Source organism: Sabethes cyaneus, chromosome 1 (assembly GCF_943734655.1).
Source record: "Sabethes cyaneus chromosome 1, idSabCyanKW18_F2, whole genome shotgun sequence".
NCBI lineage: Eukaryota > Metazoa > Arthropoda > Insecta > Diptera > Culicidae > Sabethes > Sabethes cyaneus.
This window is the reverse complement of record NC_071353.1, coordinates 98,488,252-98,560,340: the sequence shown is the minus strand read 5'-3', so window position 1 is coordinate 98,560,340 and position 72,089 is coordinate 98,488,252. Positions and strand designations below refer to the sequence as shown.

Sequence of the window (72,089 nt, the reverse complement as noted above, 5' to 3'; positions counted from 1 at the left end):
GAGTATTATATCTGCTTAAATTCTACTTTGGTAAGCAACAACACTGAAGCTAAAGTTTGAAAATAAAAAGATTTACTGAAAAACATCGACATTTCTATTGATTTCGAATAATCTGTCAATACCGGTATTTTACCGGTATTACCGGTATTTTCTACGCCAATACCGAAATACCGGTTTTCACCAAAAGCGCCCAATACCGACAGCCCTAATTGAATCTAACGTAAACTTTGGTTGCTTACAAAGCATAGTTGCTGAGTTATGTGCAAATGTTATTTTAGGGCGGTTTTGATGTAATTTTTTGTTATACGGGTAATACGATATCAACAGGAGGATATTACTTGTTGAAAATTTGTAGCAGTGTTTTACATCACTCACATATCTGTTTTGAAAATACGGTGAAAAGAGTTTACAAAATATATTTCGCTTTTCCATAATTTAATCAAACCCCGTCAAGCGCCTAGCGGAGTAAAGGTGCGATTCACGGACGGGGCAAAAATGTATAGCTTATATACAGCTTTTGCACTATATTACAGATACTAGAAATGGAAGATCTGCAGAAAACTGTGCTCTACATATGTTGGTCGAAGGAAAACAATGTTTTTCCGCTGATGAAACATAAAACAAACCTTTGGGAAAGTTTCGCTCTGTCGGAGGCTGCAATACACCAGCGGAAAATAGGAAAGGTGTAAATTGAGAATATTCCTTACCGAAACATACCGCAGATTGACGATAATATGGTTTTGTTAGCTACTGCTGTGCTAATTTCATGGATTCGAGCTTCGCACTTTTGCCCCGCGGTAATCGAACTTTTACCCCGCTAGTGGGGTAAAAGTGCGAATCGGCACTTGTTCAGAAGAATGAAGAATTTATTTTCAATAACACTATTATTCCAAATGATTTATAGTTGAATGTAAAGACATTGAGTAGCTGCATCACTATAAAATATATTTTGTTGTTGTTCTTCTTTATATCTCGCGAAAATTGATGACAACTTCAAACATCGCACTTATGCCCCGCCCTACTCTATATGATGAAACGAAACAGTAAAATTGCCGTTGTTGCTCTTTCTATTTTTTACTATAGTGATTTCAGTATGTCGCAGTTTTGTGCAGTCACAGTTTCAATTTTCGGAGTTCAAAGTTTCAAAATTGTTCAACAAGTTTTGCAAAAAACTGGTCGTGATGGACAATTTTTGACGTAGGACTACGTCTTACGGCAAGTTTTGAGATAGGGTGTCATTCCAAAAAATCGAAAAATGCGAGCGTCACGAAAAATGAAAGGTTTTGAGCGCTAATAGCTCAGCGGTTTTCCTATCGATTTTCAATATTCTTACACCAATCGATCGGAAAATCTTCTAAGAATTGACCCAAATGAAGAAAAGTATGGATTCTTGATGTTGAATTATTGAAAAATTGAAAATAATGAACCTATGTTTTACCAGAATTCTCGCTTCGTGATTGGTTGGAAGATTCTTTACGATGATCTAAACCTATACCAATTTGATATCTGTGCTTGGGAAGTAAGCCAAAACAAGTGACCAAGTTCCCTCATTTCAACAAGATTTCTTAACACCGCGGTTAAACCTAGACCATTTTGATGTCCTAGCTTGGGAAGTACGCCAGAAAGAGTGACAAAACCCCTTGTGCCAACAGATTTCTTACGAACGCGATTAAACCTAGTCCAATTTGATGTCTATGTTAGGGAAGTGTGTCAGAAAAAATGACACAAGTCCGTGGTCCCAACATATCGCAAATTCTTTACTGCGAGACGATTAAACCTCGGCGAATTTGATATCTGTATTGGAAAAATGTGCTACAGCTGTAGTGCTCGGTTATATACAATACGACTCTGTATGAATACGCATGCTTACCGTTTCATTAGAAGCGTATTGAAAAGATGTGCTGTTGATAAAATAGGATTGAATTGGTAAAATCCCTTCAACGTGGGGAACCTTGGATAATAAAAACAATCTTTAATTTCAGTAAGGTAGCAGGAAAGCAATAGTTTGTGTTCTTGATTTTGTTAAATTGTTTTCAAATGCACAATCTTTTGAGAATTGAACGTATGCTATACTTCGATAAATGTTACTACTTTGATAAATGTTTACTACTTTGATAAATGTTACATACAACGCATGTAGCATGTATATATGTTGCATATAGCATGTATACATGAAGAATCTAATGATTACAAGCATGAATACATGCTACTATCACTACAAAGAGACTTACGTAGTCCTGCGTCACCTATATATGCGGTCGTGTTTTGTACACAACCCCTCTGATTTTATTATGTTTTCTGTATCAGTGGACAAAAATCTATAAGAATCATTTGTATTTTTCAGTTTGCAGTTTGCAGTTGCAGTTTATTTTATGCAGACCTGTATTTATCATGCAGACCTATATTTATTATGCATCTAAGCATAATTTTTGGTTGCCAGTAGGACAGCACACCGGTTGTTTGAAAATTTATGTTTTTTCTACGATCATGTAAATAAAAATATCCGTTATTCTGCAATAAGGCGTTTTTCGTTAGCAGGCAACTAACACAATATCTCGAAACCATTGTTTGTGTGCTAGAAATTGATCGTATTAATTTCACCTATTGTCAAGCAACATATTTACTTCGTTCAGTTCATTCACTACACACGAACGATAAGTATACACAACAAACCAGAAGACGCTACCGCCAGACACTACTGGAGAAATGAAACAAAAACCAGAAAGCAGCTTATTGTTCCGTCTCTTTAAGCTTTATTTCCAACTAAAACAAAACATAAACTAGGTTTTCTTTAGTGTTTTGAAATACCAATACGCTTGTTTTGAGCACTAAGGAATCTATCGATTTTATCTTCTTGTTCGGTTAACAGTTTTACGAATCGATTTGGTCGCTACGTGGTAACTACGGTTTTCTTCTCAGAACAAGTAAATTTAAATTTGACTAGAATTAAGTTACGTTGCTACGATTCATTATTGCTATCAGGAGAATGGCACAGTTGAAGATATTTAATGAATTGTCAATTATGGGCAATTGATTGGTTTGGCCAGCGATTTCCATCAAACTGTTTAATACTTGTCATCATCCAAATGGTCCAAACTGTTCAGATTAATATTGATGTTGATTGGTTTTTCTAAGTCCAACAACTCAGAGGGCGATTTGTTTGACTTATCAGACCCATGAGCGTTAAGGCTAAAATTATGCAGATCTAAGCTAAGATGTGATTTTTCGTCAGGATGGCAAACAGAACTCATCATTTGTAGTTGTGTTTGGTAAGAAGAATTGTTAAGTGTGCTTTGGTGATCGTTGGTTGTCAGCAAACTTTGATCCAGATTGAACAACGATTCGCTTTTAAAGCTATCCATATTAAACTGATCAACGTTGAGGAACTTCATTTCATCGTCATATACTGACGCGGATGGAGGAGGAGATGAGCATACCAAACTGCTGATGTTCATAAACTGTAATCCATTGTTTGCGTTCGATGAAGAAGGACCACTTGATGAGGCGATAGGAGAGCTTAAAGAATTGTTCATATCCGTTAGCGTACTGGAAAAGGAAATACCTTCCTTTCCCGTGGTGCTCGTTGGTGGAAGGCTATTCCATTCAAACGTTAAATTTCCTCCACGACCATCGGTCGGATTTATATGATCAAAGTTCAGATTTAGGAACAGATTGGGAGATAATCGTCCTGGAGACATTTGTCCAAGCGATATTTTTCCATCCTGATCGAAGTTCGATACTTGTGAAACATTGTCTTGCAAATTCATTTGCAAATTTCCTAGACTGATGTTTTGTGAAATGTTGTCATAGTTGGTGTTGTTTGTACCCACTTGTTCTTCAGAAGCTATCCGTGATGGACCTGCTTGATTACTTGTATTTGTGGGTACACTGGTTTCACTTTCACCTTCATCTCCAACCGATCCCTTTTCGTTTTTTCTCCATTTTGCGCGACGGTTTTGGAACCACACTTGGACACGTGCTTCCGTGAGTTCGATCCGAACTGCTAGCTCTTCTCTAAAAAATACATCTGGATAGTGAGTTCTTTGGAATGCTCGTTCTAGTTCCTGCAGCTGTAGTGAATTGAACGTGGTTCTATGAAAACCAATAAAAGTATAATCTTTAGTTACGTAAGGGTGGAAAATCCTGTCGCTCACCTATATCTGCGCTGTTTTCGTTTCATGATAGGCTGACAACGGTCTGGCAGGGACTGACCATATGGACTTACAGAACGAAATAAATTCAAAGGTGATGTCGTTTGTAAATATGTAGGTGCCATCATTACTAAGGATTCTTCATTATATTCCATGCAGCAGTATGCGACATTGTCTTCCATTGTGCTGTGCATGAGCAATAATATTAGTTTTGTCTTTGCATTCTGGAAAGGCTATAATTTCGTTCCAAAATTGCGCTAGAAGTTTGCAGAATAACGTCACATATGGGCATTTTTCAAAATTATTGTACAAGTTCGACTCAAGGGATTTCAGAATTCCATAAATATATTTATGCATGCATGGCTCATGGGCTTATCACGAAAGCAATATTTAAAATGTAATTTCAAAGAATTCTAAAGAAATTTCTCAGATACCGCTTCAAACAATAACGCTATCATGAAATTATTACCATTCGAAAATCGGCAAATATAACAAAATATTTTAAAATCTCTTTGCTTTCCGGTCTTCTCGAAAAAAATAACAAAAATAAAGCAAAATATTTTTTCTGGACAACCGATAATATTTTCTATTTTTTATCAAAGCATTTTTTTTCTGCTATAGTTGAATCAAGAGTTATAAATTTTTAAACGTCTGTGAAAATCGGAAATTGACCTCCCAAGTTTTCTAAGAAAATAGGCCTCGAGACCAGGGTTACCAGGTGAATTTTTGAAAAGTCTTCATGAATCAAGAAAAAATGTCTTCATTTTGTCTTCTTCAGGGTTTCCAGATTTCCCGCCCATTTAAATTGCATGGTGAAGACATGTCTTCAAGTGTTTACAAGTGAAGACATTTCAAAATAAATCCTCAAAAATGTCTTCAAAATGAAGACATGTCTTCACTTCTGGCATCTCTTCTCGAGACCTAGAAGTTTTGAAATACTGTTTTCGTTTATAGGTTTACTAGCTGACCCGACAAACTTCGTATTGCCACAAATTAACCTGTGTTGTACATAAATCATGAATCTCGAATGATCTTTGTCACTATCTCGAGTTTTGCAAGCCCCCCAGTGGGCGGCGCTTCCAACGGCGGGTCACCGGCAACACTCGCGACCGGCTCGTCCTGAATGATCTAGTGTTACTATAGATAGTTTTTGTGGTCTTGTTATTGATTAATGTTTTATGGAAGAGCCTCGAATTTCTCGAGTTGGATTAGTTTTTGAGTTTCGCAAAAATTTCTGTTTTATTTGTATGAGAGTCCATATCCCCCTACCACAGGGGTGAGAGGTCTCTAACTATCATAAAATAAATTCAAGACTCAAAAATCTCCTACATGCTAAATTTGGTTCCATTTGCTTGATTAGTACTCAAATTATAAGGAAATTTGTATTTCATTTGTATGGGAGCCCACCCTCTTAAAAGGGAAAGGGGTCGTAATACACCACAGAAAAAAAATTCTGCCATCTAAAACTCTCACATGCCAAATTTGGTTCCATTTGCTTGATTAGTTCTAAAGTTATGAGCAAATTTGTATTTCGTTTGAATGGGAGCCCCCCCCCCTCCTAAAAAGGTAAGAAGTCCTAATTCATAATGGGAAAAATGGTTGCCTCCAAAAACACCCACATGCCAAATATGGTTCCATTTGCTTGATTAGTTCTCGAATTATGAGGAAATTTGTATTTCATTTGTGTAGAAGCCCCCCTCTTGAAGTGTGGAAGGATCCTAACTCACCGTAGAAAATATTTTTGCCTCCAAAAGCCTCCACATGCCGAATTTGGTTCTATTTGCTTGATTAGTTCTCGAGTTATGGGGAAATTTGTATTTCATTTGTATTGGAGCCCCCCCTCCTAATGTGGGAAGAGGTCCTAGTTCATCACAGAAAAAATTCTTGCCTCCAAAAACACCTACACGCCAAATTTGGTTCCATTTGCTGGATTAGTTCTCGAGTTATGAGGAAATTTGTATTTCGTTTGTATAGGACCCCCCCCCCCTCCTAAAGTGGGGAGGGGTCCCAATTCATCATTGAAAAAAAAATTGTCTCCAAAAACACACATATGCCAAATTTGGTTCAATTCGCTTGATTAGTTCTCGAGTTATGAGGAAATTTGTATTTCATTTGTACAGGAGCCCCTCCTCTTAAAGTGGGGAGGGGTCCTAATTCACCATAGAAAATTTTCTTGCTCTCGAAAACCTTCACATGCCAAATTTGGTTGCATTTGCTTGATTAGTTCTCGAGTTATGAGGAAATTTTTATGGAAGCCCCCTCTTAAAGGGGAGAGGAGTTATAATTCCTCTTATAAAGAGGGGAAGGGTCTCAATTCACCATAGAATAAATTCTTGTCACCAAAAAAAACACCCACATGCCAAATGTTGTTCTATTTGCTTGATTAGTTCTCGAGTTAGGAGGAAATTTGTATTTCATTTGTACAGGAGCCCCCCCTCTTAGAGTGGGGAGGGGTCCTGATTCACCGTAGAAAATTTTCCTGCCCTCGAAAACCTTCACATGCCAAATTTGGTTCCATTTGCTAGATTAGTTCTCGAGTTATGAGGAAATTTGTATGGAAGCCCCCCCTCTTAAAGGGGAGAGGAGTTACAATTCCCCTTATAAAGAGGGAGGGGTCTCAATTTACCATAGAATAAATTCTTGTCACTGAAAACACCCACATGCCAAATTTGGTTCTATTTGCTTGATTAGTTCTCGAGTTATGAGGAAATTTGTATTTCATTTGTATAGGAGCCCCCCCTCCTAAAGTGGGGAGAGGTTCTTATTCATCATAGAAAAAATTCTTGCCTCCAAAAACACCTACATGCCAAATTTGGTTCCATTTGCTGGATTAGCTCTCGAGTTATAAGGAAATTTGTATTTCGTTTGTATAGGAGCCCCCCCCCCACTTAAAGTGGGGAGGGGTCCCAATTCATCATAGAAAAAAATTTTGTCTCCAAAAACACACTCGTGCCAAATTTGGTTCCATTTGCTTGATTAGTTCTCGAGTTATGAGGAAATTGGTATTTCATTTGTACAGGAGCCCCCCCTCTTAAAGTGAGGAGGGGTCCTAATTCAACATAGAAAATTTTCTTGCCCTGGAAAACTTTCACATGTCAAATTTGGTTCCATTTGCTTGATTAGTTCTCGAGTTATGAGGAAATTTGTATGGAAACCCCCCCTCTTAAAGGGGAGAGGAGTTATAATTCCCCTTATAAAGAGGGGAGGGGTCTCAAATTACCCTAGAATAAATTCTTGTCACCGAAAACACCTACATGCCAAATTTGGTTCTATTTGCTTGATTAGTTCTCGAGTTATGCAGAAATTTGTGTTTCATTTGTATGGGAGCCCCCCCTCTTAATGGGGGGAGGGGTCTCTAACCATCACTAAAACCTTTCCTGGCCCCAAAAACCTCTACATGCAAATTTTCACGCCGATTGGTTCAGTAGTTTTTGATTCTATAAGGAACACAGGACAGACAGACAGACAGACAGACAGACAGACAGACAGACAGACAGACAGACAGACAGACAGACAGACAGACAGACAGACAGACAGACAGACAGACAGACAGACAGACAGACAGACAGACAGACAGACAGACAGACAGACAGACAGACAGACAGACAGACAGACAGACAGACAGACAGACAGACAGACAGACAGACAGACAGACAGACAGACAGACAGACAGACAGACAGACAGACAGACAGACAGACAGACAGACAGACAGACAGACAGACAGACAGACAGACAGACAGACAGACAGACAGACAGACAGACAGACAGACAGACAGACAGACAGACAGACAGACAGACAGACAGACAGACAGACAGACAGACAGACAGACAGACAGACAGACAGACAGACAGACAGACAGACAGACAGACAGACAGACAGACAGACAGACAGACAGACAGACAGACAGACAGACAGACAGACAGACAGACAGACAGACAGACAGACAGACAGACAGACAGACAGACAGACAGACAGACAGACAGACAGACAGACAGACAGACAGACAGACAGACAGACAGACAGACAGACAGACAGACAGACAGACAGACAGACAGACAGACAGACAGACAGACAGACAGACAGACAGACAGACAGACAGACAGACAGACAGACAGACAGACAGACAGACAGACAGACAGACAGACAGACAGACAGACAGACAGACAGACAGACAGACAGACAGACAGACAGACAGACAGACAGACAGACAGACAGACAGACAGACAGACAGACAGACAGACAGACAGACAGACAGACAGACAGACAGACAGACAGACAGACAGACAGACAGACAGACAGACAGACAGACAGACAGACAGACAGACAGACAGACAGACAGACAGACAGACAGACAGACAGACAGACAGACAGACAGACAGACAGACAGACAGACAGACAGACAGACAGACAGACAGACAGACAGACAGACAGACAGACAGACAGACAGACAGACAGACAGACAGACAGACAGACAGACAGACAGACAGACAGACAGACAGACAGACAGACAGACAGACAGACAGACAGACAGACAGACAGACAGACAGACAGACAGACAGACAGACAGACAGACAGACAGACAGACAGACAGACAGACAGACAGACAGACAGACAGACAGACAGACAGACAGACAGACAGACAGACAGACAGACAGACAGACAGACAGACAGACAGACAGACAGACAGACAGACAGACAGACAGACAGACAGACAGACAGACAGACAGACAGACAGACAGACAGACAGACAGACAGACAGACAGACAGACAGACAGACAGACAGACAGACAGACAGACAGACAGACAGACAGACAGACAGACAGACAGACAGACAGACAGACAGACAGACAGACAGACAGACAGACAGACAGACAGACAGACAGACAGACAGACAGACAGACAGACAGACAGACAGACAGACAGACAGACAGACAGACAGACAGACAGACAGACAGACAGACAGACAGACAGACAGACAGACAGACAGACAGACAGACAGACAGACAGACAGACAGACAGACAGACAGACAGACAGACAGACAGACAGACAGACAGACAGACAGACAGACAGACAGACAGACAGACAGACAGACAGACAGACAGACAGACAGACAGACAGACAGACAGACAGACAGACAGACAGACAGACAGACAGACAGACAGACAGACAGACAGACAGACAGACAGACAGACAGACAGACAGACAGACAGACAGACAGACAGACAGACAGACAGACAGACAGACAGACAGACAGACAGACAGACAGACAGACAGACAGACAGACAGACAGACAGACAGACAGACAGACAGACAGACAGACAGACAGACAGACAGACAGACAGACAGACAGACAGACAGACAGACAGACAGACAGACAGACAGACAGACAGACAGACAGACAGACAGACAGACAGACAGACAGACAGACAGACAGACAGACAGACAGACAGACAGACAGACAGACAGACAGACAGACAGACAGACAGACAGACAGACAGACAGACAGACAGACAGACAGACAGACAGACAGACAGACAGACAGACAGACAGACAGACAGACAGACAGACAGACAGACAGACAGACAGACAGACAGACAGACAGACAGACAGACAGACAGACAGACAGACAGACAGACAGACAGACAGACAGACAGACAGACAGACAGACAGACAGACAGACAGACAGACAGACAGACAGACAGACAGACAGACAGACAGACAGACAGACAGACAGACAGACAGACAGACAGACAGACAGACAGACAGACAGACAGACAGACAGACAGACAGACAGACAGACAGACAGACAGACAGACAGACAGACAGACAGACAGACAGACAGACAGACAGACAGACAGACAGACAGACAGACAGACAGACAGACAGACAGACAGACAGACAGACAGACAGACAGACAGACAGACAGACAGACAGACAGACAGACAGACAGACAGACAGACAGACAGACAGACAGACAGACAGACAGACAGACAGACAGACAGACAGACAGACAGACAGACAGACAGACAGACAGACAGACAGACAGACAGACAGACAGACAGACAGACAGACAGACAGACAGACAGACAGACAGACAGACAGACAGACAGACAGACAGACAGACAGACAGACAGACAGACAGACAGACAGACAGACAGACAGACAGACAGACAGACAGACAGACAGACAGACAGACAGACAGACAGACAGACAGACAGACAGACAGACAGACAGACAGACAGACAGACAGACAGACAGACAGACAGACAGACAGACAGACAGACAGACAGACAGACAGACAGACAGACAGACAGACAGACAGACAGACAGACAGACAGACAGACAGACAGACAGACAGACAGACAGACAGACAGACAGACAGACAGACAGACAGACAGACAGACAGACAGACAGACAGACAGACAGACAGACAGACAGACAGACAGACAGACAGACAGACAGACAGACAGACAGACAGACAGACAGACAGACAGACAGACAGACAGACAGACAGACAGACAGACAGACAGACAGACAGACAGACAGACAGACAGACAGACAGACAGACAGACAGACAGACAGACAGACAGACAGACAGACAGACAGACAGACAGACAGACAGACAGACAGACAGACAGACAGACAGACAGACAGACAGACAGACAGACAGACAGACAGACAGACAGACAGACAGACAGACAGACAGACAGACAGACAGACAGACAGACAGACAGACAGACAGACAGACAGACAGACAGACAGACAGACAGACAGACAGACAGACAGACAGACAGACAGACAGACAGACAGACAGACAGACAGACAGACAGACAGACAGACAGACAGACAGACAGACAGACAGACAGACAGACAGACAGACAGACAGACAGACAGACAGACAGACAGACAGACAGACAGACAGACAGACAGACAGACAGACAGACAGACAGACAGACAGACAGACAGACAGACAGACAGACAGACAGACAGACAGACAGACAGACAGACAGACAGACAGACAGACAGACAGACAGACAGACAGACAGACAGACAGACAGACAGACAGACAGACAGACAGACAGACAGACAGACAGACAGACAGACAGACAGACAGACAGACAGACAGACAGACAGACAGACAGACAGACAGACAGACAGACAGACAGACAGACAGACAGACAGACAGACAGACAGACAGACAGACAGACAGACAGACAGACAGACAGACAGACAGACAGACAGACAGACAGACAGACAGACAGACAGACAGACAGACAGACAGACAGACAGACAGACAGACAGACAGACAGACAGACAGACAGACAGACAGACAGACAGACAGACAGACAGACAGACAGACAGACAGACAGACAGACAGACAGACAGACAGACAGACAGACAGACAGACAGACAGACAGACAGACAGACAGACAGACAGACAGACAGACAGACAGACAGACAGACAGACAGACAGACACAGACAGACAGACACAGACAGACAGACACAGACAGACAGACACAGACAGACAGACAGACAGACAGACAGACAGACAGACAGACAGACAGACAGACAGACAGACAGACAGACAGACAGACAGACAGACAGACAGACAGACAGACAGACAGACAGACAGACAGACAGACAGACAGACAGACAGACAGACAGACAGACAGACAGACAGACAGACAGACAGACAGACAGACAGACAGACAGACAGACAGACAGACAGACAGACAGACAGACAGACAGACAGACAGACAGACAGACAGACAGACAGACAGACAGACAGACAGACAGACAGACAGACAGACAGACAGACAGACAGACAGACAGACAGACAGACAGACAGACAGACAGACAGACAGACAGACAGACAGACAGACAGACAGACAGACAGACAGACAGACAGACAGACAGACAGACAGACAGACAGACAGACAGACAGACAGACAGACAGACAGACAGACAGACAGACAGACAGACAGACAGACAGACAGACAGACAGACAGACAGACAGACAGACAGACAGACAGACAGACAGACAGACAGACAGACAGACAGACAGACAGACAGACAGACAGACAGACAGACAGACAGACAGACAGACAGACAGACAGACAGACAGACAGACAGACAGACAGACAGACAGACAGACAGACAGACAGACAGACAGACAGACAGACAGACAGACAGACAGACAGACAGACAGACAGACAGACAGACAGACAGACAGACAGACAGACAGACAGACAGACAGACAGACAGACAGACAGACAGACAGACAGACAGACAGACAGACAGACAGACAGACAGACAGACAGACAGACAGACAGACAGACAGACAGACAGACAGACAGACAGACAGACAGACAGACAGACAGACAGACAGACAGACAGACAGACAGACAGACAGACAGACAGACAGACAGACAGACAGACAGACAGACAGACAGACAGACAGACAGACAGACAGACAGACAGACAGACAGACAGACAGACAGACAGACAGACAGACAGACAGACAGACAGACAGACAGACAGACAGACAGACAGACAGACAGACAGACAGACAGACAGACAGACAGACAGACAGACAGACAGACAGACAGACAGACAGACAGACAGAAATCCTTCTTTATAGGTATAGATTAAATATGCCTACTGTTCGATCTTGAGAAGTAGCAAGAAGTACATGCCGATCACGTTGGTTGTTGCGAGGCTACTTAGTAGTAAAACCGTTTTCTTCGATAAATAACTACACAGACTATAGATTACAGAGGCGACAAGGCACTCAAAAACCGCTAAATTTTGATTCAAAGAGTTACCTTTATTTATAATGGTACTCCCCGCTATGATTCAAAATTATGAGGTATGGTATTATGAGTGCCTTGTCGACTCTGTAATCTGTAGTCTCTGTATAAATCATCTCTGAATGATGGCGGCCCACAGTGCACAGTGACCTAGCCAGCCTTTTTTTCCTAAAAAAATTCTGCAGAATTGTAATGATTCCTCGAAATGAATTGTGTGAATAAATTATTCATATATAAATACATTTCTGAATCAACAGGGGAAGATAAAACGGGGACGTCCCGTACCAACCGTTGCGTTTCTGATGAATTGAACAAATTTTATTTTCGTTGGGAATATTTTGCTAGTAAACGTTAAATTACATATACTCTGTACCCTCGGGGATCAACTTATGGCGTTGAAGCCAACACTCCTAGATGCAACTTTTTCATGAACGATAATCGTCTTTAGTTAGGACAACCGATTGTTTTATAAGAAACCCTTCTTGATGCACCATATGGTATTGCACACCGTATTGAACTTCAGTGTTTCCGGCAACACCGTTTTTGAACTCCGAAAACATTAACCTGCTTTTAACGCACTATTCATCCGAAAATATCTCGTATAAACGTATTTCTTTGTTTGTAAGTTACGTGGACGGCAACAAAAATTTCTGCTTAAAAACTGTTTTTCGTAATTTCAGTTTCAAATTTGTTCATTCACATCTGTGGTTAGTTTAGTATTTGAGCACTAATTTTAAATCGTTTTCCAATCGCAGAATATGGCGGAATTTTGAAAATTTGGACATGAAAAACGTTTTTTTCCTGGTTACGAAATATAAATATTTGTCTTGGCTTACAGATGACGGCGGATAATCATACCAGCCGATTCGGGTATTACTAGCGGAACTCGTGCTTCCTCTGGGCTTTAAAAGCAATTGTGGTAGAACAGACTAAGCCCCCGTACATTATACCCTGTACAAGATGCCCTGTACAAGAACCACCGGCCTCTCTAAGGGCATGAAACGTGGACAATGCTGGAGAAGGACCAGTGCAAGGAGTGTTTGAGAAAAAAACGATCACCAGCGACCTATGGGAGAAAGGGGTATGGAGGCAGAGAATGAATCATGAACTCGCGCAGCTCTACGGCAAACCCCAGGTAGCTAAAGCCGGACGGAGACGAAGGGCAGCGCATGTTGCAAGAATCCCGGACCCAGCTAAGATGGAGTATACTTTAAATTACACACAAAATAATCCACACGTTCTTTCCACGTGAAACATCACGTAAATTTCTTTACAGGGAGTTACGTGACTTTCAGTTGAACGTTATTGGAAAATACAATAACATCTATCTGCAAACTACGTGAAATTTACGTAAATAGTACGGGAAAAGTTGGATGGAAAATATTCATATAACTTTTCCCGTAATTTCGACGTGAAGAGTGTAGAGCAAGCTGACCGGGAGCACAGTGAGCATGATGGTTAGACTAAGTGAAGCGAGATTGGCGGCGAGTATACGAGGAATAGAAGGGTGGCAGCCCACAAACGAGTTAATTGGAGGAATTTTATTCGTATAAACTATGTCTAAAGACGGAAAGTCAAATAAATAAATATATAAATAAACCTATGCTTTGCTTAGAATTGAAGTGTTAGAAGAAAGAGCACCCAGAATAAGTTAACGTCAAATTAAAAATTTGTAATTATTCGAAGTAACAACCATTTCTAAAAAATGGAAAGTTTAAGCACCATTACTTGGTACCTACTGTTCGAAGGTGATATATCTCACCCACGCTTGATTAAAACCACCGCAAACTTTGAGAATCATTGTACAAACAGTTTTATTTTATGACTATATCCTACCAATTTTATTTAAAGTGGGATTTGTATTTGGTATAAAAGTTGGAGAAACAAAACAAAAATATTCATCCACAAACAAAAACTTCTGATTGCTCTTTCAATCGCTGTGCACTATTTTCTCCGGCGTAGGAGGTACACTACCGTTTCTTTCGGGTGTCGGTGTTGATCCTTGTAATTTTTTGAATGCAACTGGTATCTCTAATTCATCCGAATCCATTTCGTTTTCGGATAGTGACAGTGAGCCAGCGGGACGCCTCATTCGCAGTGACGAGCTCTTAGGGATCGTAGACGGCTCAGATGCATAACCATCGTAATAATCATCTTCACTCGAAGAATAGCATCGCTCCGGATATGTTTCGGGTACCTTACATACTATTTGTGCCAGATCAATGAAAGTGTAACTATATGAGGAAAAATAAAATAAACGTATATTGCAAATCTCAGAAAAGCGACAAATGCCTTACTCATTAAATGAATGCATCACTCTTTGAGGGACATCTCTCAGGCTCCACTGATTGAAACGAGATAAGCGACCGCATTTAGCCATGTTTTCGAAATAAGACTTGCCGTGTTCATATCCAACGTTTTTGATTTCATCAAAACTCCCGAAAGCCAATGTCGGACGAACGTATTCACAGTAATCACTCTTTTTTACTTCCTACAAAAAATAGATGAATGTTTGAGTATAGAACAAATTCTTACCGCCTGATTAGTACCTCCAGTTGTCGCACGCATGAAACATATGCTAGGCGGGACTGAATATCTGGTAGGTTTGGTACTTTAACAGGTGAGGTGAACGGGATCCAGCGTTTGTAGAGTAACCACCATCCGGACAGATCATCGCCATAGTCTGTGAGATCGGTGTCGTCTTGTGATCCAACATCGATTGCTATTATATGAGCGGCACCTTGAGCTCGCATTACATCCGCTGTTTGTGAGAGAATTTTGAGGTTACATATCCCACCAATTTGTTTGACGTTAAGAATGTTTTAGTGAATGTTTTACAAATAATTGTGCTGTAGATGAACGGATAATATTTAAATCTATACAGTGACACTCTAATGCAGCGTAGCCTTTAATATCCGCATTTTTACAAATAATTGATAATTTTCTGTAATATATTACGTATACTACACGTTTGATAATATTTTCATAAAATAGTTTTTTTTTATTTTAAAATATTCGTCGATAATAAAGGGCTTTCGAAAAAAATGCAATATAACAGTTAGCCACACCTAGTTATTTGTTACGTAATAACTGAAGCCGAAAAGTTTTTTGGCATAGTAACATGAACATAATAATTAAGTAGTTTAATTTGAAGTAGTTCGTTAAAAACCTTGGACGAAAAAAATGCCAAACATGTAGAGGAGGAGTAAACCGGTATTTTGTATTAGGTGCGCAACTAAGTTTCCACTGTTTGACAATTGATGGGCCCAGCACAATTTGCTTCTACAATTCAAAGAAAACGGGGACTGGAGTGCATCGAGAGCTCCAAGAACATAGCGAAGCTGGTGCTCTGAGTGAAACAACGTGCCACGATTGGTGTCGCCGCTTCGAAGATGATTTTTTTTGGTGTGCATGAAGCAAGGTCAAAAACCTTCGAAGACACATTGTACTATTGCTCGATGATGATCCATGCCGAACGCACCAAGAGCTTGCTTCAGAATTAGGAGTTACCCGATGATTCAGAAGCAAGGAACTTAGATTTATTATGATTTGAAGTCAAGGGACGTGAAGGAACAAACAAGAAAGATGATAAAACATGGACTCATTATAGCTCGGACCAAATATTTACACTGCATAGAACCAAGTTGGTGCCGTTTATTATGCTTTGAAACTGAACGAAACTATCATTGGGGAATTCAATTGACGCAATTGAGCCAAGCACTGCGCAAAAATGGTCGAACAGAGTTTACAAAAGTGATTCTAAAACACAGGGTGACAACGCAATTTGTGATTTTAATTTCTTGTTTTTTTTCCCAGTTTTTGGTTGTTTTTTGAACAATTGCTGATTTGGACTTTTGTTGAGTCCAGGGGCTTACGAAGCCTTGATGAGATGGAAATCAATAAACGATAAAAATGATATTTGCCTAATTTCTAACACGGCGATAACCATTATCGAGCGGGCACCAACCAGAGCGGTTAACAAAGCAATCCGTCAACGATACACCAAGCTGGAGAGGGCTGTTAAGAAATCTTGCAAACGAGACAGGAGAGCCAAGATCAACTATACAACTGAGAAGGGAAAAAGGATCGCTGTTAACGGACACATCCACCTATTGTAGACATTTTTTGTCGCTTTAGTGGTGTTAGGATAATGCGCCAAAGCCGCTCAAGGCCATTTACTGACCGACCGTACAGACCAGCTCAACCGTTGAACTGAACATTTAAACAACTCTTCCGAGTCTCCAACATCGTAGGCCTGCACAACCAGCAGTGCGCGATGCAGGCTTGTAGCCCACCCCCTCCCCCCTTTGAAATATGATTGAAATTTTTTTATATGCACATTTTTATCGTTAAGAACTACAATACATTAAACTACGATTGTCATTTAGAAATATTTCTTGCTACATAAGAATAACAATTTTCCGGGACATTTCGTATCGGAATGAAGAGAATCGTCATACCATTGTCGAAATACCGTCACATTCTGAAAATGTCACTATTTGATGAATTTTTTTGAGCAGGGTGGTGCAGCAGGTGAGCAGGGTTTGAAATGGAGAGAATTACTTGGAAGGAGCGTCAAACTAAGTTCTAGCTCTCTCAAGCTCCAGCCTAGCGCCTCCATGCAGGTCTATGTCAAATGATGACGATCGATGGCCTTACCTGGAAATTCTTCAAGTACATACTGGAGCAGCAAAGCTAGGAGGTGCGTACTTCAGCAACTGTACCTTAGGTAAGGGGCGGTTCACATAGCTTCTGTCTCTGAGCGAACGGCTGATTATGACATTCAGTATCTAGCAAGCTATACCTAATATGGCAGACTCATCAGCGGTAAGGTAATGTGGTATACCGAAACTTTCACCTACCACGAACAACGAAGAAGGAAATACAGGACGGATCAATCGGTATAGAACACGGCAAGGAACAAGGAAACGAGTAAAGGATAACGATAGGAAACTTGGTACCTAGAATGTTCGAACTCTCCATGAACCGGCATGAGCTGGCTTGCTTCTTCGAGAGCTGCATCTACTCGGAGTGGAGATTGCTGCTACACAGGAAGTTCAATGGCCAAATTCCGGAAAAAGGGAGTTCCGTACAGAAGATCCAACTGCAGGTCCGTAGATGCCCGTATGTGTGTTGAGAATTAAGGGCAAATGTTTCAACTACAGTCTAATCAACGTCTACGCACCGACAAACGATAAATCCGATGATACTAAGGACGAGTTCCACGACAGTTTTGAGAGGACCTATGCTGCCCATAAATGCATAACAGTCCCATCTGACTTTTCACCACTTTTGGGATAAACCTGGGAATCATCTTTAAATTAACTGTTCTTTCAATATTTCAAACAAAAAAGTTATGTTTGTTCCCAAGATGTTGAAAAAAATATCAAACTATGTCAGTCCCATATTCAGAGGTGGGCACCGCTAATCAGCTAACCGCTAACATTTTAGCTAGCGAGTAGCACGTTCGCTAGGTTTTAAATATGTTAGCGCTTCTATTACCTTCCGATAAACATAAGTACTACTAAATAAACTACCAGCCACTAATTTTTGAAAAGAATTTTTGGAAATAGTTCAACTAGCCATGAATGAACTATATTTGCTCGCGTCGCGAACAGCAGCGAGCAATTTTATCAATTTGTAAGAAACCGCACACTTATTTTTGTTATTATTTTCAAAAATTAGCGGCTAGTAGTTTATTTAGTGGCACTTTAACTTATCGAAAGCTAATGAAAGCGCTAACAGATTTCAAACCTAGCGAACGCACTACTCGCTGGCTAAAAGGTTAGCGGTTAGCTGATTAGCGGTGCCCACCTCTGCCCATATTCCAAATAAACGCATAACAGTCACAGTAGTGAAAATATATCTATAAGCATCTGTTTTTTGGAAATGTCTGGACCGATTCGACTGCAGCAACTACCAAACGGAAGATTTTATGGCCTAGAAGAACACTATTGATGAAAATTTGGTTCGGATGCCCGATTCCGAAGTTACGGTGGGAACAACTTCCGGAATATATGGGACTTGAACATAGAAGCACCTTGAATCACAACAAACCCATCATGTGACACCTATAGATACACGGATTTGCAAATCTAGACTATTGGTAGTCGTATAAAGAGTTCAAGGCGTCATTGGCCACATCTAAACATGTCCGTGAATGTTCCGGATACCTCTACGGGGATCAGTTTCTGAATTTAACTAAAATGCAACATGTGACATCTCTAATTCGGTTCTCGAAATAGCAAAACTAGTTTGAAATAGTTCTTTTTTTGTTATATATAGTGTCCAGGATCACATTGGTCATACTCGGGCACGTTCTAGGAGTGTTCCGGACACACAGGAAAGCGTCCAGCTTCTGAGTTAAACAATCTCCATCATGTGACCTCACTATAAACTCACGATAACAAATTACAATAAAAAGGAGAAAAGGCCAGGAAGAGATTTGAGCCAAAAAGGACATTTTGAGCAATTGAATTGAACGAGCACGTGAATTATTAAAACAACGACACGTGGTCTTGAAAATACTGCCTAGTCACCGACAACGCAAGGATCAAGGTATGCTGTGACTGTTATGCGTTTATTCTTGCTTATTCAAGCACAAATAAACGCATATCAGTAACTTCGGCAGTTTTTCTAAGTTTTGGAACAAATTTTAGGTCACTTGTGAACAAATTGCTTGTAAAAGTATTCTGTTATGTACGTTCAAGTGATTTTATGACGATTTGGACGATTTGCTTCCAAAATCGATTCAATATTAAAGAAAAATTCTTGTGGCTTTAACAGTGTTTTTCGTAGTTGCACGTTTTTGCAGATGTGACTGTCTTCCATTTATGGGCAGTATGGAGAGTGCCCAAAACATGACGTGAAAATCATCATCGGAGATGCAAATGCGCAGATCGGGATTCTTCTGTCCAGTCATTGGAAGACATAGTCTTCATCTGTCGACCAATGATAACGGTCTGAGGCTCATAAATTTTGCCACGACCACAGGAATGGCCGGCCATCTGTAGCACCTACTTTCTACGTTTGAATACTCGGAAACACACCTGGAGAAATCCAAATGGAGACTCTAGCTCTCAGATCGACACTTTTCGGATGTCATCGATGTACGGTCTTTTCGGGGACCAAATATCGACTGTGGCTACTATTTCGTAGTGTGTAAGATTCGCGCAAGGCTGTCGAATACGGTGAGGGCTCGCACTGAGAGGACGCTGCATTTCTTCAACATCCAGCGGTTGACGGCAGATGGCGTGGCAGTATAGTACGCCAGGAAGCTTGATCAACCAATCGCAGAACAGCAGGTAGAAGGAGAAGATATAAATGGCCTGTGAAAGAACATCCATGGTGCCATCGAAACAGCTACGAGAGAGGTGGTAAGCACGACGCATGGAAGACAGCGTAACAGATGGTTTGATTTCGGATGCCAGAGAGTGACAGTTGAAAAAACCAAGCCATTAGTCGTATGTCCACTGCGGTAACGCGTCAAAACAGAGACAGGTACAGATAGACCAGAGCTGCCGAACAAAGAACCTATCGTCTAAGAAATGCGAGTACGAAGAGCACGTGCTCGCCGGCACAGAGGAGCGATACGCCACCAACGATACACGGAGTTTCTACAAAACGATGAGATGCAGGAATTTTACCGTGCCTGTGATGTGCAATGATAATGCTGGCAACCTGCTTACTGACAAAACGGCGGTAGCAGCCAGGTGGAAAGAGCACTTCCAGACACTGTTGAATGGACAGGTAAACGTGGAGATGGGCAGAGACAGGATAAGAATTGTAAGCTGGCTAAGCTGTGGAGCCACAAACACAGGAGGAGGTTAAGAAGGCAATCTGTTCTAATATTTTTTTCCAGTGGAGCGTAAGCTATTTGTTGTTTCGGGGATGAACATTCAGTTGATATGGCAACACGATATAGAGAAACTTCTTATTTTGTAAAACGTAGTAAAGAAATATAGACATGACAATTTACAGTCCATTGATTTTTATTTTGACCACGGAATTCGGGAAACATTTGGTCCTGTTCGAGCCGGATGTGAATCCGCGGATGTGTAGAAACGGTTCTGAGTGATCGCGTGTGAGTGTGTGAGTGATCGCCAGTGAGGTGAAATCGGTGTTCTGATTCTGGAAGAAATCAGCAGACGCCAGCCACAGGGGCAGGCGAATATTGTGAATTATACAAATTCGAACGGATCTCGTTAGCAGAAATGACCGATGAACATGCGAAGCAGCAAAGGGTAACCGAAAATGAAAAGAAGTTGATGGAGATACCAAGTAACAGTCAATCAAGCGCAAGAGTTTTCGGGAAGCCTTCTCTAGTGGTGCCTTCATTGTTATTGCAGCAATCACCCTTGCCGACCTTTGATGGTCGGTATGAAAACTGGTATAAATTCAAAGCTATGTGTTGGTGTTTCTCCCGCTACTGAGCATCACTATTTATACAAGGCATTAGTCGGTAAGGCCGCAGGTGCTATTGATTAGCAGACACTTAACGATAATAATTATGAGGGCGCGTGGCGGATTTTAACGAAAAGATTTAATGAAGAGATTTGAAAATCTTCGCATGGTTGTTCAAGAACATGTAACACAGGTACTCAATTTGAAGCCAATGTCTATGGGGACACATTTTTAATTGCGAGGCTTATTGAACGTAGTAGAGAAACGACTTGAATCTCTTGCGTTTAAAAATGGAAGACAAGTTGTCCGAGACAATAGTGATAAATTTGATCATTTCGAAAGTTGACCCAGACACTAGAAAGGAAAGGAATCTACACTAGTGCATGGAGTTTTACCGGTTTATAACAGCACGATTGATTTTCTCCGTAATCATTGTTATATGCTGGAAAGATGTGAGGATCCGTCTATCACAAGAACTTGGAAATTTGCGCCTTCTAGGAACAGTTCATCCACGGCAGCAATCAAAATACATACAGTCCCTATATAAGGCGGTTGTTTGTTGTGTAATAAAGAACATGCAATTGAAATATGTGATGCTTTCCGGAACTTAACAGTAAACAGTCGTTATGTTAAGATGAAACAGTACTGAATCCAAACATGGCCGGAACAATGGCGCCCATATGAGGTCATATCCTCACATGGGCGCCATTTTTCCGGCCATGTTTGGATTCAGTGCCGTTTCACCTTAAGGCAAAGCAGCTCGGTCTTTGTTTTGCGTGCCTAAAGAGGGGACATCGTACTGCAAATTGCAAGGTTGATTCCGTCAGGTTATGTGAATGTCAAAAGAAACACCATCCACTGATGCACAGCGAGGAGAAGCCGCCAAAGTTAGAAACAGCTTCAAACAATGCTGAGATAGGACAACCAGCTGAACGCTCTGGAGTTATGGAGTCATCCAGAATCGTTGCTAAGTGTGAGATAACAAATTCGACTGTTTCGGCACAAAAACAAATATTGTTGGCGACAGGGGTTGTTGATATCATTGATTGCTGTGGAGTGTCGCATTCGTGCCGCGCTCTGTTAGATTCCGGAGCAATGACGAACTTCATGTCGCAAAGAATGAGTGATTTACTAACCCTTTCTAAGGAATGTGTGAATATTCCTATAGTTGGAGTCAATGGAATACGAACAACAGCAAATTTCAGAATTAATGCTATGGTGAAATCCAGAACGTCGGATTATATGTTTTCTCTTGACTCTTTAATCGTACCACGTGTCACTGGCGCACTACCAGTTACGAAGATAGAACTGGCCCATCCCTGAACAGTTGAAATTAACCGATCCGAAATTCTTCCGATCGAATCGAGTTGATATGTTAATCGGAGTAGAAGTGTTTTACGATTTGATGAAGGCCGGAAGGATTCAAATATCGAACGAACTCCCATTTGTGCAGGAAAGCCTGCTAGGATGGTTGGTGGCTGGGTAAGTGAATACTGATCGTAACGTTACCAGTGTTAAGGTTTTCAAGGCGACAGTTGACAGTCGTGTTGATGATGAACTTAATATTCTTTTGGAAAGGTTCTGGGCCATCGATGAACAAGAGACAGCATCGCCGAACGATGCTTGTAAAAGACATTTCCAAGAAACGTATTCCAGAGGAAAGGATGGTAGATATATCGTCCAGCTTCCATTTCGACTTGATACTGATCAGCTGGGAAACTCCAGAAGTCAGGCAGAGAGAAGATTAAAGGCATTGGAGAATAGACTTGAAAGGTGTCCTGAAATGGAAAGGATATATTCAGAATTTATTCATGAATACATTGACCTTAACCATGCAAGAGTATTAAACCCCAACGATGTAAATCTGAATGATGGATATTACATATCGCATCATTGTGTTTTGAAGCCTGATAATTCAACGACGAAGTTACGAGTGGTATTTGATACGTCGGCGAAAACCACAACTGATTTATCATTAAATGACATTCTCATGGATGCACCGACTATTCAAATATCTTTGTTTGAAATTATTTTACAATGGCGGTTGCATAAATTTGTATTCACTGCGGATATTCAGCGCATGTATAGACAGATAGCAGTAAACGATGCTCATACCAAGTTCTAGAGATGTTTGTGGAGGGATGAAAAACGCAGCCGTTTATGAACTTTGAATTATTATGAGTTACGTATGGAATCGGTCTAGCTGGATTGTTGGCAACGCGATCTCTTAGTCAGCTGGCAAAAGATGAGCGAGATAATTTTCCTGAAGCAAGTGTTGTCGTTTTACGACGATGTGCTTTCAGACGCCAATACGCTGAAGGAGGCAAGACAGTTACGTGAGAGCTTACAGTTGCTGTTGCTTAAGGGCGGTTTCAAGTTGTCTAAATGGTGTACCAACCACCCACCATTGCAGGACCAGCAGCAGAAGACCGTGAAACGCTGCTTAGTTTCGAGAACGATATTGATGGGATAATAAAGACGCGCGGGTTGCTGTGGGATCCAGTAAGCGATGACCTTTTGATCAAGGTTAATTCAGTAGCTAAGTTAGATGTACCAACGAAGCGAGAGATACTCTCAGAAATCGCAAGGTGGTTCGATCCACTCGGTATTTTAGGTCCAATTAATGTAATAGCTAAGATGATTATGCAGCAGTTTTGGCGGAAAAATCTAGATTAGGATGATTCGATTCCAGATGACGAATTTGCAGTTTGGCACAGATTGAGAGCTGAGTTGTGTAGCATCAGTGAAATTAGCATTCCGGGACGTGTAACTGTGGACAATCCAGTCAAATTTAAGCTGCATGGCTTCTCAGAAGCTTCGTCTAGAGCAGCGTTTCCCAAATGGGGGTTCGCCAAAAATTTAGTTCGCTGCAGAATGGTATAGGGAAATTCGTCAGGGGGTTCGCGGACCAAAAAAAGGTTGGGAACCGCTGGTCTAGAGCATATGAATGTTGCATATATTTGAAGACTGTAACCGCTGAGGGCATAACTGAAATATGGCTTCTGTGTGGAAAATCGAGAGTTAAAGGAGTCTGAAAGAAAGGAAAAGGAAGGCGTATCGCCGGCTGAATTGACAATTCCAAGATTAGAACTGTGTGCTGCAAATTTATTGGCTAGACAAATTAAAATAGTGCGCGAAACCATAGATGTCGATTTAAATCGAATCATCCTTTGGTCGGATTTTTAAACAGTGCTTTGTTGGTTAAAGAAGGTCAAACCAGAACATTCCGTCATTTTGCGAAACCGTGTAACTGAAATACTATCGTTGAATCCCAATGTTGAGTGGAAGTATGTGAACACTAAAGAAAACTCAGCAGACCTTGTATCGCGCGGAGTGCAACAGATTGAGTTAATGCGCAGCCACCTGTGGTGGAGGGTTCCAGATTATTTATACGCTATGAGTGAAGAACTGTTAAGTGAAGAGCATGGTGTTGAAGAAACCAGTGTTATCGTTGGAACAATAGTTGCCGTTGAAGATAAGAATGATCAATATGAAGTGATTTTGAGGCATAGTAATTTCAGACAGTTGCAAAGAATATTTGCCTATGTGTGCCGATTCATTTATAATTGCCGTGCAAGAAAATGTGGCTACGAAAAAAGATCTAGACAAAGAGGAGTTGCTGATTGGTGTGATGCAATTTATTGTATGGTGCGAGTTGTTCAACACGTTGCGTAAAAATCCACAAGGTAACCCAGTCAATCCATTTTTTGATACCAGTGAGAGATTACTGAGAGTCGGTGGGCGAATTAAATACTCCGATCTTCCAAGGGATCAAAAGCACCCGATGATTTTACCTGAGCGAAATCACTTTACTGATATTGTTATTCAAGCGTTACATCAAGAAGAATTGCATACCGGATTAAATGGCATGATGGCGAAGGTAAGAAGGCAGTTCTGGCTGGTCAACCCTAAACGCACCATTAATCGAGTCCTAAAACGTTGTGTAAACTGTTTTCGTATGAAACCTACAAGCGTACAATCGTTTATGGGAGATCTGCCCAGTGTTCGAGTGACCATTGCTGACCCTTTTTCTCGAACTGATGTCGATTATGCAGGACCATTGTTGATTAAACAAGGTAGAGCAAGAGGTCCAATTAAGGCATACGTAAGCGTGTTCGTGTGTATGTGTACTAAGGCCATTCATTTGGAATTAGTGCCTTCCTTGACCGCAGAAGGATTTCTCGGAGTGTTGCATCATTTCGTTGGACGTCGGGGAAACGTTTCCGACATATATTCAGAAAATGGCACAAATTTCGTTGGAACCAGGCGGGAGTTAGATGAATTGCTGCAGTTGTTGGGATCCCAGATGCTAGAAAAAAAAGGTGACGGCATGCTGTCAGCCACGTGGAATAAATTGGCACTTCCTACCACCTAAAGCTTCCCATCAGAATGGACTTTGGGAGACAGATGTTAAAGCAATGAAAACACATCTGTATAAGACTTTAAACGAGGCGTATTTGACATACGAAGAAATGTAGGGTAAGAACCCCACAATTCGCCCCCACCCCAGAATTCGCCCTCCCATTGGTATTCCCGTGATTAAACTCAATATATAGTTGAAAGATAAGTTGTTAGTTTAATTTATATTCAATTTAACTCAGTTTTCAGTTATTTGAATAGAATTCGTTGTGTTGTTTTATGTATTTTAATGATTTAATGTGGTTTGAAAAATAGGTATTGTATTTAAGACGCGATTTTTCCATTTTCAAGAACGAGCACGAAAAATAAAATTGAGGAAAAGTAATGGAAAATCGTATCTCTTTGCACTTTTTTCGCATCAATTTGGTTATATCTGTTTCAAATTTCATAATTGTGCTTTTATTTTAATATTTTATCGCAATTCTGCTGAAAATAGAACATAAATGCACTGGGCGAAAACTGGGTATTGTAAATCATATGAGTTCCAAAATTCGCCCGGGTCGAATCTGTATATACTTAGCCGAACTTAGTGCGTGAACCAGTTTTCGCCCTCATCTATCAAATATATGCAAATATGCCACACATAAGCAAAAGCAAGTCACAACCGATTAGTTTGTTCGCTGATTTATGTTTATCAAAATGGTGAGTAAAAGTATCGACTAAATAATATTTTGATGCAGAAAGCATATCATATTCATTTGAATTCATCTAACAAACGCTAAACATGGGCTAATGGGGTTTAGCGACATGTTGAATTAGCAATAATCGGCATCGAAATTGATAATAAGATTAAAACCGCACGAATTAATAAGACGCGCATAATATTCTTAAAAATCACAATTTTTCTTGTCATGAGAATAAATCTGACTATTGGAAAATCACACGAAAAATCCGTCTACTATTTTAAAACATATAAGCGCTATAAAATTGTTGTCATGGATAAAACTTTGAAAAGTATTTAATGTGGAATGCAGACAACAAAGAAATAATCGTGGTGATAAAATAGAATATTTCGATAATATCATGAAAACTCTAATATCTTAGCATTACAAACCCGGTCTAACCAAAATTGCTAGTTAAGAATTCCAAGTTATGTCCAAAAATATCCTAGTTGAGTAGGTAAGATGGGTATGCTTACCAGTTACCAGGAATATTTAATACAGTAAACCGGCATACCCATTTATAGACAGTAATTTACTAAACAATTTTTTTTCTTCAACTTTTTATTGACTATATAGCAGTTAAGCTTAGTTATTTCTTGGGGAAGAAGTTAGGTTGTGGACTCGAGTCTCACCTTCGATTAGTCAATATATATAGCCCAATATCAAGATTTTCCAGTTCATCTAATTTTTTATTGTTCACAGTAAACATTTACTCTTTCCCAAAAAATTACTAAACATTGATATAAGTAATCATTAAGGTTATTTAAACTATTAAAATAAAAATTGTACCATTCTGTAGGCACTGATATCCCACATATCAATAGTGAAAATGAATTCAGCAAAGGACCAGAAAAAGCACCAACAGGACCATTCATTTTAAATATCTTTGACGAGTGGCAAAAGCCTTATTTCACTGCAATGAAAATAAACATTTAGTAAAAACCCACCTTCTCTGTGTTTTTTAGTTTTACTGAATCAGGTATCAGGAGGTGATGATGATCAGTTTATTTCAATTTAGATTTATATTTAACGAATTCCTGATACAAATTGATTGCCATATTAAGCACTGGATAGACATAATCTTAAAGTTAAATAATAGTAACAACAATTCTAACAAAAAAATTGAGGTTATTTGGGAAATTTGCAACAAATAACAAGTGGGCGAAATCTGGGTCACATGGGGGACGAATTTTGGATCGCTATGGGCGAAATGTGGTACTAGAGGTTCCTGCACAAAATTGGGTTTTTTGCTATCAAATTTCAATTTTCGGGATTCCGAATAGCCAAAATAGATAGAATATTAATATATAGTCCTACTTGTCTGAGTTCAGGGCTGATTTTATAATAATATGGCGATTTATTCATTTTACAGCATAAAAACCTGATAAAAGGGGCGAATTCTGGGGTCGTTACCCTATATAGTTTTCATCCAAATAGAGGCAATATTGAACTCGCGGCCACTAGTGGAACAAAGCAATGATCCGACAGATTACAGGGCGCTTACCCCTGTTCATTTCTTAGTCGGGCGAGAGTCGACGGCCATTGCTGAGCCATCTTATATTGATTTAAAGGAATCGACGCTCTCCAGGTATCAGATAATTCAACTGCGGAAGCAATCATTTTGGCGAAAATCGTCCACCGAATACATCACTGGATTGCAAAAACGTAGCAAGTGGTACAAGCGTCCGGATCTTTTACGCAACAGACTTCTTGTACTATTGAAGGAGGAAAACCTGCCACCGAAATCACGGAAATTGGGAAGAATTGTCGATCTGCACCCCGGTAAGGATGGAATAGCCCGAGTAGTGACCATAAGAACCAGTGGAGGTGATTACAAGCGACCAACTACTCAGACTGCAGTACTACCTATACGTGATGATGAATAGAGCCAGCCGGCTCCTGGGGGAGTATGTTTTGATATTTTTTTTCCAGTGCAGCGTAAGCTATTTGTTATGTATTTGTTATTTTTCGGGGATGGACATTCAGTTGATATGGCAACACGATATAGAGAAACTTCTTACTTTGTAAAACGTAGTAAAGAAATATAGACGTGAAAATTTAAAGTCCATTGATTTTTATTTTGATCACGGAATTCGGGAAACACGATCAGTGTGCTGAAAAATGGTAAGGCTGCTGAGAAGGACGGTATCCCGGCTGAACTTCCAAAAGCGGGAAACAAATGGCTGTACGAAGCAATCCACCGAATCATTGTCAGGATCTGGGAAGAAGAACAAATGTCAGAGGAGTGGTTAAATGGCCTCATTCGTCCAATTTGTAAAAAGGGGCATCGACTCGAGTGTAAAAACTATTGAAAATATTGCTCATATCTGCCTATAAGGTGTTCTCCAGTATCCTGTCCTGCAGACTGAGACCGTTAGCGAAGTTAGCTCGTCTACGAAGGGGCGAGTACCAAGCTGGTTTTCGTGAGGGTCGCTCCACAACGGATCAGATGTTTACCCTGCGTCAGTTACTAGACAAGTTTCGGGAGTACAACTTCAGACACATCATCTATTTGTGGATTTTAAGGCGGCGTACAATTCAGTCAAACGGAATGAGCTGTGGCAGATAATGCTAGAACATGGTTTTCCGACGAAACTAGTTACGCTGATTCGTGCGACGCTGGATGGGTCCAAATCATGCGTTAGAATAGCGGGTGAGACCTCAGCCGCTTTCGTGACGTTGGATAGACTGAAGCAAGGGTAAGCACTCTCTAACCTGCTATTAAACATCGCCTTGGAAGGTGATTCCGAAGACTTACTTACTTATGTGTCCATGGCCGCCGGTTCGGCAGAATAAAGGGATGAAATCAGAGATCTTCACTGCTGACGGTTACCCACCATGGCTTTAACCTGTCGCAAAGACAGGTTCTCGTCTACAGCCCGGATGTCGTTGGCTAAGCTGCGTCGCCATGAGTCTCTGGGTCTGCCTCTTCTACGCTGTGCTTGTGGATTCCAGTCGAGTGCTTCTCTGCAGACCTCGTTCGCTCCTTTCCTCAAGGTGTATCCGATCCACTTCCACCGACGTTCACGAATTTCTGTGGCTGTTGGTGACACCGACGCTGGAGTTGTTATGCCACCAGGCACGAATGATATATCGCAGGCACCGGTTAATGAATACCTGCAGTTTTTGCGTTGTCTCCGCTGAGACGCACCACATTTCGCAGGCATACAGCAGTACGGATTTAACGTTTGAATTAAAGATTCGGATTTTCGTACGTAGTGATCTAGTTTGAGCGCCAAATGTTTCGCAGTCCTGCAAAGGCACCCCTGGCCTTCCTGATCCGTGTGGCTATATCAGTCTTGGTACCACCATCGGGCGTTGTCTGGCTACCAAGATATTGAAATTGAAACGCGTCTACCTGCTCAACTACTGTGAAGTTGGTGGAATTGTCAGTGTTCACTACCATAGACTTAGTTTTTGCTACATTGACTGAGACCTGCTGCCTGGGAGCTCTCGGAGAGGTCATCTAACTTGCTCTGCATATCGTTTCGGCGTTGTGCGAGTAAGACAACGTCGTCGGCTAGGTCGAGGTCATTTAGCTGCTCCATCGTTAGAGCATTCCAAGGCAATCCCCGATTTGGTCTACTGTCAATTGCTCCAACTAATATCTCATCCATAACGATGAGAAACAAAAGCGGTGATAAAATGCAGCCCCGTTTCACGCCAGCAGTAACCCTTATGGGGTCTGACAAGACGCCGTCGTACAAAATGAAAACGCCTTGTACTGAGCCTCGATGAGATGGGCTAGCCTATCTGGAACTTCTCCACGCCTAAGTACGCCCAGATGTTTTCGTGGTTGAGTCGGTCGGTTGAGTGCAATCCGAAGAGCAAACATGAAAAGGAATGGAACTATCATCACGAAATCTCACATGCTTCTTGGCTTTACGGATGACGTCGATATCATCGGAATCAACCGTTTAGCAGTGGCAGAGGCCTTCAGACCTTTTAAAACAGAAGCGGAGAGATTAGGCTTACCATTAATACCGCCAAAACGAAGTACATGATTGCTGGCAAGGAACATGGGAGACCAAGTGGTGTTGGTACCGAGGTGGAGTTAGATGGGGAATGATATGAAGGAGTGGAGAAATTTATATACCTTGGTACACTTGTGACATGTGACTTTACGGACATGAATCATGGATGCTAAAGGAAGCTGATCGATGAGTGCTTGGGGGTTTTGGGCGTATAATTCTGCAATCCATACTAGGTGGCAAAATGCAAAATGGAGTGTGGCGCAGACGCATGAATCACGAGCTGTACTAAGAATACAAATATGCTGATATAGTGAAGATAGTACAATGTGGCAGGCTGCGGTGGGCTAGGCACGTGACCAAAATGCCCGACGAAAGAGTAACCAAAACTATTTTCAGCAGAGAACCAGGAATAGGCCGTAGACTCAGCGGCAGTCCGCACCCGATGAGTATGCGTTGTCGAAGACAATGCACGTTCAGCTGGTGTTCGTGGGACGCACTAAGGCATAGATAAGTTACTTATAAGCTAGTTTATTTTGTCGACGCTTTCTGTAGAAAGACAATCTACTGGAAACCGCTGGGCAATGCAGAAGAGGCAGACCTAGCTATATTTAGACTATTGTTAAGAACCTCTCCTGGTGACAGGAAAAAGCCGGACTAGATGACTGTCGATAGCTGAGGAACCTTCCCAAAATTGCAACACCCAAGGATACTACTTTCGAGCTTCGTTGGCCCTCCGGCGAAACAGGGGGTTGGTGTAGCAGGCTTTGCAAGCCGTCACCACGAAAAATATTAAAGCATGGAACGAAGAACAAATATATTCTTACTGGAACAATCGGAATAGACCCACGCGACGAAAAAGGACTATGGATTGGAAACTCGGGACGTGGAACTGCCGATCTCTCAACTTCCAAGGGAGCACTCGAGTGCTCTCCGACGTATTGAAGAGCCGCAAGTTCGACGTCGTAGCGCTGCAGGAGGTGTGCTGGAAGAGCTCAACGGTACGTACGTTCAGAGATGGACATACCATCTACCAGAGCTGCGGCAACACACACGAGCTGGGTACAGCTTTCATAGTGATGGGCGAGATGCGGAAACGGGTGATTGGGTGGTGGCCAATCAATCCTCGAATGTGCAGGTTGAGAATCAAGGGCCGATTCTTCAACATAAGCATCATCAACGTGCACAGCCCTCACCTCAGAAGTACCGATGACGACAAGGATGAATTCTACGCGCAGTTGGAGAGTGAATACGACCGCTGCCCAAAACATGATATCAAGATCGTCATCGGGGATTTCAATGCTCAGGTCGGCCAGGAGGAGGAATACAAACCGGTGATTGGAAGGTTCAGTGCACACCAGCGAACCAATGAAATGGGCCTAAGACTTATCGACTTTGCCGCCTCCAAGAATATGGCCGTACGTAGTACCTTTTTCCAGCACAGAATCCACCATAAGTACACCTGGAGGTCACCAAATCAGACAGAATCACAGATCGACCACGTTTTGATCGACAGTCGGCACTTCTCAGACATTATCGACGTCAGATCCTATCGAAGCGCTAACGTTGACTCGGACCACTACCTAGTGATGGTTAAGATGCGCCCAAGACTCTCCGTTGTGAACAACATTCGGTACCGACGCCAGCCTCGGTTAGATCTCGCGCGGCTGAAGCAGCCAGACGTCGCCGTAAACTACGCGCATTCACTCGAAGCTGAACTGCCGGAAGAGGACGAGCTGGACGAAGCCCCTCTCGAGGACTGTTGGAACACTATCAAAACAGCCATCAGCAGTGTAGCGGAGAGCTCCATCGGGCATGTGGCCCGGAATCAGCGGAACGATTGGTTTGACGATGAATGTAGGAGGGTGATGGATGAGGAGAACGCTGCGCGGGCGGCCAAGATGCGCAGTGCCACACGTCAGAACGTGGAAAGACACAAACAGAAGAAGATGCAGCGAAACCAAATCTTTCGGGAGAAAAAGCGCAACCTGGAAGAGCAGGAATATGCGGAGTTGGAGCGGCTGCATCGTTCTCAGGAAACGCGGAAGTTCTACCAGAAACTGAACGGATCCCGCAAAGGCTTTGTGCCGCGAGCCGAAATGTGTCGGGATAAGACTGGCAGTATTCTGACGGACGATCGTGAGGTGACGGATAGGTGGAAGCAGCACTTCGACGAACACCTGAATGGCGCCCAGGCGGAAAACCATGGCGGCGGGGAAAGCGATTTCGACGGTGCAGCAAACGGGGAAGAGGTGCCAGCCCCAACGATAGGCGAAGTTAAGGAGGCCATCATGCAGCTAAAGAACAACAAGTCAGCTGGAAAAGATGGCATCGGAGCGGAGCTTATTAAAATGGGACCAGAAAAGCTGGCCGTTTGTCTACACCGACTAATTGTTAGAATTTGGGATACGGAACAGCTACCGGAGGAGTGGAAAGATGGGGTTATCTGCCCGATCTACAAAAAGGGCGACAAGTTGGACTGTGAGAACTATCGAGCGATCACCGTTCTCAATGCCGCTTATAAAGTGCTGTCCCAAATCATTTTCCGCCGTCTATCACCAATTGCGAATAGATTTGTGGGAACTTATCAAGCCGGCTTCGTCGAAGGTCGGTCTACAACGGATCAAATATTTACACTGCGGCAAATCCTCCAAAAGGGCCGTGAATACAGAGTTCCCACGCATCATTTATTCGTTGACTTCAAAGCCGCATATGATACCATCGACCGGAAAGAGCTATGGAAAATCATGGACGAGAACAGCTTCCCCAGGAAGCTCATCAAACTGATTAAATCTACGATGGATGGTACGCAGTGCTGTGTTCGGATTTCGGGTGGATTGTCAAGTTCATTCGAATCACACAGAGGGCTTCGTCAAGGTGATGGTCTTTCATGCCTGCTGTTCAACATAGCGCTACAAGGTGTTATGAACCGAGCGGATATCAACACGCGGGGCACGATATTCAACAAATCTAGTCAATTCGTCTGCTTTGCCGATGACATGGATATTATCGGCAGAACATCTGTGGCGGTGGCTGAACAGTACACCAGACTAAAGCGCGAAGCAGAAAAGATTGGGTTGAAGGTAAATACGTCTAAAACAAAGTACATGCTGGCCAGCGGAACCGAGGCCGAACGACACCGCTTGGGCAGTAGTATATTGATCGACGGCGATGAGTTTGAGGTAGTCGATGAATTTGTCTACCTTGGCTCACTGGTAACGGCGGACAATGATACCAGCCGTGAGATACGGAGGCGTATTATCAGCGGAAGTCGTGCTTACCATGGGCTCCACAAGCAATTGCGGTCGAGCAGACTAAGTCCCCGTACAAAGTGCACCCTGTACAAGACGCTTATTAGACCGGTTGTTCTCTACGGGCATGAAACATGGACAATGCTCGAGGAGGACCTGCGAGTGCTCGGAGTTTTCGAACGACGAGTGCTAAGAACGATCTTCGGCGGCGTACAGGAGAACGGAGTATGGAGGCGGAGGATGAACCATGAACTCGCACAGCTCTATGGCGAACCCAGTATCCAGAAGGTGGCTAAAGCTGGACGGATGCGATGGGCAGGGCATGTTGCAAGAATGCCGGACAACTACCCTGCAAAGATGGTGTTCGCCTCGAATCCGGTAGGAACAAGACGACCAGGAGCGCAGCGAGCAAGATGGTTAGACCAGGTGGAGCGAGATCTGGCGGAGAGTACTCGGTGTCCGAGGAATTGGAGAGCGGTAGCCCTCAACCGAGTTACATGGAGAAATTTTGTTCAACAGGCTTTGTCTTAGGACGGCAAGCCACCTAAGTAAGTAAGGATACTACGGATTTTAGGAAAATAACCCTGTGCAACATCGTCTACAAAATAATTGCCATGTACACATTACATAAGCTGGACGATTCCATGAACTCTCTGCCAACATATCAAGCCGCATTTCTGAGCAATAGGGCAGTAGAGGATCATATATTCACAGCAAAAAGAGTCACTGAAGAATTTTGGAACGTAGGGACGGAGATGTATGTGTTTGCACTTGATATAAAACAAGCCTTTGATTCTGTCAGTCAACCTGCGCTTATTGAAGCCCTCAGGTACTCACATGTTCCCAATTATATTATTAATAGAATTATTAAACTAGGCCTTTACGAGAGGACCTGTATAAAATGGTTCAATCAACAAACACCAATGGTGTCAAAAACCAAGGGAGTAAAACAGGGTTGTCCCTTATCACCAAGATTATTTACCATTGTACTGCGCTATGTTCTCTGTCGCTTAATCCTGGCATACGCGGATGACCTTATCATTATTTGTAAGGATATAGTTAAGCTGAACAGTATAACTGCTACACTTAAGGAACTTCTTGCTGAAGCAGGCCTGGAAATTCACCCTGGAAAGTCAGAACTTCTGATCAGAGATCCTTTCTCAACCAAAGAGCCGAGAACCGAGACAGTAGAAATTGGGGGGATGAAGATAGTCTCCAGTGGCTCCTTACGATATCTTGGCATCTACATGACGGCCACGTTGAATCGACCCGAAACCGTGCGTCAAAGAACCTTAAAAGCAACGCGAGTGAGTAAGGTTATACTACCATTTCTACAAAAAAACAAACCACCCTGGAATATAGTTCGGAGAATCTACGCAACGGTCATTATCCCAACGGTATCTTTTGGCCTTAATGCAATGTCACTCACCTCTCAAAACCGTAGATCACTTCGAAGATTTGAGAGAAAAACCATTTTGGAATGGCTTGAGGCTTGCGGGTATAAGAAAAGTACATCTACAAGACGATTGTTATTGAATCGTACCATCACAAAGAAAATACGAATCCACAGGATTATGTACTGGGGACATATCATGAGAAGGAAGGAAAATCATTTGCTACACGCCGCTTATAATTTTGCATGTAAAGGCCCCAAGAGAAAGTGCAGACCATGCGATACCTGGCATCAATCATTGGATAAAGACCTAGCAGTGTTTGGGAAAACAAGAGACGACTACATGGGGTTGCTTCATGATAAATCTCTATTACGTAAGGAGGTGTACAAACTGTACGAATTACCGGAAGTTTCGGACAGTGAAGAGTCTGAACCTGACTTAACAGAAGCAGAAGAACACGATCATAGCTCGGAAAGCAGCCTCTCAAACTGAATATAAATTTATAAAATTTATAAAATATAAAATATAGCAAATATATAAATGATACGACTTTGCAGGAAAAGTATGTGAATAGGAGTCATTCTTCGAAGGTAAAGTAGAAAAGAAAACAGAATTTTGAATACGTTTACTAATATACAAATACACCTATAAATATCCATTTCTTCTCATATCTTCTTCTTGTCAAAATTGTTTGCGCCAGTAAGATTATTTTATTACTTTATACCATATTTCTGCGGTTCACTTGATTGCCTTGTTATGCTTTTGTTTTGTTTTGTTTTTGTTTTGTCTCTTTTCAGAGAGCGAACTAAGGCGCCAAACCTAACCTGGGCCTATTGCAGCCTGGCTTTTGGTCTAAAAACCACAAGCTCATCCCCGAGGGTCCGGAGTATCACTTAATCCTTATTAGCAAAGATACTCCCAACGACTGTATACTGTACAATGAAAACTGGAAATACATCAATTCCTTTATTGGAAGCGTTTGGTACGGGAGGTCCACGCTTTCTTCCTTCCCCTCGATTTCAAAGGTTTGATTGGAATTAAGTATAATTTCTAATTCCACTGGAATCTTTGGAATTCTCTCTGCGGTACATGCTGCGCAGTTGGCCTGGCCGTTGACAAGAAAAATGATTGATTCAAGCAATCGTCATTTTCCAGGATGCCTTCAAGTATTGGCTGCGTTAGTGTGAGATTAGATTAGATTAGATTAGAAAATTCCTGAATTTTTTCCGGTGTTTTTTCTCGTGAAGAAAAATTATTGTTTTTCGGTTTTCCTGGCTGAGTTGTCACCCTGAAAACCCCTGCTAAAACTTACTTGGAACCATTCTAATGCCAAACCCCATTTGCCATATTGCGCAGATATGGCGCCGTCCGATTATCACTTGTCCCGTTCAATGGCCATGATCTGTCTAATTAGCAGTTTCGCTTATACAAAAAGAAATCTGGGAAAAAGCTGTAGCTACTGAGAATGGCAGTATTTTGTATGATTCATTTGAAACCATTGTTCCAAATAAAGTTGCAAACAGCGAGATATTTGTTGCACACCTAATATAATTGTCATATCTATATTAGAACTCTGTATTAGTATTCGCTCTTACACATGATATAATTTGGGTTGTATGACATTTACCCAAAAACAATCCCCCAGAATTTTTTTGCCAGAATGAAATTTGCCCGAAAACCATTCCCCAGAAAGTACCATTTCCCAGAAATATTTTTCCCAGAATGTAAAACCATTTCCCAGAGTAGATTATTCTCCAAAAATTTTCATCACTGGAGCCATTTTTCGCATTTTGGGGAAAACCATCTTGCGGAATATACCAATCTGCAGAAGAGTCGTGCGACTTTTCCCCGAAAACGATTTTCCATTTTCCAGAGTATACTATTTTCCTTAAAAACCTTTACGCGTAATACAAAGCAAAGCCTTGGATTATAAACTTCATTAAGACTTGACCGTTCTTTATCGACAGATTCCGCAACCGGTAATTAGAGTACAGGATAATTACGGAGCTAGTGTAACGATCCTACTGACTCTATAGCAGCGTTACGCGTAGTACAACTTTCCCGAATAGTCTGTTTCATCTCTTTGCCCTGTTTCCCCGAGTTCCCGATATTTTCTTTCCCGAATCAATTTTTCCTGAAAATTATTTTCTCGAATAATACCATATATTAATAAGCATATATTCTTAAGGTTAACATCGACCGTCATAAAAACAATTCAAAGTTATTCTTTTGCGTGTAAGCAGAATATGGGATAATGAAGGAAAGAAAAAAGCATTTCTCAAGATCTACTGCTTATGATATATGGTTTATTACGGTATTTATTTGCATTAGTTGGCGGAACATTGGATTTTACGTGGCCATACACAAAAGGAAATGTATTACTTGCATAACAAATCCTTTCTTCTTTTCCTTAAATGCAAATGAGTTATTACAAGGTGTGACTTATCTACTGTCTTAGTAGCAAGTGTTTTCTAGATGATTCAGGGCAAGACGGCCATAGGCCGCGAGTGTTCGCCAGCTACCCGCCGTCGGAAGCGCCGGCCACTGCGGGGGGCAGTCCGCAGCAGAGATCACCTGGTTTCACCAGATCGGCCTCTTCCACGCAAACATAGGAACTATCTATTAGTTAAACCGAGTGACCGAGTTAGGCACAAGTGACCGAGTAAAGGTAGCATATATTTGGATGTCGAGTCATTCAGAGGCAGCAAGTATTTTTGCGAAAAGTATCTTACTAAATATTATGAGAACTGGTCCACTCAAAATATTATTTTTTCTGTACCATTGATTGCATTGAAAATTTTCGACGAAGTTTTTCTTCAATAAATTATTTTTAAAACAAGTATAAATCAGGTTAACTCTATAACGCTTAATTGTTTCAAATTTCTGGTAAGCTCATGCAAATACATGTATTTTGAGGTATGGTCCATTCTGGTGAAGTTTCCTGGGAGACAGAGGATAATTTTCGGGGAAATGGCCCATTCGGGGGAATGGTTTTCTGAGAAATGGTTCATTCAGGGGAATAGGTTTCTGGGAAATGATTCATTCTGGGGAATGATTTTCTGGGAACTGGTTTATTCTGGCAAATAATTTTCTGGCAAGTGGTTTTCGGGCAAATGTCATACAATCATAATTTGTTTATCCTCAAGCAGGAATAAAATTATATAACTATTTAACTAAAAACTCATTTTATAAAAAGTTAATGATGAAAATTAGTAATATTCAAAATTGAAAATTTAGAAGGATATAAAAGATGAATTTCCGGGAAAACCTGTAAAATTTCGGCGTTTTTTGTGATTTATAAATTCAAATCTTGCGAAATAGTGTTATTCAAAAAACAAAATCATTTTGTAACAGTTAATTATTATCCGTACATTTACTTTGCAAAGCAACAACACAATAATGTAATCATGATGAATACGAATACATTAAAGACGAATTTCGAAACAGGTTTATATAACGATATAATAACAATGTGAAAGAAAAAGATTATTAGCGAGTTTTGAAATTCAAATAAAACATAACCAGTCAATATTATAAAACATTTACCTGGAACATTGTTTGTGTAACAACCATCTAACAGTAGATGACCATCTCTATTATCACAGATAGGAGGGAATATTCCTGCTACAGACATACTAGCACGAACATAACGCCACAGTGTCCCTAGTAGTTTGGTTGATTCAAATAATATTAAGTGATAACAACAATAATATTACATCAATGAAAATTAATTTCTGGAGGATGCATGGGGTGGGTCGCTCACTCTCTGCGATGAACGGATTTATGACACGGCCCAATTTTCTCGGTGGTTTGATCAGTGTTGTGTTATTTAGCAAACTTTCACTAACCAACTTTTCATGATACACGCTTGTTCATAATTCAATTCATCTAAGCAGCTCGTGAACCATTCGCCCACCCCTAGAATACAACAGAAGTAATTATCAATTTTAGAATGAGAGCCAATCGCACATGGTAGAAAAGTTGAATTTTATATTAATATGCCAATTCAAAAGTTTCTAAAAAAAGAGGAAATGATATAATCCTACAAAATAGTTCTGAGGGTTAGTCCTTCCGATTGGTGGAGATCTTCCTTAAACTACTCTCTTTTTTCCTGGTACCTGAGCAATTGTTGAAAGATGACAGCAATATATCGAATTCACACTGAAAGACTGCATTAGAAACATTTTGTATAGTCACTACAAACACGAATTTGTTTTGGTCACTGTTGGATATTAGTGTGTCATTTTCAGAGAAACTTCAGAGAATAGGAAACAAATTGTTTTGTTTTTCAGGTAAACTCTGTACCATATTTATAAAACAAAAAAAAACTTCACACATTATGGAACAACGAGGTATTTAAAACGGGTTATCTAGAAAGGATATCTGGTGATGTGCTCAACCCGTAACTGCGACACCTTTTTATTTGCAATGTTTGAATGGACGCTTACAGTTTAATATGGACTACTATATTACACACCTAATTTCTAATCAGTTCGGTTCTGTTTCCGTTACAATAATATGAAGAGAAATTATGAATCGAGATATGTTTTAACTAGTGTCTACTAGTCGCAAATGTATCATTCCATTTTTATAAAGTAATTTAAATGCATCTTCTATAATATGTGCGATAACCTTGTTGAATAACCTCTTGGCACTCTTGGGTTAAAACCACATTACAATATGAGAGTACAGTTAGGAAAAAAGAAGATAGCAGAGATTCAGAAATTCCGTGTCCTTGTTTTTTTCTCTGCGCACATATAAAAAGGGACCCCCCATACCAGCAAATTTATCAGCCGAAGTTGCCAAGATAAAAATTTCACATTTTAACATATGCTTGGGTTTGTTTTTGCAGTTTATCTATATTTTCATGATATTGGAATGAAATTTCAGCATTTCAATGCAGCATTTCAGAATTCCCCATTTAAAAAAATGATTGAAAAAACAACAAAATTAAAAATTTTACTCTTGTCGCCGTAGTAAGATGTAGTAATCCCTATGTGTGATACTTTAACACGATTAAAAAGTTTTCTAAAAATTGATTATTTTTGAAAGCAACTCATTCCATTCTTCACATTTTGTGTAACTTTTCAGCAAATTTAATTTTATTGGGTAAGGCGGGCATTATTCTCTCGTTAACGCCAACTAGCGAGCTAATCCTGTAAAATGCCACACGTACATTGAAGTTTTCGTGTTCGCGTATGTTTTTAGTTATCTGATTAAATTTAAATTAAACATTAAATTATCTTTCAAAAACATCTAAAAATTCTGAAATCCGGCAAGATTTCGCTGAAATATAGCAGTTTGAATTTTGGGGTCTGATTGACCCCAATGTACAGACAACGTCAGTTTTTCTATAAATCAAATTGACCCCAAAGTACAGACAAAGGGTTAAGGATCAAACGCCATATCTTTGTCTATGACACTATTATTAGGCAACTATGAGACATTATGGTTCTATTAAGCCACCCAATATGAAAATCATACTTCAAAGTGATATTCCCGATACTCCTTATTGGTTACATCTTGCTAGCTACGCCCTAATGGCAAATCACTCCGAAATTTTTTGTTGTACACACTTAACAAAAAGCTCCGAATTCGGTAAAAGCTGAACGTTCGGTAAAAATTTCGATACTGCCAATTGACGTTTACAGATCATTAGTAATGTTTGGTGCAATAAAAAATTTTACCGAACGTTCAGCTGTTTAGATTTCGGTAAATTTTACCGAATCGTTTAAGTGTGTAACTCTGAGAAAAATTGTACTTGATACGACGAATAAAGAGCAAAAGTATAAGAATATTATCATTAGGATGCGAATTGAGTATTTCACGTCTGGCTTATTTTGTGTCCTATTGCATAAGCAGATGTAATATTATATTTCGAGTGTTTTCAGATCAAAATTAGGCTTCAATTTTTTTTCAAAAAACGTTCGTAAACCGATTCTACCATAGAAATATGGATAAACAATAATTACGCTTAGTAAACTTAGATTATTCGTAAAAACGTAATTAACGGATCTTGCCCCGTAAACCATCTTGTCCCTGACCCTACTACATATTAAGTTTTTAGTACCTAGTGAGAGAGACAATGAGAAAATGGAAGTCATTTCAAATAAACTTATGTATAATTTGTAACTATTGAGTAACTGAACAAAACAATAAACAAGAATTTAATTATTGGTTTCCTTAAAAGAACAAAAATGTTTCCAGCATTCCGTGATACCAGTTGGTTATATCGGTCTCTTTTTGCATGATATTTGTAACACCAACTCGAACTGATCTGAATTTGGTACAAAGTTTTCGTTTAAGACGAACATATGGTTGTACAATAAAACTATTTTTAATTTGTGAGTTTAAAAATGAGTGGTTGGAATAATTATAACTTTTCATCTGACACTAAAGACTAGAAATTGTGACTATATTCGATATCTCTAAATAATTTTATCATTACTGAAAAGGGTATGTCATGGCGAATCATTAAAAATGCAGGGATAGCTATTGAGAACCATTTCAAAAGTTTTGGAATAACATACTTGCTGCTATATCCTGATTCTAAAAAAGGATTCATTCCATCACAGAATAGGTTAATTCATTGAGATGGTTATATACTGTTAGAAGGTTTTTTTTAAATATTTTACAAAATAAACATTTTATTGAACGAAACGATTAGTTAAATTTAAAAAAATGGCTAGATCTAGGGTAAACTATAAAAAACGAGAAAGCAATGCAAATATTGTTTTACCTATGGATTGTTTTAGCTTTCATAAATACAAACAGAATGAAAGGATGATATGGAGAGCATTGTAAAGTGGATTAGCAAAACGTGATGTGCTATATTTACCTGGTAGGTTATTGACATAACCGCCATCCAGCAGCAAATGTCCATCTTTTGGATCACACAACGGTGGCATGTATCCGCTAAGTGACATTGATGATCGAACATAGCGCCAAAGAGAGCCTTCATGTGTTTGATGAAATATTTTGTAGGTATTGTGTTTTCGAGTAGGAATATGAAAATTTCATAATTTAAAGAAAAGTAAGTTTTATGCAGAAAGACAGGGGGACAGTGCAACTAAATACAACAATTAAAATTACAAAAATCAGAATTCGAAAGAAAAAAGAGAGATTTTGTTTGAAAAAAGACGTACGCCAATTGTACGTATACATACGAGCAATTGTTGTTTGCACACCGGGAATTCACCTTAACTCTCAGAACATATTTTATGGGCGTTTGAAAATAAAAAACAAAACATAAGACACAATTTTACCGTGAGTATGAGTACGTGCGCAGCTGGCCGAAATATCGGTGGTAAGCGTAAAGTACGGAATCCACAAATCTTCGATGCATACATCACCAAAGGTCCCATGAATGGTTTTGTTGAAATCTCTTCCAGAGAACATGGAGGTCATGGGATATGTAAGATCAAGAAGCTGTCGACCCCATTGGGTCATTTTCTGTTCGCGAAAGCATAGCAGAAATGAATGTCATGATTTTGTATAAATGCGTAACAAAGCAAACATGCTTACCTTACACCATTCACGAGCTTTCTGCGTAACAGTTGTTATGTTTTTCTCGGAGCACCAGAGTGCTCCCATGAAGGCTCCAATGCTAACACCTCCAACCATATCAATTGGAATACCAGCTTCTTGAATGGCTTTTAACATACCAACATGTGCTGCACCACGAGCTCCTCCACCGCCGAGCACTAATCCAACAGAATTTCCAGTCAACCACCGAGCCAATCTTGAAAAGTCCGAATGAATATTTGGCTCAGACATAAGAACTTTACTATATAAGTCATTCTGCAATAGAAGAACATAAAAATGTAATAAAAATAATGAGCGTGTGAAATAAAACATGTAGAAAATATGCTTACAATTCGATATTGACTTCTTCTCGTGAACATACGCCTTGGGCATTGGATGTGGTGATGTTGTGATACCCATGCTCGCATGTTCAGCCACCTGGTTGTATTAGTAGGGCGACGCGAACCTTCACGATGTAGAAGAACCAACTCTTTTGCTGTTCGTATTGCTAGTCTATCTATTTCTTTTTCAAGCTTTCCGATCGTAGGTGGGCATTCACCTAGTCCTACAATGATTATCACGTCAGCCTGGCGTAAACAGCGTTGTGTCCATGGACCAAACGTTTGATCACACTGATACAGTGCAATGTTGTGACGATCTTCTTGTTGACCAAGCCAACTGGTCAAACGATATTCATTAGATTGCTCCATAATTTGTGGTCCTAACGTTTTACGTATAACATCGGATGTGAGTCGTAAGGTAGACCCGATAGCGCACAACGAGTGATACAATTCGTAAGTGAACGCGGTCAGTGGAACATCTTCAATTATTCCAACAATGGCTACAGTAGAATATCGATGTTGAATCTGTTGATTAGTGTCAAATGGGACGGCTGTCAAAGAGCTCCCTTTAATTGAAGCAGATTGCATAGATCCTAGGATACGATGACTAAGTAAGCTTATCAGTTGAGTTACCACAATTGGATATTTAAACTTAATTGCATTGAATAGTCCTTCTGGTAATTTGGCTAACTCAGAATCGCGAACTGCCATTACAGTAGTTGTACGTGGTGTCTCAGTAATCATTTCCACTATGCCGATTAAGTCGCCTTTGCCGTATTCTCCAACAATTTCTTTTTTTCCGTTCGAATGAGTAATAACTGAGCGAAGACGACCATTTAGCACAATATAGGTGCAGTCGCTATTTTCATCCTGTCGATAGACTGCTCTACCCGATTCGAGGAAATTCCAGTCTAATGCAAAATCGCATTGACGTACTAGAGGCGATAGTCGTTTGACTACACTGTCCGCAATGTCTAAGACAACCCCCGGGCGTTCACGCATTATGCTGTGTTAAATGAAATTAAACAAAGCATTAGTTTGAGATCTATTGAAAGAAACAGGTTTTGAATTGTTTAATAAACCGTTATTAAAAAGTTTCACTTTTGATTATTTTTGAGATTTTTTTTTACAATGTTTTTAAGTAACATTTTATAAGTCATAATCTACCTGCATATTCGCTTTTAATTTTTAAGCGAAATATCCGCTCGGAGTATAGAGCTTTCCAAAATAAATTACTAGCGTGCAGTACGGTCTACTCATTATCCGTAAAATCCGGTCATTTGTGGTGTTACGTACCTACATATCTAACTTTTAAAACATAAATTCGATTGAGCTGAAACTGGGTTAAAACTACTTAAAAAATCCTTAAAATGTACAAACTCAGATTGGGAGTAATTTTTTAACCAAAAATTTGGTAGTAGTACATAATACAAAACTGTACAAAGAACAATTTGTCACGGAGAATAATGCAATTAGTGGTAGTATGCAACTAACGCATAGCATAGCAAAAACAGGTGCACAAACTCGTAGTTGGTGCCAGTAACAATGCTTTGTTCAAAAGAACAAGTAACTTGGTGTTTGTTACCAGCAACATGAAATTTGGAGCTTAATTTCATGCTCTTAAACAAAAGTCAAATGCCCTTAAACCATGGTTATCGTCCTGGCCACGTTCTTGATAGCTGTTGGGGATGGGAAAGGAATATTAATCTGACATTTACTTAAGAGAACCGTAGAGAACTCTACGTGCCCTCATAAATGTCCCAGGAGTTGGGAAATACTAGTAAGGGAAACCCTAGGAAATATCTGGTAAATGTTGTGGGTTCAAAATACTTTTTTTTTATTTTCTAAAGTACAAATAGTAAAAAGATTTAAAAGGTAGATTGTTTAATAATTTTTGTTTTAAATATTTGAATATTTTTATTAAAGACTAGCTGACCCGACAAACTTCGTATTGCCACAAATTAACCTGTGTTGTAAATAATCATGAATCTCGGATGATCTTTGTCACAATTTCGAGTTTTGCAAGTTTCTGAGGAGTTCAACCTTAGATGATTCATTTTGGCAGTTGAACTATGAACTATGAAAGCATCCCAGGTAACCAATAAGCATCACCAATGCTATTCAAATGTAGGCCAATAAGCATTTAAGTCGCCTTAAATGCTACATAAATGCTATTTTGGCAAAATATACAGCTACTTTACTGATAACCTTCTTATAGTGTTGACAATGCTAATTTACAGCTAATTACCGATATGAAGAATTTTAATACAATTTTGGATGCCAATTTACAACACCTATGCAGTCAAAACGCTAATATACAACAACGTGCAGTACAAAATGCCAGATACGCTGATTTGCTGCTTAAGTTAATGCTTATTAGTTACCTGGAATGGGTAGTTTAATATACAAATTTGCAATTTTTCCTCACAGTAAAGTAGAAAACAACTCCCCTGTCCCCTCATTGCATAGCCAGAAAGCAGATAGTAATATTCGCCATGATTGTACAACATTTCGCCGAATATCATTTTGCGAAAAACCTTAAGCGGAATGTACCATTTCACGGAAAACATGTTTGTGGAAAGTACCATTTCGCGATCCTCTCCTTACTCGCTGTCGCTCGTTCCAGGAAACTCAGGTAGACCTAGGAAAACAAATGAACCTAGACAGTAGTGATTTCTACGGGGAGTTACCTCCCCCCAGTGGGCGGCGCTTCCTACGGCTGGTCGCCAGCAACACTCGCGGCCGTCTCGTCCTGAATGATCTAGTGTTACTATAGATACTTTTTGTGGCCTTGTTATTGACTAATGTTTTATGGAAGAGTCTCGAATTTCTCGAGTTCGATTAGTTTTTGAGTTTCGCAAAAAATTCTGTTTGATTTGTATGAGAGTCTATATCCCCCTACCACAGGGGTGAGAGGTCTCTATCATAAAATAAATTGAAGACTCTAAAATCTCCCACATGCCAAATTTGGTTCCATTTGCTTGATTAGTACACAAATTATAAGGAAATTTGTATTTCATTTGTATGGGAGCCTCCCTCTTAAAAGGGGAAGGGGTCGTAATTCACCATAGAAAAAGTTTCTGCCATCCAAAACTCCCACATGCCAAATTTGGTTCCATTTGCTTGATTAGTTCTCGAGATAAGAGGAAATTTGCATTTCATTTGTATGGAAGCCCACCCTCTTAACCTTCCTAGTGCATTGGGGTCGTTTTCGACCCATCGGCATACTTACAAAGCTTGATACTCAGTAACGGAAGGAGCTAGAGACTTGAAATTGTCTGACTTTTCCTAACTTTCGAGAACTATCATTGCGGGGGAGTTTCAGCTTTCAGCGACATCTAGAAGCGCTACAGTAAAAAAAGTTACATATTATGCATTGGGGTCGAAAACGACCCAAGTTTTGAAATTGCTCTCATTCATCCATTTTCAATCCGAATTTCGTTTTCTTTACCACGTTTGAAAGGTATGGCCAAAAACTGGCACCCGAGGTATGTTAGGGATTATTTGTTGACTAATGGCCACTTCTGCGTCGGTTTCGGAACAGCCACTACCAGGTCCGGGGGACATTTGTATACGTCGAGATAATTCTCTTTGCGGCACATCAATCAGTTTGGATTGATAAAATAAGACTAACTGAAGTACAATGGGGACATTTTGGACCCAAATGGCCGGAACATCCGGTACCCGGTTTTAGGGGACAATTTCGATTTTGAAGATGATTTCTCTTGTGACACGTCGAATTACATCTGTTTGATAACATAAGACTATTGAAAGCATAATAAAGACATTTTGAAAGCAAATTGCCACGTCAGAATTGGTCCCGGAACATCCGGTACCCGGTTTTCGGAGGACATTTTTGGATTTCGAAATAATTCATCTTGCGGCAAATCAAATCACATCGCATTGATAAAATAACAATATGATGGAAGTACAATGTGGCATTAGTCGCATATAATCCGGTACCCTGTATTTATAATGAACCATAAAACGTGGCAATTCGGGCTGATGAATTACCCTGTAAACCAAAAATGTCCCAAAAAACCGGGTACCAGATGGTCCGGAACCGACGGTGAAATGATCATTTGGCTCCAAAATGTTTCCATTGAACTTCCATTAGTGTTATTTTATCAAGCCAATGTGACTTGATGTGCCGCATAATCTTATCCAAGAATGTTCTCATAAACCGTGCATCCGATGTTCCGGAACCGATGATGAAATGGCCATTTGTTTTCAAATTGTCCCCATAGCTCTTGTAATTGTCTGATTTGATCAAGGCGTTGTGATTTGATGTGCCGCAAGATGAATTATTTCAAAATTCAAAAATGTCCCCCGGAATCAGTTACCGGATGTTCCGGAACCGATGGTAAAGTGGTCATTTGGCTTCTAAATGACCTTATTTCACTTCCATCAGTCTTATTTGATTAAGATGTCGCAAGATGAGTTTTCCCAAAAACCGGGTACCGGATGTTCCGGGATCAATGCTGATGGGGCCATTTGCTTTCAAAATATCTTTATTATATTTTCAATAGTCTTATGTTATCAAGCTGATGTAATTCGACGAGTCGCAAGATATATATCCCAAAATTCAAAATTGCCCCCTAAAACCGGGTACCGGATGTTCCGGAACCGACGCAGAAGTGGCCATTAGTCAACAAATATTCCCTAACATACCTCGGGTGGCCTAGACGTGATTCCTGGGAAGACGGTGGTCCCGACATTCGTCCAGGCTCGACAGTTTTCTATACAGATGGTTCAAAAATGGACAATCAAGTGGGAGCAGGAGTCACTGGCCCAGGAATAGACATGTCAATTTCTATGGGCAGATGGCCAACTGTATTCCAAGCTGAAATACAAGCAATTCTAGAATGTACGACTGTGTGCTTGCGCAGGAACTATAAACATTCAAATATATGCATCATGTCCGACAGCCAAGCAGCTCTAAACGCTCTAAAGTCGGCGACATGCACATCAAAACTTGTCTGGGAATGTATTCAATCACTCCAAAAGTTGTCTCGTCGTAACCAAGTCAACTTGTACTGGGTCCCAGGTCACTGTGGAATTGATGGAAATGAGAGAGCTGATGCACTAGCAAGACTCGGATCATCTCATCAATTTGTAGGACCTGAGCCCTTCTGTTGCTTATCTGCTTCTGCTTTAAAAATGGAGCTAAAAGCATGGGAATGTACGAAAGTGGAATCAAATTGGAATAACACTTTCAATGCTAGGCAGTCGAAACGTTTCATCTCTCCAAACGTTTCAATTACTCGCAAAATACTGGAGCTTTCGAAGAAAGATCTAAGCATTTATACTGGTCTTATAACAGGACATTGTCCGAGCCGCTATCATCTGAAGCTAATGGGAAAACTTCATGATGATATATGTCGCTTCTGCGGCATAGAAAAAGAAGACTCGGAACACCTGTTATGCCGATGTCCGGCAATTCTCAATAAAAGATTAAGGTTCTTCGAAAGAGGGCTGTTAGAACCCTCTGATATTTGGAAAACAACTCCCAGCGCAGTAGTGCACTTCATCCGAAGTGCATCACCGGGCTGGACAAATGCTATTAGTCAAACAATGACAATCACTTCTGCTAGTGGTGCGTCATCTTGACAACATAGCTATAATAAAACGGGGAATATATCACAATAGATCAAACAAATGGTCGCAGTGATAAAAATACCCAACATGGAAAAAAAATACCTCGGGTGCCAGTTTTTGGCCATACCTTTCAAACGAGGTAAAGAAAACAAAATTCGGATTGAAAATGGATGAATGAGAACAATTTCAAAACTTGGGTCGTTTTCGACCCCCAATGCATAATATGTAACTTTTTTCTAATGCATTAGGAAGGTTAAGGGGGGAGATGGGTCAGAACTCGCTTTCTAAAGAGGAGAGGGGTCTCAATTCACCATAGAAAAAAAACTTGCCTCCAAAACCACTTACATGTCAAATTTGGTTCCATTTGCTTGATTAGTTCTCGAGTTATGAGGAAATTTGTTTTTCGTTTGTATGGGAGCCCCCCTCCTAAAGTGGGGAGGGGTCCTAATTCACCATAGAAAATATTCTTGCCTACAAAAACACCCACATGCTAAATTTGGTTCCATTTGCTTGATTAGTTTTAGAGTTATGCAGAAATTTGTGTTTCATTTGTATGGGAGCCCCTCTTAGTTGAGGGAGGGGTCTCTAACCATCACTAAAACCTTTCCTGGCCCCAAAAACCTCTACATGCAAATTTTCACGCCGATCGGTTCAGTAGTTTTTGATTCTATAAGGAACATCCCGACAGACAGACAGAAATCCATTTTTATATATAAGATTACTAGCTGACCCGACAAACTTCGTATTGCCACAAATTAAACTGTGTTGTACATAAATCGTGAATCTCGGATGACCTTTGTCACAATCTCGAGTTTTGCAAGTTTCTGAGGAGTTCATGGGTGTTTTAATATACAAATTTTTCTCACAGTAAAGTAGAAATAACTCCCCCCATTGCGTAGCCTGATAAAATAAAGCGGATAGCATTTAAATATTCGCCATCATTACAAACCATTTCGCCGAATACCATTTTACGGAACACCAATTCTCGGTTGACCATAACGCGGGATATAGAGTTTCGCAGAATACCATTTCGCGAAAAACCTTACGCAGGATGTACAGTGGACCCCCGTTCGTTTGAACGATTCCTCATGCAGACTAACGGGGTTGATTTTTAATTTGAACAACTGTCAACCCTAAATATGCTGGAACTTGTGTGAACTGGTCGCCCTACTCTTTGTTACTGTTTTGGTGTTTTGATTCAGTTGAAAGTTGGAAGCAGCGAATATTTCATTCTCCGATCGAATTTCTATCATAATATTTGGGAAAACGCAATGTGAAACAGATTAAACACGCTAGATCAGTACAAACAAATCGCGTTAATGCGCATTGTCTGCATAAGCAAATGATGTCATGTTGAGAATGACATTTGAACCATTTTTAATTTGCACGTCGTGCAAACCAACGGGGTGCAAATTAAAAAGTGTTCAGATTAAAAACGGTCAAACGAACGGGGGTCCACGGTATCATTTCACAGAAAATCTTTTCGTAGAAAGTACCATTTCACAGGGGTGACCCAACTGAAGGAAAGTATTAGAGGTCAGTAGATCTAGAAAAATAAATATACCTAGATAGAGGTGATCTCTACGGAGGGCTGCCGCCCGCAGTGGCCGGCGCTTCCGACGGCAGGTCGCTGGCAACACTCGCGGCCTATGGCCGTCTCGCGCTGAATTTTTTTTTTTTTTTTTTGTTAGATTATAGTCACTTTAACAGCTTATGTCATTCGTGACTTCTGCGGGGCCGGGATTTGAACCTGGGTCCTCGGCGTGAGAGGCGTGAATGCTAACCACTACGCCGGGACTGACCCCTATCGCGCTGAATTATCTAATGTTACTATTGATAGTTTTTGGTGGTCTTGCTATTGATTAGTTTTATGAGAGTCTAAAATTTCTCGAGTTCGATTAGTTTTTGAGTTACGCAAAAATTTCTGTTTTATTTGTATGATAGTCCTTATCCCCCTACCACAGGAGTGAGGGTTTTCAAACCATCATTAAAAACATTACTGCCTCCAAAACCCCCACATGCCAAATTTGGTTCCATTTGCTTGATTACTTTTCGAGTTATGAGGAAATTTGTATTTCATTTGTATGGGAGCCCCCATCCTAAAAAGTTAAGGGGTCCTAATTCATCATAGAAAAATTTCATGCCTCCAAAAACACCCACATGCCAAATATGGTTCCATTTGATTAATTCATTCTTGAGTTATGAGGTAATTTGTATTTAATTTGCATAGGAGCCCCCTCCTAAAGTAGGGAAAGGTTTCAATTCACCATAGAAAAAATTCTTGTCTCCAAAAACACCCACATGTCAAATTTTGTCCCATTTGCTTGATTAGTTCTCGAGTTATGAGGAAATTTGTATTTCATGTGTATGGAAGCCCCCCCTCTTAAAAGGGAGAGGGGTCATTATTCCTCTCCTAAAGAGGGGCGGGATCTCAATACATCAAAGAAAAAAAATTGACTACAAAAACACCTACATGCTAAATTTGGTTCCACTTGCTTGATTAGTTCACGAGTTATAAGGAAATTTGTATTTCATTTGTATGGGAGCCCCCCTCCTAAAAAGGTAAGGGGTCCTGAAAACTTCATAGAAAAAATTCATGCCTCCAAAAACACCCACATGGCAAATATGGTTCCATTTGATTAATTAGTTCTCGAGTTATGAGGAAATTTGTATTTCATTTGTATAGGAGCCACCCGTCCTAAAGTACGGAGAGGTTTCAATTTACCATAGAAAAAATTCTTGTCTTCAAAAACACCCACATGTCAAACATTGTTCCATTTGCTTGATTAGTTCTCGAGTTATGAGGAAATTTGTATTTCATGTGAATGGAAGCCCCCCCTCCTAAAAGGGAGAGGGGTCATCATTCCCCTTCTAAAGAAGGGAGGGTTCTCAATTCACCATAAAAGAAATTGCCTACAAAAACACCCACATGCTAAATTTGGTTCCATTTGCTTGATTAGTTCTCGAGTTATAAGGAAATTTGTATTTTATTTGTATGGGAGCTCCCCCTCCTAAAAAGGTAAGGGGTCTCAATTCATCATAGAAAAAATTCAAGCCTCCAAAAACACCCACATGCCAAATATGGTTCCATTTGATTAATTAGTTTTCGAGTTATGAGGAAATTTGTGTTTCATTTGTATAGGAGCCCCCCCTCCTAAAGTGGGGGGGGGGGGCCTCAATTCACCATAGAAAAAAATCTTGTCTCCAAAAACACCCACATGTAAAATTTTGTTCCATTTGCTTGATTAATTCTCGATTAATTCCCTGGCACCAAAAACCCCTACATGCAAATTTTCAATCCGATCGGTTCAATAGTTTTCGATTCTATAAGGAACATAGAGCAGACAGAAATCCATTTTTATAGGCATAGATTTGTATGGGAGCCCCCCCCCCCCCTCTTAGTGGGGGGAGGGGTCTTTTGCCATCGAGAGAACCTTCCGTAGCCCCAAAAACCCCTACATGCAAATTTTCACGCCAATCGGTTCAGTAATTTACGATTCTAAAAGGAACATAGGGACAGACAGACAGACAGAAATCCTTTTTTATAGGTATTGATGATGATGATGATTATCGATTGATTCATAATGCGCTGATAATTCAACAAGTGTGGTGATATATGCAATGAAGAGATTTCATCATGGTGTGGATGGAATCGTAAACCGACCAATGACAATCAAGTGTGTCGTCAAACTCCAAAAACACACCGCATTCTTCGGCGCAGTTTGTTTTTGTAGTTTGACGTCGATTACTGATTTTTCGCAACTAATCCCATCAAATGGCTTCTTCTTCTTCTGTATCAGACACCGGTGAAAACCTTATACAAATGCTTTCAGTTTACACACTATGGAAACGCCTGATTAGGCATCTGAAGTAGATAGGAAAATACAAAAAAGGGGGGTTGCAAAAAATGCGTATTCACGTTCGTCAAACGTTATTCGGGAATGTCTGCCTAATGGCGGGTAATAAATATATAGTACCAATCAATTAAACCTACCTATAGATGATCTCCTTGCTCAGTAGTCCAACTCTGGAGTAGTGCTTTGCTTTAATGGTATACAAACTACTTTCGCCTGTTAGTACTGCTAGACCCCCCACAACGTCACCGGGATGAATAGCAACAGTATGGTTTTCGGATTTGTCTAGTTTTTTGTTGCAACCAATGTTGATCTGTGGATATTGCGCTATTGTTAATCCGCCGCTAATAACAAAAATAAGGAGTACATCCTAAAACAAGGAATCAAGTTTCAAATTTCATGACCATACACTTGAAATGTCATGAAAACTTACATCACTGCGACCTTGATGCGTTAACGTTGTACCAGGAGCAATTTCCTTTAAAACAATGTTGTCTTCGATGAAGGGTCTGTCTCCTTCCTTTAAACCTAATTCCTTAAGAAAACCTTCAATAGCTATTGACTTCATTACAGTATCTTCCATCGGTTCACTCGGAAGTGCAGAAGTGCGCCTACTTCCAACGTGATCAGCTAAATCCGCAAGCATGTCCGGTTTGGTTTCACTATTTGTTGCTTGACCCACCAACGAGTGGGAAGGCATCTGCACGTCCGAAGGAATTCGACGATGACCAGGACTATTTTTCATTGGGACGACGACTTTTTTACGCTGAGATGAGCACTGAAAAGAGAAGAATTCCATATATGTCATAAAACTAAATAAGGTTGTACAACATTTTCCCAAAAACCGTTTTCCCGAAACCCAGTTCCCCGAAGGATATTTTCCCGAAGCCTATTTTCCCGAATGAAATGTTTTCTCGAATGTACCACTTTCCCGAAAACCATTTCCCTGAATATACTACTTCCCCGAACACCATTTCCCCGAATGTAATACTTCCCCGAAAACCGTTTGCCCGAATATACCATTTCCCCGAAAAGTAACGTTTTATATTTCTAGATCACATATTATATGGGCGTTGAAGCTAAGTACATCAGAGATCAGAGTATTAGGCATTACAGCGAAAAGCGCAAATTCCGTTCGGCTAATTTTGGCTCCTAATCCTGTGCAAATAGCATTAAAGGCAACAATATCTCTCTACAAAACATGCACATTTCCTTCAACAATGCTTGAATAAACGTTCAAATATTTTGGTCGAAAATGTTCTGTACGTTCCGCTAGGAAACCGCCACCTTTAGACCAAGCGTATGAAATTAGGCGTCGCACGGAATTACGGCACCTCACGGACTCAACGAATGGTTGTCCTCTTCTCTAGAAAACTAAACACCAGAAAATAAAATAACGAAGGATATTCCCCAGAATCATTCTCCAGAAAATCAATGCAATGCTCAGGAAGTACTATTCCAGAAAACCAATTCCAAGTATCAAATTCCTGAGAACCGATTCCCAGAAAGTACAATTTGCCAAAAAGCTATTGGCAAGAAAGAACCAATATCCAGAAAAATATTTAACCCTAGAGCGGTCGCGTTAAAAAAGTTACGTAAGCGGTCGCGGTCGCGTCGTGTACTGAGTACACGGCGAACAATACTGCCTATCAGTGCTGTTAATATTCATCAGCATAACGTTCAAACTTCTGGATTATCAGTCTAACTTGCACTGAAAATCTGCTTGCTGTGATCAAACGTACATAATAACTAAATGCAGCAAGCATGAGCTTCATGCACGAGAATATAGAATATCAATGCCCTGTGATATTGTAACAAACTGATATTCACGTTTGAGCAGTGAAAATCAATAAAAAAAATGTTGTGGTTTAGCATCTATTGCGTTCAGCTGTTGGACATAAGATTTTTCTTTTCATTAACTGCATTTAAAATTATTTTTTACAGAAGTGATAATCACCTTCTGGATTTGAACATCACTTTCTCCTGTTGTATTTTTACGATATATTGAACTTGTATACTATGATGAAAATCATTGTGCAGTTGTACATGCGAATCTCAGAGGCATAAAAAACAATGTATGCTGAGAAAAAAGATTCTCTGTTTTGTTTGAAATTCGGTGATAATTTAAGGCCCTGCTGCCTATATCTCAGGACTGTCATGAGATAGAAGGTTGCGGTTTTCGACAAAGTTGTTTATCTATTTGAGACTCATCTGGAAACGAACAATAAAGTTTGAGAACTGATTCGCTAGATGGCGCAAATGGCAACCAAAATAAATGATTCTAGAATCTCGATACTAGATTCTCTAATATCTCGGGACTGAGAAGAGATAGAAGGTTGCTGTCTTTGGCAAAGTTGTTTATCTGGACGAGATCAATCTGACTGCGGACAACAAAATTCGGAACTTATACGATAGATGGCGCTTATAACGACCATATTGATTTTTTTGGAATATCTCAGAGTCGTGACGAGATAGAATGTTACTGTGTTCTACAGAGCTATTTGTTCGAACAAGACACATTTGGTAATGCCTAACAATCCTATAATCGCCTCTATTCTACATACAAATCGGAGCCGGATCCGATCAGAAATTGCACTTCGATCGATATACAACGTATGCTATAACACGCATCGATCGGGACGTTTCTGATCGGAACGGGCCCGATCGGAACGTAGAATCGAGGTGAATATTCTTATTACGGTCACTTATATCATACAGGAAATAACACACACGTAATACAAGGAAACAGTAAAGTATTCGAGCCCAATGAAAAAAGCAAGCTGTATACAAATGAGTATCACGAGAGTGCACTTCAGTCGTGTTGTCGCGTTAGCAAAAGAAATAGCTTTGGTTTTATCATCACGCACACGTTAATAACTGCAAGCATCAACGTAGCCGTTAAGCCTACCCGCCAAGTTAGCTCCGGGCTACGATGCTGGCCCAACAAGCCAGTCGTCGTATGTTCGAGTCTCGACTGGGCGGTGCCGCTACAGAGTTAATAGGATCTTTGCACTAGCCCAGTGATTTTCCTGTACTCTAATAACCGGCAGCGAAGTCTATCGATAAAGAAGGGTCAAGTTCTGAAGGACGTTTATACCCATGCATGGTTTTGCTTTGCTGATAAATCTAGATTTTACCAGATTTGTTATTGCATGCCAGACAAAGTTCAAAATCTTCCAGATATTTGGTAATGTCCCAGATTTTTGCCAGATTTCTGTTTCTCCGTTCTGCAAAAGAGTCATCAACCCTAATTTCAGACAACATTTAGTATCTGCGTTGAACAAAACTGGCAAGACGTTTCCCGAAAAATTCCTCCCCATCGGTCAAATTGATCGCCAGATTTTGGCGAGACATTTATGCGTGTTTGCCAGATTTCTGAATAAACCTATTAGAAACCCTGGGAAGAATAGGGACTCAAACACTCTCTAAAATATTTTTGAATAATGTGATGGAAACGCAGCACGGGTTTCCAGAAATCTTTTCCTGGTGATCTTTCTTGCTAGAAGATGTAGACGACGAAATTGCGTCGTCAAAAGCATTTTGATCAGTCTGTGCACTTCATCTTGTCTTTTGATGAAAGTTAAGCAATACGTATCAATTGCTTCTGTCAGAAATCCATAGAAATAGCTGTTGATTGGCTGGAATTGACTACGCAATCAATGATGAAAAGGACAACGATGCGTTATCTAACGTGTTTTGACTACAGAAAACACTTTGTAGCGAACAGCAGTGTTCTATGTCAAAGCAAAGCAAAGCCCAGGTGCTACATTCCGTTATCGAAACTTGACCTTCTGTTTTTATACGACAGACTTCGCAGCCAGCTGTTAGAGTACAGGACAATTGCAGGGCCAGTTGCTACGATCCTTTTGACTCTAAAAGCCTCTCCTAGCCGAGATTTGAACATACGAAGACTGGCTTATTAGGCCGGCATCGTACCTCGAGGCCAACTGGGAGGGAGTGTTCTATGTCATCATGGTTTAATAATCTTCTTTTGTAATTATTACACGGTACGGGGATTTCGGAATAAACGCGCGATCCAAAATAACCGGTAGCTATGGGTATCAGAATAGTTCTGACAGCCGAGTCCCGCTCAGCGCTATTAGGTATCATTTACAAATGTGTTGGTTAACAACACTGGAAAGGATCTCAGAGAGAGATGATTATAGAGTGCATTGGCATTAGCCTTAGCTAAGCCTTTTCTGCCATACATATCACATGGTTCCGCAATATTCCGAAAATAATTTGATTATCTCATCATCTCCACCTACTACTGACTTAATTCCGAATTTTATTTACCATCATCGGAAGTATCTTGACCTGATAAATAACTTTGTCGAAAACATCAACCTTCTATTTCGTCATGGTTCGGAAATATCGCCAAATGAATTAAATTTCACCGTATATTCCATCTAGCGGACTAGTTCCAAACTTCAGTGTTCGTTACCAAATGCGTCTTGGCTTTACAAACAACTTTGTAGTAAATAGCAATCTTCTAGCTCATTACGGTTCTAAAATATTCCTAAATGAATTTAGTTTCTTCATTATTAGCGCTATCTAGCGAATCAGTTCCGAACTTTGTTGTATATCACGGAATGTGTCTTAACTAGATAAGCAACTTTGTCGAAAGTCGCAACCTTCTATCTCTTCACAAACTTGCCCCCCAAGGTATTGCCCGCCGTGTACTCAGTACACGACGCGACCGCTTGTGTAACTGTTTTCATTTCAAAAAAGTTACGTTAGTGGTCGCGCTGGTGTACTGGGTACACGCGCGGACACACTATTCTTACAAGCATCTTTCGACCCTTTTTTTTATTTCTTTTTGCTATATTTTGGCAGAAAGAGTAGATCTTCGAATACAACCAAAACCTGGTGTGATTTGATTAAAATTTTGATGATTTTTTCGCGTTTTTCGAAAACGCGTGTACTCAGTACACTAGCGCGACCGCTCTAGGGTTGAAATAATGACGAATTTTGTTCCAGTTTTTCATGAAATATAATGTGATTACCTTTAATTGATCTTTATACAGTGTTTCGAGTAAAAGTATGGTTAAAGATGATTGTAATTATTATTGGAGCCTTGCTCTTTGTCACCCTTAAGAGTTAAGACCTAGCGCCCTTGGCGGTGGCTAGTCTGACAACCGACACTGACACTGGCCTTACCTACATGATCCGAAAACGATTTTTCTTTTATACGTTGGAAAACATACCAAGGGACCTAAGAACCAATAAAACCAATAAAAAATGATAGCCAATCCACCGTTGGATGAAGCAGACTTTCGCACGCACAAATTTGTGAATCTCCGCATACCCAGTCGTATATAGTAACCAGTTTTCAGTTGATTCCGCAAGAGCAGCAGTTATTTTCATTGGCGGGCCTAGCGCTCATTTCTAGGGGGGGCTATAGCCCCGGAATTTTTTTCGACCGTTTTATTGGTCGGCCAAGTCAATTTTTCTAAGGTGCTAAATCTCACCCCCCCCCCCTAGTTCCGCCAATTTTATGAGCAAGAATATGTGAAAACTGATTTTGTTCTGAAATGTTGAATAGTATGTTACATGTTCCGTCAAAATTCATTGACGTTTCAATTGTTTTAGCTTTATGTGTTTTTTTGCTTTTTAATTTGCAGCCTTCAGTTGTACACACCCCCGGTTTTAAGATTAATAAATTTTAAACTTATCAGTTTTGCAGCATAAAACTGCATCACCTATTCTATAATACTGCGCGGTGAAAGTAATGGCTTATTTTTAAAAACATGCTTTCCGGGATTCGAGAAATTGGTTTTCAGAAACTGTATTTTGGGAATCTAAGTAGTACTATTGAGGAAACTGATTTTCGAATTCAGTAATGCATTCAGAAAAGCATTTTTCAGAAAAACTTCATTCAGGGAAAATATTTCCCCGCATGTCATATAATCTTACATATATTTCTGTGTTGAAGATACTGGGAAAGAAAATTTGGGTAAGACCAAACACACACCTGACAACAGACTTGCAATGCAATGTAACATGACTTTTGTTCGTGGAAATCAGTATTTGGGTAAGTGGTTTTCGGGGAAATGGTACCTTCGGAAAAATATTTTTCGGGGAATTAGTACATTCAGGGAAATATTTTTCGGGGAATTAGTACATTCGGGGAAATATCTTTCGGGGAATTATTACATTCGGGGAAATATCTTTAGGGAAAATGGTTTTTGGGGAATTCGTGCATTCGGGGAAATATCTTTCGGGTAGACGAGTTTCGCGGAATTGTTATACAATCACTAAATAATTAAATAAATATAAATCAATTCCTAACTTACTTGGATATACTCAGTGCTTAAACCTAAGTAATTATGCAGTGCTGTAATGGTTACTCGCTGTAAGCGGATCATTATAACTTGAATGACGCGAATTAGTAAATCAGGACTTTCATCAAATACTTCCTTGAATGCAAACATAGGCAAGCGGATAACTTGAGAATCTTCCATTGCTCTGGCTGTGACTGTCTTGTATTGGCTGACGTTTCCCTAAAAGGACATATAATGAGGTTTTTAGCCATAAAATACAGTGTCTTCAAACTTACCACAAGCACGTCAATAAAACTCAACAAAGATGTTACCGACTCTCCCTTACGCACAACCTTGAGGGCTATTGAGCTGCCATCTGGATTATTGAGAAACACGTTAATCTGACCGGATTGCACAATGAATACACTATCGTCATTGTCTCCTACTTTAATAAGTGATTCCCCGGCAATTAAATTTTTTATTTCTGTATGTTTACAAATCTTTAAGAACACCGGTTTCTCGAAGTGGCCAAAAATTCGAATGCTTTGAAGCATATATAGAGCATCAGGCGGAACTTTGTCATTACCCTCAGCTGCTTCCTCTAAGTATTCAGCTGGAGGTTCTACCACTTGAAGCTGTATTGGGTCATTATCTCTGCGCATGTGGAGTAAACGTTTTGCGAAGCGCACCACGGCTTTTCTTTTTCTGCCCTGCACTGCCTGGCCTGATATAGACTTCACTTTTCTTAGCATACGACGACCGTAGAATAACATTTTGTCACGTTTTCGGAATCGCAATTGTGATGAATCATGGTTTTGAAATAATAATTGTGCTGCCCTGTCTCGAAGCTCTGGAATGAGAGATATTTCTAGATATTTTGCTTTTCTAGTTGAAACCCGTAGTAATCGACATGCGACATTCGATTTTATTCTCGTTCGGGGAGTTGCAAGTAGGGCGCCTCACTGTGCGATTACAACGCACTACTTGCGACATACAGAACGAGAATAAAAGCAAATGTCGCATGTCGATTACTGCGGTTTTCAAGTTGAATAGCAATAAATAGGTACATGGTTTTCAAAAATGTGATTTAGAAATTTTTCTATGAAAGTAAAGCAAAGCAACGCCTTGGTAAAACGTACCAGACATTCCTAAATTAAGATGGTTTATCTCGGATGACCAAATGTCTCAGTTGCTTACATTGATTTGACGTACCAATTAAAATGCTCAAAGAAATGTGAGACAAAATTTTCCTGAATCATTTTGCAGGCATTAAGTGGCCTATAAATGAATTTGCCATGCACTACGTTTTCTTTTATGACAAATTCAAGCTCGTTTGAATGTTTGAATAGCGATATTGTTTTTTACTTTTCAATTTTTTGCGTATGCTATTATGCATTATACGTTTCAAGAACCTCTGTCGAGATTTCAAACTTATAAGCAAGGTGAGTTAAAATAGGTGATCTAGTTTTCACAGTTTGTAGAACAGAAGTGCGCGGAACGATTGGTTAGCAACCATCGACGTTGTTAATACATTCAACAGTTTCCGCGGTAACCCAGCTAGGGTGAAAAACAAATTTGAACATTAGAAAACCTCTCTTGACTAACCTTGCTTATAAGTAAACCGATGTCAATAAAACGGTCGAATTTTACGTTTTTGGTAAACCTATCTTACTTTTTAAATATATCCGTCTCCAGCAGTAGAGCCCAATTGTAATGGAGATAAGTAACAGGAGCAAGCTTAGCGACCAGGCAAACTGGAATGAAAAATAAATTTATAAATTATTTTAAAGGACAAAAAGTTCAACACAGCAATTAAACTCATTGAAATGCATCAAGAACGTCATTACTAGTGTTCGACATCGGAACAAAAATTGAAGTTCGAGTTCCAGTCCGGTTAAAAGGCGGCACAAACTTTGGTATTCCGACTAGAAAGACTAATAATCCGGTCCGATTTGGCTCTGTTCAGGTTCCGGAACCGGAACAGAGCCAAATCGGACCAGAATAAAGGCGGAATAACAAAGTTCGTGCCGATTTTTACCGGACCGGACCTCAATTTTCGTTCCGATGTCGAACACTAGTCATTACTATGTTGCAGGAAATCGACAACTATCACCACGACTGGCACAATGTTTTATGAAACTTACGTTATTCCTCAATTCTTCTGCTATCGTATACCAATAGTCTTTAAAAATAGTTCCATAATCAGAATAAGATCTTTTTACAAGTCCTACAATATTCATTCTTCCGTTATTTTTTCTTGATCGGTATGCATTTGGAAATCTGGAATACGATCACCAGGCCTTGCCCATTGTTAATTCTTCGCTCAAGCTTCGATAATTTTCACAAAATATAATTTGGCACAAAATAATAAACTGTTAGGATAATATTGCGTCTTCTATTAATCTGCCAATAAACAAGAACTTGTACACATGTATAATAATTCAAAAAGAATATTAAATATTTTAAAACACTAAAGTTTAAAGTTGCAGAGCAGAACACGAAAAAAAAATTCAACTTGTGCCTTGTGCCAGTGCCAGCTGACGAGTAACGAAAATACGAGTAGTTAATGATGTCCGATTACTTCTCGATTAATCGAACTACTCGATTATCCGCTAAAATAATCGATTAATTTTTAATCGATTGCTTTATGCTCCGATTAGAGTGACTATATACAGAGTGGCGACAATGTCAAAATTGGAATGATAATTATCTGTCAGTGTCATTCCAATCGAGCACACAACGTATCCAACGCGTATGCAGGAAAGAGAAAGAAAAACCTAGGATAAACCGCATTGCATACATTTGGGATGACTTGGCGCCACTCTGTATATAGTCACTCTAGCTCCGATTATTAGATAATCGATAGTAGAGTGACTATATACAGAGTGGCGACAAAGTCAAAATTGGAATGATAATTCTAGATAGAATTAACAAAAGGGCGAATGTCGCAAATGTAAACAAAACGAGTGAGAGTTATTTTTTGCTGGACCAGCATAGGAAAATCAACCCTCACTCGGTTTGTTTACGCTTGCGACATTCGCCCTTTTGTTAATTCTATCTTCAATTATCTGTCAGTGTCATTCCAATCGAGCAGACGACCTATCCAACGCGTATGCAGGAAAGAGAAAGAAAAACCTTGGAAAAACCCAACCCGTAGGCACGCAACCATGTTTTCGCTGCCAACATCTCGTGTGTGCGAAAATGAGATAGCATGTCAGCACTGCGTTTCACTCAACTGCCAGCAGTCTGATTTGGGCCCGCTGTCAAATTTTGAGCTCCGGACATGCTGTCGCTGACGTTCACTGCAGCTCGTTATAGAGATGTCAATGGGGTGGAAAAACCGCATTGCATACATTTGGGATGACTTGTCGCCACTCTGTATATAGTCACTCTAATCGATAGGTGAAAAAAAGCTTCATTCGACAAGTAGTTGGCGCCGCGGAAAAATAGACCAAATCAAAGTGACGTCATCTGGCAGATACTGGCGCCCTTGTTTACAAACAGACCGCAGAGTCCAAAAAAGTTTCAGCTGTTAAACGGCAAGTTTGTTGTTTAAACAGCATTAGGACTAAATTTAAAAAGCTATTATGCCTGTAACATGTTAAAACACACGCTACATTCGCTATAAACGAAAAGGAAAATTTTTCAAAATGTAAACAAGGGCGCCAGTATCTGTCAATTGACGGTATGATGATTTGGTCTATAGACCAAATTTAGTCCTAATGCTGTTTAAACTCGGTTTAAACAACAAACTTGCCGTTTAAACAGCCTCAACTTTTTTTGATTCTGCGGTCTGTTTGTAAACAAGGGCGCCAGTATCTGCGCCAGATGACGTCACCTTGATTTGGTCGTATAGGTCTATACGTCATTTTGCCGTCAAATGACACTACTTGGTGGTTTGTTTACATATTTTTGTCACATCCAGCGGTTTCGATTTGAAATTTCGTGAAGGATTACTGCATCAGTTGCTTCAAAATGCAAGTAAGACACTTTCTCTTAAATAAAAACTAAAAGTTTTTATCATTATCTGCCGGAAAGAGATAGAAAACTCAATTCAAACTTTAACACCATGTAAACAAACCACCAAGTGCTGTCAAAAAAGTGAGGTTAGAAGCTCCCGTGTAATGCTCTATAATGATGTTTTTATTTCAAGCTGTCAAAACACGTCAAAACTAGAAATACTCAGAGGTGAGAGAAACGTGAAAGCAGCCATCTTGGGAGCCCGTCGAGCAGCGAGAATAGACCAAATCAAGGTGACGTCATCTGGCAGATACTGGCGCCCTTGTTTACAAACAGACCGCAGAGTCCAAAAAAGTTTCAGCTGTTAAACGGCAAGTTTGTTGTTTTAAACAGCATTAGGATAAATTTAAAACGCCATTATGCCTTTAAAATGTTAAAATACACGCTACATTCGCTATAAACGAAAAGGAAAATTTTCCAAAATGTAAACAAGGGCGCCAGTATATGTCAATTGACGGTATGATGATTTGGTCTATAGACCAAATCATCATACCGTCAATTGACAGATACTGGCGCCCTTGTTTACATTTTGGATTTTTTCCTTTTCATTTATATGGCTAACTAGCTGACCCGACAAACTTCGTATTGCCACAAATTAACCTGTGTTGTACATAAATCATGAATCTCGGATGATCTTTGACACTTCTCGAGTTTTGCAAGCCCCCCAGTGGGCGGCGCTTCCGACGGCGGGTCACCGGCAACACTCGCGACCGGCTCGTCCTGAATGATCTAGTGTTACTATAGATAGTTTTTGTGGTCTTGTTATTGATTAATGTTTTATGGAAGAGTCTCGAATTTCTCGAGTTGGATTAGTTTTTGAGTTTCGCAAAAATTTCTGTTTTATTTGTATGAGAGTCCATATCCCCCTACCACAGGGGTGAGAGGTCTCTAACTATCATAAAATAAATTCAAGACTCAAAAATCTCCTACATGCTAAATTTGGTTCCATTTGCTTGATTAGTACTCAAATTATAAGGAAATTTGTATTTCATTTGTATGGGAGCCCACCCTCTTAAAAGGGAAAGGGGTCGTAATACACCACAGAAAAAAAATTCTGCCATCTAAAACTCTCACATGCCAAATTTGGTTCCATTTGCTTGATTAGTTCTAAAGTTATGAGCAAATTTGTATTTTGTTTAAATGGGAGCCCCCCCACCCTCCCCCCCTCCTAAAAAGGTAAGAAGTCCTAATTCATCATGGGAAAAATGGTTGCCTCCAAAAAAACCCACATGCCAAATATGGTTCCATTTGCTTGATTAGTTCTCGAATTATGAGGAAATTTGTATTTCGTTTGTATAGGACCCCCCCTCCTAAAGTGGGGAGGGGTCTCAATTCATCTTTGAAAAAAAAATTGTCTCCAAAAACACACACATGCCAAATTTGGTTCAATTCGCTTGATTAGTTCTCGAGTTATGAGGAAATTTGTATTTCATTTGTACAGGAGCCCCTCCTCTTAAAGTGGGGAGGGGTCCTAATTCACCATAGAAAATTTTCTTGCTCTCGAAAACCTTCACGTGCCAAATTTGGTTGCATTTGCTTGATTAGTTCTCGAGTTATGAGGAAATTTGTATGGAAGTCCCCCCTCTTAAAGGGGAGAGGAGTTATAATTCCTCTTATAAAGAGGGAAGGGGTCTCAATTCACCATAGAATAAATTCTTGTCACCAAAAAAAACACCCACATGCCAAATGTTGTTCTATTTGCTTGATTAGTTCTCGAGTTAGGAAGAAATTTGTATTTCATTTGTACAGGAGCCCCCCCTCTTAGAGTGGGGAGGGGTCCTAATTCACCGTAGAAAATTTTCTTGCCCTCGAAAACCTTCACATGCCAAAGTTGGTTCCATTTGCTTGATTAGTTCTCGAGTTATGAGGAAGTTTGTATGGAAGCCCCCCCTCTTAAAGGGGAGAGGAGTTACAATTCCCCTTATAAAGAGGGAGGGGTCTCAATTTACCATAGAATAAATTCTTGTCACCGAAAACACCCACATGCCAAATTTGGTTCTATTTGCTTGATTAGTTCTCGAGTTATGAGGAAATTTGTATTTCATTTGTATAGGAGCCCCTCCTCTTAAAGTGGGGAGGGGTCCTAATTCACCATAGAAAATTTTCTTGCTCTCGAAAACCTTCACGTGCCAAATTTGGTTGCATTTGCTTGATTAGTTCTCGAGTTATGAGGAAATTTGTATGGAAGTCCCCCCTCTTAAAGGGGAGAGGAGTTATAATTCCTCTTATAAAGAGGGAAGGGGTCTCAATTCACCATAGAATAAATTCTTGTCACCAAAAAAAACACCCACATGCCAAATGTTGTTCTATTTGCTTGATTAGTTCTCGAGTTAGGAAGAAATTTGTATTTCATTTGTACAGGAGCCCCCCCTCTTAGAGTGGGGAGGGGTCTTAATTCACCGTAGAAAATTTTCTTGCCCTCGAAAACCTTCACATGCCAAAGTTGGTTCCATTTGCTTGATTAGTTCTCGAGTTATGAGGAAGTTTGTATGGAAGCCCCCCCTCTTAAAGGGGAGAGGAGTTACAATTCCCCTTATAAAGAGGGAGGGGTCTCAATTTACCATAGAATAAATTCTTGTCACCGAAAACACCCACATGCCAAATTTGGTTCTATTTGCTTGATTAGTTCTCGAGTTATGAGGAAATTTGTATTTCATTTGTACAGGAGCCCCCCCTCCTAAAGTGGGGAGAGGTTCTTATTCATCATAGAAAACATTCTTGCCGCCAAAAACACCCACATGCCAAATTTGGTTCCATTTGCTGGATTAGCTCTCGAGTTATAAGGAAATTTGTATTTCGTTTGTATAGGAGCCCCCCCCCTCTTAAAGTGGGGAGGGGTCTCAATTCATCATAGAAAAAAATTTTGTCTTCAAAAACACACACATGCCAAATTTGGTTCCATTTGCTTGATTAGTTCTCGAGTTATGAGGAAATTGGTATTTCATTTGTACAGGAGCCCCCCCTCTTAAAGTGAGGAGGGGTCCTAATTCAACATAGAAAATTTTCTTGCCCTCGAAAACCTTCACATGCCAAATTTGGTTCCATTTGCTTGATTAGTTCTCGAGTTATGAGGAAATTTGTATGGAAACCCCCCCTCTTAAAGGGGAGAGGAGTTATAATTCCCCTTATAAAGAGGGGAGGGGTCTCAAATTATCCTAGAATGAATTCTTGTCACCGAAAACACCCACATGCCAAATTTGGTTCTATTTGCTTGATTAGTTCTCGAGTTATGCAGAAATTTGTGTTTCATTTGTATGGGAGCCCCCCCTCTTAGTGGGGGTAGGGGTCTCTAGCCATCACTAAAACCTTTCCTGGCCCCAAAAACCTCTACATGCAAATTTTCACGCCGATTGGTTCAGTAGTTTTTGATTCTATAAGGAACACAGAACAGACAGACAGACAGACAGACAGACAGACAGAAATCCTTCTTTATAGGTATAGATAACGAATGTAGCGTGTGTATTAAACATTTTACAGGCATAATGGCTTTTAAAATTAGTCACATTGCAGTTTAAACAACAATCTTCCGTTTAAACAACGGAATCTTTGTTGGATTCTGCCGTCTGTTATGTAAACAAGGGCGCCAGTATCTGCCAAATGACGTCACCTTGATTTGGTCTATTGTCAAAAGGGAGCCAATCGAACACGCACACTGTTTGCTAAAATGTTTGATTAACAAGTATTGAAATAGTTATGAAATCTACACGGAGCGAAAAAGCTCCAGTTTGTTTCAAACAAAATGATTGTTGATTTAAACCTCAATAAAAGATTTTTATAACAACCTGAAAATATTGTTGTTTCAAACGAGATTCTGTTTGAATCAAGAAAATAACAGTTTTGAATTAAAAGTAAAGAAATTTCAAATTTGAACTTAACATTGATATAACAATAAATATTTTCATTTCAATCATACATTTCAGTTTGAAACAAAACAAAATTTTTGTTTGTGCGTAAAACAACCATAAATATGGTTGAAACTACATTTTTATTTTCCGTGTACTTAAACTTTTGTCACGCACCTTGAATATTATACTCGGACACAGTATCCGCCGCGTCCAAATTACTTGAAATAATCGTAAGCGATGCTTTAATTCGTAGCACTAAACATTACATTTCCTCTAACCAACATGGATTTGTGGCTGGCCGCTCTGTGACGACGAACCTACTTGACTTTACTTCCAATTGCATTACTGAAATGGAGCGCAAAGTGCAAGTAGACGTAATATATACTGATTTAAAAGCTGCCTTCGATCGCATCAATCATCGCATATTGCTTGATAAAATATTACGACTGGGTGTTTCGCAACAGTTTGTTACATGGTTACGCTCGTATTTGTGCGACAGAGTTTTACAAGTGAAACTTGGCTCGAAGGTATCGTCCCCGTTTACGAATCAATCTGGTGTCCCACAAGGCAGTAACTTAGGACCACTTTTATTTATTCTATTCTTTAACGACGCTGCCTCTGCCCTCGAAAGAGGATGTAGACTGGTTTATGCTGATGATTTTAAAATCTACTTGACGATTCGTTGCATCGAGGATTGTTATCGCCTTCAACTTCTCTTGGACACATTTGTAAATTGGTGCAAAGTGAATAACATGACTATCAGCGTTTCTAAATGCGAAATTATGACGTTTCACCGAATCAAATCGCCTATAGTTTTCGACTACAAAATTGACGACCAGATATTAAAAAGGGTTGAGCATGTGAATGACCTTGGGGTGATTCTCGATCCGAAACTAACGTTCGATCGTCACCGTACAACGATGATCTCAAAAGCGACTCGCCAGTTGGGATTTATTGCAAAAATTGGACGAGATTTTAAAGATCCGCATTGCCTTAAGGCCCTGTATTGCTCCTTAGTTCGTCCCCTTCTCGAAAATGCGTGCCTAATTTGGACTTCACATCAACTCTATTGGAACCTTTGAATTGAGCGAGTGCAGAGGAGGTTCATAAGATTGGCACTGCGTAGTTTGCCTTGGCGGGACCCGGAAAATCTACCTCCGTATCCGGATCGCTGTCGCTTACTTGGTCTAGATACCTTAGAACGTCGTTGGAACATCCAAAAAGCTTTGTTTGTGGCAAAACTGTTACACGGCGAAATTGACTCGCCGCAATTACTATCGCTGGTGAATTTTCGCGCAGCACAAAGGACTCTGCGACCATCATCACTGCTGACCAACCGCTTTCACCGCACTGAATTTGGCCGCAATGAACCGATTGCATCGTGTACTAGAATGTTTAGTCGTGTTGAAGAATATTTCGAATTTGGTGATCCTTTGCATAAATTTAAACGATTGATTACAAGCTCTAGCTTATTATAGTGTAGTTCATTAAGACTGACAAGTCAGATGAATTGTAAAAATAAAGAAAATAAAGCTTTGCTATGCATTTTACACTGATTAAGTTGAAAGATATATCGCTCTGTTATGCAAAATTTATGTAAATAAAACAGAAGCGGATCATGTTGAAAACAATCAAGTCACATTGCTACAGCATTTTGCTCCGCAGCAAATGCTGACAGTTTTTGTACACTGATGCCAAATCGCTTTAGTTTCCGCGTATCTCTTACTGTGAGTATTTCTAGTCAAAACACATACTAATCCTAGAGTGACTATATACAGAGTGGCGACAATGTCAAAATTGGAATGATAATTATCTGTCAGTGTCATTCCAATCGAGCAGACAACCTATCCAACGCGTATGCAGGAAAGAGAAAGAAAACCCTACACTGAGAAAAAAACCATGGTAATGCGAAACATGTATGCATGGTCATCTTAACTATATTGCAATATTGTAGCGCTTACCATGATTATTGTCAACTTGAGAAGTTTCGTGGTTAAAACTACTATGACAACAAGCAAATCGCTGACTATTTCCGTGGTTAAATTGACTTTTCTCTTATACTTCTAATGACAATATTTTTGCAGCTTGATATAACAATATTGAATTGTCAACAGGACCATAAAATTGGTAACTTACTAACTGTAAGAATATCATGGTAGTTTTAACATTTTTATGGGTTATCGTAACAGTATAAGTTTAGTGCTTTTCAACCGACTATGGAAACGCGTTTCTTGATGACAATTTTATGTTTATTTTGCCCTTTTTCTTTCTGTCATTTGAAACCGCACCGCCATTACGAAAAATTTGAGTCACGAGTGATGTGCTTAGTTGTGAGTTTTTTTGTTTTTATTAAATTTTTTTTTGATATTATGAACAGTTTGTTAGTGCAAAACAAATAATAAAAAAAATCTAATCTTTAAGTGACAAATTGCATTAAATTATTTTCTGTGTACGTGAAAACAGGTTGAATTATTTTACTGTGTAGTGTACTAACAAAAACAAACTGCTAAACTGTTATGGTGTAATCGGTGTTATTTATAGCTTGTCTGTTTTATTTTTTTAATTGCGGATGGTGCTGGACTTCCGCTCTAAACAGTTCAATCGGTGGTTTAGACGTGTCCGTGAAGTGTTTTTGGATAAAACGTGAAATGATGTCCAAATATTTCCATTTAACTTAGCTGCGGCGAGGGAGCTGCGGGATAGACTGTTGGAAACGTATATTTGGAACTGTAATAAAGGCAATTTATATATCCTATCTGCATGCAGACCATCATCTATAGGTAGTATTCGATATTTTTTGATTGTATGAATTATTGGTATTATCTTTTCTTTAATATTCGTCAGGTATATTTGGATTACTACACATGAGACGCAAACTACTAGGAGCAAATTGTGATAAATAACTTTTTTAGGAAATGTACTGGCTAAGCTATGGCTTTACGATTGCCAATTGCAATCCTTGAGCGTAAAATATACCCTTGTGAATTAGTCAATGACCTGGTGAGTAACGGTTGAAAATTTAATAGTCATAATTTAATTGAAATGTTTTATACAGATCGAGTAATCCTTAAGCGACAAACATGCTCTTGAGTTAGGCCTTAGAGAGATCGCAATATGTGGAGGCGCGAGTGGAAAAGCACTATCGCAAGCGATTGAGCAGAGAATCATTACTGAACATAGATTGCAAATTGCATCAAAAGTTGCGAAACACAAGAATCTTGCAGACAGGTATGCATTTAATGTTTTTATTGTATTAGCTATTAATATGCTTTGATTTCAAATTCTCTTTTATAAAAATTACTCAATCTAAGCAATTACTTTAGATACATTAATTTCTCTTCCATGAGTAGGTGGTTTGTTGAGTCCTTCAGCAACCGCCAGTTTTAGTTTCATGTATAGCATGTAACCTAACCTAATAACCCAATAACCAACACTCTCTACTTTTAAAAGCCGCAATTACCGTCACCGAGAAAAATTGGAATAATGCGAACGATTGCCATGTCCCCATTATACTATATCTGCTCGATTTTTCGTACTTCTGAGCGATAACACTGATCTTGAATAACTATCAAGAATTGCTTTATGAAACTCCCTCTTCTGTTGAGTACTCTTACCACTGCGTCCATTATTTTGAACTATTGTGCTATGCCCCGTTTATTTCTTTTACTGTACGCTTCAAGCTTACCTATCACTTGTTAAGTAAGTAATAGGCTCGTAGCTGGAGCGAGACAGGTACCAATCAGGGATGACTTGGTTTTTGAACGTTGTTACCTTGATCGGCGACGCAAAGCAGATCTCCCTTGGCTCTGGTAGACCATTTTTGGGATACTGCACTCTACGTCCTATTAGTGCTCCACAATTGCAGAGCAAGTGTTCCGAGGTATCACGCTCGGCATTACACAAGCAACAAATGTTATCTTGTACGAAACCGAGATTCCGAAGATGGTATTTACTCGCACAATGTCCTGTCACAAGACCGGTAAGCGTGCTGAGATTTCTTGATGTCAACTTTTGAGTAACCCTAATACACAGCGTTATAATTTTTTTGATTGTTTGAGGGATTGTACGGCCATCCAATTGGCCATGCCTGTTCGGCTCTCCCGTTGTGTCAGCTCACTTTTCAGCACACAGTCAGGGATGCAGCGAAATGGATTTGGAACCGTGAATGGAGGGTTAGATCCACATCTGGCTGGTTCGTCTGCAAGTTCATTCCACTCTATAGCGCAATGACCAGGAACCTAGTACAATTTTACCGAGTTCACTTGGCTTAGTTGCCGTAAGAAGCAATTGCAATCCCAGACAATTTTTGAGGAGCACTTAAAAACTTTAAAGGCTTTTAGTGCCGCTCCCATACCAATGAAACACAAATTTCCTCGTAACTCGTGAACTAATCAAGCAAGTGGAACAAAATATGACATATGGGTGTTTTTGGAGACAAGAATGTTTTTTATGATGAATTGAAACCTTTCCCCGCTTCAGGAGAGGGGGCTCCTATACAAATGAAATACAAATTTCCTTATAACTCGAGAACTAGTTAATCAAATGGAACCATATTTGGCATGTGGGTGTTTTTGGAGGTATGAATTTTTTCTATGATGAAATTGGACCCCTCTCGGTTTTTAGGAGGGGGGGGGGGGCTCCCATGCAAATGAAATACAAATTTCCTTATAACTCGAGAAGTAATCAAGCAAATGGAACCAAATTTGGCATGTGGGGGGGTTTTGGAGCCAGCATTCTTTTAATGATGGTTTGAGACCCCTCACCCCTGTGGTAGGGGGATAAGGACTCTCATACAAATAAAACAGAAATTTTTGCGTAACTCAAAAACTAATCGAATTCGAGCAATTTTAGATTCTTTCATAAAACATTAATCTTGTTATTGATTAACCACCAAAAACTATCAATAGTAACATTAGATAATTCAGCGTGCGACGGCCACACGCCGCGAGTGTTGCCGGCGACCTGCAGTCGGAAGCGCCGGCCACTGTGAGTGGCAGCCCCCCGTAGAGATTACCTCTATCTAGGTTTATTTATTTTCCTAGATCTACTGACCTCTATTACTTTCCTTCAGTTGGGTCACCCCTGCGAAATGGTACTTTCTACGAAAAGATTTTCCGTGAAATGGTACATCCCGCGTAAGGTTTTTCGCGAAATAGTATTTTGCGAAACTCTATATTCCGCGTTATAGTCAACCGAGAATTGGTGTTCCGCAAAATGGTATTCGGCTAAATGGTTTGCAATGATGGCGAATATCTAAATGCTATCCGCTTTATTTTATCAGGCTAAGCAATGGGGGAAGTTTGTCGGGTCAGCTAGTTTGTTATATACTACAAAGTTTTAAATAAACATGTATTTTGTTCTACCAGTTCAATAGGGGCAAGATAGGTTAGACTGAAAAAGACTTGTGTGGCACTCTATGTTTGTCCATATATCTATATTTTTGAGTTTATTTATTGTTGTTATTAAATAAGTTTTTAGCTGGCCCGGCATATATTTTATCCACAAAACAGTTAATGCGGCAAAAGGGTAGTTTTCCGACATTTCACTTTTTGTCTGATATAACTTTTATTTTGTTTCGT

General features: G+C 40.3%; 2 protein-coding genes across 3 annotated transcripts; both read right to left on the bottom strand.

Moving 5' to 3' along the window:
* Nucleotides 1-3,065: 3,065 nt before the first annotated feature.
* LOC128746000 (homeobox protein orthopedia-like) lies at nucleotides 3,066-4,180 on the bottom strand. Its single transcript, XM_053843054.1, has 2 exons — nucleotides 4,155-4,180; nucleotides 3,066-4,092 (listed from the first exon to the last, which is right to left on the bottom strand). Exons 1-2 carry the CDS (start codon nucleotides 4,178-4,180, stop codon nucleotides 3,066-3,068), a joined length of 1,053 nt encoding a protein of 350 aa, XP_053699029.1.
* Nucleotides 4,181-14,779: 10,599 nt separating this feature from the next.
* Nucleotides 14,780-61,170, bottom strand: LOC128739589 (neuropathy target esterase sws). 2 transcript variants are annotated; one of them, XM_053835086.1, is made up of 13 exons: nucleotides 60,790-61,170; nucleotides 60,318-60,399; nucleotides 58,942-59,495; nucleotides 58,679-58,885; nucleotides 52,816-53,160; nucleotides 52,523-52,752; nucleotides 42,940-43,936; nucleotides 42,590-42,865; nucleotides 42,331-42,517; nucleotides 41,904-42,020; nucleotides 15,515-15,726; nucleotides 15,263-15,456; nucleotides 14,780-15,199 (listed from the first exon to the last, which is right to left on the bottom strand). In XM_053835086.1, the coding sequence occupies exons 1-13, from the start codon at nucleotides 60,883-60,885 to the stop codon at nucleotides 14,896-14,898; spliced, it is 3,801 nt and encodes a 1,266-aa protein (XP_053691061.1). In that variant the 5' UTR covers nucleotides 60,886-61,170; the 3' UTR covers nucleotides 14,780-14,895. The 2 variants fall into 2 exon arrangements, with proteins under 2 accessions (XP_053691061.1, XP_053691068.1); XM_053835093.1 differs by lacking the exon at nucleotides 41,904-42,020 and adding an exon at nucleotides 38,612-38,728.
* Between the last annotated feature and the right edge of the window lie 10,919 nt (nucleotides 61,171-72,089).

What these genes read in the sequence shown, in the direction of transcription:
- LOC128746000 (XM_053843054.1), bottom strand. Translation starts at nt 4,180, where the DNA reads ATGAAACGAAAACAGCGCAGATATAG. An exon ending in CGAAAACAGCGCAGATATAG is followed by an intron (nt 4,093 to 4,154) that starts GTGAGCGACAGG and finishes TGGTTTTCATAG; the next exon opens with AACCACGTTCAATTCACTAC.
- LOC128739589 (XM_053835086.1), bottom strand. Translation starts at nt 60,885, where the DNA reads ATGAATATTGTAGGACTTGTAAAAAGATCTTATTCTGATTATGGAACT. An exon ending in GTTTTATTGACGTGCTTGTG is followed by an intron (nt 58,886 to 58,941) that starts GTAAGTTTGAAG and finishes ATGTCCTTTTAG; the next exon opens with GGAAACGTCAGCCAATACAA. An exon ending in TAAGCACTGAGTATATCCAA is followed by an intron (nt 53,161 to 58,678) that starts GTAAGTTAGGAA and finishes TTCTCTTTTCAG; the next exon opens with TGCTCATCTCAGCGTAAAAA.